The sequence below is a fragment of the Uloborus diversus genome, chromosome 2 (genome assembly GCF_026930045.1).
Source record: "Uloborus diversus isolate 005 chromosome 2, Udiv.v.3.1, whole genome shotgun sequence".
In the NCBI taxonomy this organism is placed as follows: Eukaryota; Metazoa; Arthropoda; class Arachnida; order Araneae; family Uloboridae; genus Uloborus; species Uloborus diversus.
Window position 1 is genome coordinate 166889325 of NC_072732.1, and position 72089 is coordinate 166961413.

Consider the following 72089-nt stretch of genomic DNA (forward strand, 5'->3'; position numbering starts at 1 on the left):
TTTGATTTGGGGAATGTATGCGACGAATGATGGAATTATAAAGGTCATGCATAACATTTAATTTGATATAAAGTCATTTTTCATGAAGAGCAATTTCTAAATACAAAAGGTCAGATAGAAGGCAAAGTTGATCACCGAATTTTGACTCCAAATAATTCCACAAATTTTTGTTAGTGTTCAAGTCAGGAAACTAAGAGAACCAAGCAAGACGTCCTAATCCGTCTTTATGCTTTTCAAGACTTTTAGAAGTCTGTATAGAACTCCTTACCGTCTTTATAAAGTGGGAATTTTTCTGAAGAACGAGTTTGAATAAAAGGGTGCAATGGATTCCTCTCAGAATATCTACATAGTAAAAGGCTTTTACCGTTTTATGTAGAGTAACAAGCAGCCTTAGATATAGCACCCCACATCATAAGAAAACCACCATCATACTTCATAGTCAGTCACAGGCAGTTCACATATGTCCCCTAAACGGACACACATAAACAATTGATGAAGTTTTTTTTAATACCATAAAGTAAAGAAATATTATCTTAAAAATCTGTAAAAACTCCAAGGCACAAAGAAAAGTCTATGCAATCATGGGGACATTATTCCTTTCAGAAATTGATAATAATTTTGAAAAATATAGGAATAAAAAAAATTGTTTACACGTCCCCCCTTTTCCAATAAATACCTCCTTATATGCAACTAGCTGTACCCGAAGCGCGTTGCTACGCCAACAAAAAAATACATCATTATACTGATTTTCATGACAATCGGTAGAACGGGGCAGAAGTTGCTACTCTGCAGTGCCTGGTGGCGAGTGGCTTCAATGAGCATATTATGCACCTTCTCCGTGAAAAAATACATATATATAGCAATTTTCATATTAATCGGTCCAGGTATCAAGTGAAGCCGTGACTATACTCAAATTTTGTACTCACGCAGTTTGCAAGATCAATCAATCGCTAAAAATATCAAATAGAAAAAGTTTTAAATCCCCCCGTTGCATGAAAAGCCATAAAACAATAAAGAAATAATTTATTTGTTCAAACTCAAGAAAAATGGCAACAGCTAACTTCGTATCAATGAGATCTTTCACGCGAATTAATTCCTGCAGCCGATGATTTGATTCGTATTTATCCAATGGATTGTGACTTAAATTGGAATAAAAAAAGGAACTATCGATCGGATTTTTCTCGAACTGATCTATAAACATTCGCAGTACCAAAAATAACAAACGGTGAAAGTTTCAGCCAAATCTGCCGGGTAGTTTTTGAGTTCATGGATGACATACAGACAAACATTCTATATATATATATATATATATATATATATATATATATATATATATATATATATATATATATATATATATATATATATATATATATATATATATATATAGATGTAAGAAGACGATTTTCTCTTTGACTCTGTATGAATGTATACTCACATTTTATTTAAATAAACTCAAATGGATATAAACGTGATTTAACTTGTGTATTATACCACGTAGCTTGAAAAAAAACGTAAGAAAACCACGCTAATAACACTAATGAGTATTTAAATATGTATAAAGGGAAGAGTACCTGAAGTTCATTTTAAATATTTAACTGATGTCACGATGTTTCTTTAAACCATACTTCGTTGTCGAAATATTTTTACAAACTTAAAAGATAAACGAATGATTTTTATCCAAATGAATAATTCACTTTCGTCTTCCCAATTTCCTGTTCTTAGCTAATTTTAAACGTCAGTGTAAGTATTTCCTAATGCATAATAAATCATGATAGCAGTTCGATAACAGCTTAAATAACTGATGTTTTTTTCTGAGCATTTCTCTAGAAATTTTCCTTAAAATAATTTATGAGCATGCCTTTTGCTTCTTCTTTTTCAATCACTTTTAAACTCAAATTCAGCATAATTAATGTCAGTTTTTGTTAGAAAATACACATCAAAGAAAGCAAATTTACATTATGAATATGCAGCACACTTTATATTTAGGTATATATGGTAACATTAATGTGAACATAACACGTTTAAAACTTAAAGAAAAAAGAAAACGTGAAGAGAAACAGTGAAAAAGTGTATATATAGAATTGCTGCTATAATGATGAAGAAGATAATACGTTCATAATCAAAAACGAACTGATGTGTGCATCACGACTTTCTTTTACAACAATTTAGTGATAATAGTGCCTTAGACTTGGAATGAGCAAACAAACACTTCAAATATTTTCACCCCAAGTTTGTTGCGAACTGAAACAAAAAAAAAAGTTTTACACAGATTAATTTTCCCAATATTGGCAATTTTAATATGATTCAACGGTTAAACCTCTAAATATCGCCAATAATGGCCAAGTTAAAACCAGATTTAAATTTAAAAAAAAAAAAACGCCAAATTTTGTGGAAAAGTTTGCGACAAAACTTGGCGACCAAATGCTTGGCGATTTATTGCCAAGTGTTTGCCAAACACCACTTGAGTTTGCATTGAAATTAACAATGATTCCCCTCCAAAAAGATGTAGACCCCTTTTGGAGCATTCGAATGCAACCAAAAAGAAAGGTGCACAACTAGACTCCCTTAGGAGTCTACGCATCAAATTTCAACTTTCTAGGACATACCGTTCTTGAGTTTTGCGAACATACGTACATACAGACGTCACGAGAAAACTCCTTGTAATTAACTCGGGTATCGTCAAAATGGATATTTCGGGTGTCTATACGCTCTTAAGCATATATCTACTTGTGGTTGGGTTGAAAAAAAAAAAACTAAATATTCATTCGGGGGCGAGCAAAATGGACATTAAGGCCGATTTTTGAGTGGAATTTTATTCGCGAATACAATAATTCCTTTCGGTAAAAGGAAGTAAAAAGGGGGAAATACAGATGTATGTGGTTTTACACGAACAGATCGAAGTTGACCTTTTCTTTTTTTTTGTTTTTTTTTTTTTTACCTTCGTGTAATTCTATTACTGCCATATTAATGTAGAAGCTAAAAAAACAGTAAAAATAACTTCGCACTAGTTTCGTCTATTTTCAACGTGTAAGAGATAAATTTCAAATTGGAAAATATTTATCCCGGTAATCTAAGAAAACTGAATGATAAATCCTGCTAGGAAATTTCTCATTTCTTGCCTTTAACATTATTTAAATTCAAGATTAAAATAAATAAAACTGCAAGTGCTAGCAACCGACTGCAAAACTTACGTATCCCCAGATTTAATGAGTACGTACTCCGTTTGTACTTTTCTCCACTACCAACACTCAACGAGTTACACACAACAGTTTTCCTGTTCCTTTCCTATTTCAAGCCCTCGTGTGGAACTGATGCTCTTAGAAATCCTCCAGGACTCAAATTTCACACCCCCAATATCTCTTCGCTAAAGTGAAATATGCGTATCGAAATGTAACACGTTTAAAGGATATTTTTAAGTTCAAAAAGCACAGAATAAACCAAAAAGAACTAAAATTGTTGTTCAATCTTAAAAAAGTGAGTGTGTGATACGCCAAGATCGTTTCCTTTTCTTTTCAGGAAAACGCTCAGTTATTATCATAACTCATCTTAGTTTCCTAAACAAAAAATTATAAATTTTTCATAGTATGTTAGTAGTTGACTGCGCAATTTAGTAGAGATTTTAATCTTATTGATAAGACTCCTTAAAAAGAAAGCGGATGCGGATTTGTTATTCCCTTACTTTTTGAAGCAAATGCGATTTTCGTGTTAGTCATATTTTTAGACATAAAAGCCGAAATACTGTCGAAAAAACGGGAATTTCTTTCGGTATAATGCAATACTTACCGAGAACCACTTAAATTTATTCTTTAGGATTATATAGCATGTCATGAAATATAGGGAAGAAAACTAAAAGTTTAAAAAATTTTCTTTTTGCTTTCATTTCCTATAAAGATTATTTGACTAAAAGTAATAGAGCAGCTAGCTTAAAAGTTTAAGATTATATCTATCTGGAAGGGACGTTAGTTCTACAAAAACGAAAGACTGCGTTTTTTTTTTTTTTTTTTTTTTTTATGGTTTGAAATTTTACCATACATTTCGTTAACTTAGTTAAGCATAACTTAGAAACAATTTATATCATATTGAACAAATAACAAATATAAAATCATAAAGATTCCACTTTTGTTTCCGTTAAAAAATTAAAATTTAAAATAAGCCTCCAAATGACCAGGGCCCGATCAAGCCTAACTGGTGCCCAGGTCCTGAGTAGATGTTGGTGCCCCCCCCCCCATGAGAAAATGCACACCATAATAAAGTCAATATTTCATACTAGAAACCTAATATACTAGAAACTACATTTTAAAGGAACATTACTACATTTGAAAGGAAACCTGGGATTTGAATACCAAACACTTGATGGTCACCACACTAATCACAGTTAAAATTGCCTTACCTTAAGACGAAAAAAAGTTAAAAAACAATTTAAAACTGCAAAAAAAAAAAAAAAAAAAAAAAATCTTACTAATTTTGACATCAAGCTTTAAAAAGTCTTCTTTCTGGCTTTAACAGAGGCAAATGTGTTGATCAAATAATCGAAATCTATGTTTGATGTCACAGAATTTTTAATGATCAATAAGGAAAACGCCTGTAAAGTACCCTGAGAAACGCAGCTTTTCAAATGATTTTTGATTCTTTTCAAAAAGGAAAAGGAACATTCACTGGAAGAACTGCTGATAGGCAAGGTAAGAAGAAGCTGCAGGGCTGAATCCACATTCGGAAATGTATGTGTAATGTTTAATGATCTTATCCTTCTAAAACATTCTCCAGGAACATTCAACATTCCCAGAAGGGTTACTTTTTGCAAAAATTTGAAAGTGTGTTATTCTTCTGGAAAACGTTCATACTTGTCATCTGAGTAATTATTTTGAAATTCCGGAGCTAGGGGACAACGACTTCTTTACGCGAAATGTTTTTAACTTTATGAGGTTTTGAGCTGATTTTTAAAAAAAATTGAGCCTCCTTTCCCTTAAAGCTGAGAAAAAGTAAAATAAGCTTTTTAAAAAAAAGTAAGTAAGTGAATTTAGGCTAGGCTATTTTGGTGCCCCTAAATTTGTGGTGCCCAGGTCCGCGGACCCGCCGGACCGTGCGTTAATCAGGCCCTGCAAATGACGAAAAAGCCATTAAAATAACGTTGAACCGTAAAATGACCATTGAAAAAATCAATTAAACAGTCGTCAGTAACAATCCAAAGGACGTTGCAGTGACGGCATCATAATGTCACAAAGTGACCAATCACAAATTAATTGTTGCAGCGACAAAGCCGCACTGAGGTCAAAAAGTGTTATAAATGTTTTTCAGAGGGACTCCTTTGAGAAGTCTCAAATTTGTGACTAGAACCATTATGCTGTAGTTCTTTATGACGTCCACGTAACTTTGCTTTAGCATGTTTAGGGCAGCTAATTTACGATCTGCATGTATTTAATTTTATTAAACGTGCTTGATTCAATAAATTAAAATTTTAAACATAAATTCAAGCTTAAATTTTCCTATCATTGGGAACATAAAGCACAAAAACATGGTCATGTATGGAAAAAGTTGTTATTTTTGCCATTTAGCTTAGCAACCAACTTGGTAATAATACGATAGTGTGGTAATGAAAAAATTCTGAATAATTGGTTATCGAAAAGACATAATAAAACACGTTTCTGAATGCATAAATTATTTGCCCTCGTCTCCCTGTTATCGAGGCCTTAAAGTCTTCAAAATTTTAAGAAAAGTAACCAGCTTCAGGGAGTTTTCTTGAGAAATAAATCATATTTTTCGCACGCTTTACTGATAGATATCCTGCTGCATATATGCTGCGAAGTCGCACGGTACCTTCCACTTTTCGCCAATTTTTTTTTTATTTGGCGGCTCTTCATAAAATTTCGGCAAACTCTTTGGCCTCTTATTTCGATAACGGGAACGAGGGCAAATAGCTTATGTGTCCAAAAAATATTTCTCTGTGCTCTTTCGGTTACTACCTATCAGATTTTTTTCCCGTTTTGTTACACAATGTGTGAGCTTCTCTTTTGAGCTCCGAAGAAGAGGTTCACTGTAACTAAACCTGTGTCAATCTTATTTGTTATTTTTGTTTCACGATTATATAGTCAGCTTAAAGATAATCATTTACAGAACAGTCATTTGCGGTAATATTTGAACCATGTGGGTCAACTTTACACAATTTCATTGTTTTTTTACCATATTTGACTTTTAATAGAACTTAAAACTGAAACGTTCGGTGCTGCACTCTGCTGGGAATACAGTGGACGCCGGTTAATTGAATCAGTGGTTAATTGAATCAACCGCTTTAATGAATCAAATCGTCAAAAACAGAACAAAATCCTGCTTTATTAAATCAGTCGCTTTATTGAATCATCCGCTTCATAGAATCAAAACTGTTTAGAACAAACGTGATTCATATAAGCGGAGTCCACTGTATTTTAAATTTAAATTTCGACTCATTCTTTAGGAATATGAGTTGTCAAGTTTGCACACTACTGGTTTCAACATCAAATAGTTCTAAAGTTACTGTTTTGAAACTACTTTTGAAATAATTGAGGTTTTACTATCTACGTTGTAATTCTATAGGCAAGATCACAAATAATAAAATCTTGTGATAGTGTGAAATATGACTTACGTCTCTTAAGCTCATTCCTTTAAGGTCGCGGTAGCCTGATCGGCAGGGCGTTGGACTCATAGCCGAAGGGTGCCAAGTTCGATCCCAGACGGTCACAGATTTTCCATGTCCGTTAATGGTGACTGGAGCATGTCAAACATGTGTGGTCACAAAGTCATTCAAGTGAATCAATACCTCTGGAGGTACTAGACCAGGAATTGCTCGGCTTTTGGTTTGGATCAAAAAATCAGAACTCTGTTCAGAGCCCCATAAATCATTAACAGGGTCACACTATAAATAGCTGTAGATACGGGGCACCCTGGAGTTCAAAGGTCATGCTTTTTCATTTATGAGAAGTTTCTTGTGACACTTAAACACGCGAATCCAATTTATCTTACACGTTTGTGTGTCATAAAGTTGTTTCTGTTCGATCCATTTTCCATATGAAGATTAAAATTTTACTCATTTTCAATTTTTCTTCCACAGGCGCAACGGGATGACTTTTTCTCGCATTAATTTTTAATGTAAAGCCGTTAGATTTTAAATTTTGGTGGTTCATGCTGTCATTTATTTTCCAATTTAAGGAGAAAATGTCACTTGAAACCATTAAGAAGAAACATAAGGCATTTTTCAATGAATATTGCATGTGATAGCTCATTATCTTAAATTTAAAGCAGCTAAGTATTTCCGCGAAAAATATGCATTAGTTTAAAATCTCCATTTAATTCGCTTTAGGCATTTTCGATCTTTAAATCACATTACGGAAGTTTATCTAGGGAACTACGTTTTATTTACTTGTAAGATGCTTCAACACGTTATTTTTCTAATTATAAAGGAACTTGCGTATTAGAGAAAACTTCTTAAAATAATTAGGAAATAAAAATCTTATTAATAAGAATCAGTATTTTATCAACTCTGAGGTTTTCGTTTGTACGATGAAGTGTGGAGACTTCAGTGTTTTTGAGTAATGAAAAAATGTTTTTCTGTTGCTTAAATGCCATTTTGGGTATTTTTGAGCCGGTTTTGATAAATTTGCACCACTTATGTTTTATTTTCTAAATCAGTTGAACTAAAAAAATATGAAGAGAGACTCAGTGATGCATTTTTTCCCCTGAAATCATAGAATAAGATTTCTACTTTTTATAATTTTAAAATAAACTAAAAAAAAATACGAAGTGGCACAAAGTTATTCAGACTGTCTTAAACATGCCAGCTTTTACTGTAGCTATTGCATAGTAGGGGAGAGTGTTGTACTTTGGGACGTTTGTACCTTAGGACACTGCTAATTTCTAAGAATATAATTTTAGCAGCCATGTTTTTGCTATCTCTTGCAATACACTTCACCACTAAATTGTGCCACAGTAAAAATCAGTTTCAAATAAGTAAAATTGTCGATTTTGTGAGAGAAAGAAAATTTCATGATTCCAAAGTAAATATTTTCTTCATTTTTATTTCATTTTCTGTCTTTGTATTTCTAAATTTAATCAACTGAACTTAATTTTGTTAAAAAAGAGAAGTAATTTAAATATTTTGCTTATGAGAAAATAATTATAGTTCATCTAGATTGACCATCATTTTGGTTTTTCTTAAACCACGTGGTGATTGAACCTTGGAACAATCAATTATTTTGTACCCCTGGGCACGTCCCAAGGTAGAACACATACATGGTTCTTAATAATTAAGATATGTTTAGGAATATGAAAGAATGTGCTAATCGTATGTGGTCTTTTAAACACATTCATTGTCAGATAACGATTTAAAAAGAAAAAATTATTCATGATTTAATTCATCTCAATGAAAGATTTTTTTTTCTGGTGCAAAATTGGTTCAAGTATATGGCTGTTTCCTAAATCATGAAGACTTTTCCATAGTATAATAGGATATGTCCCAAGGTACAGTAAGCTGTTGTACCTTGGGAGAGCTTGGAACTTCTACTTTAAATGGCTGGTAATATTTCATTTTCAAACTGTCTGAATTTTAAAAATCATATCGTATAGTATGTTGGAGCATTTTAATGTGACTTTTAGATTTTAAATTTAACTAAAACAATTGACGTTAAAAATTAAAATACGAAAAGCTTTCCAAGGTACACCACTCTTCCCTACACTGTGCTTCTACAGATATATGTCATTATAATGATTTTTGCGCCATTTTTTTGCACAGCCACTCACGGCATCTTTGAACCAGTCTAAAAAACTTGCGCCTCTTATATTTTTTTTTCTAATGCAGTTAAACTTTAAAAAAAGGAAGTAAGAGTGATGCATTCTTCTCGTAAAGTCGTATAATAAGATTAACGCATTTTATGGCTTTAAAATGCGTTACTATAAAAAATGCGTACTATATAAAAAAAATATGAAGTGACGCAAAGGTATCCCGACTTACTGAAAACTGAGTGGCAGTACCGAAAATGGCGTATACATCATCATACAGATAAAAATCAGGAAAAGAAATGTACTCTGCAAAAGCTTCAGTATTGTGTACTGCCACTGACAGGTAAAGCAAAGTATCTGCAGAAAAGAGTATTTGAGATATTTGAAGAAACACGCTTCGGATTCCTTACTAGCAATAGAAAATGTTAAAATTTTGACGCATTTTCTGTGTTTTATTTCCACCAGACACCAAATAAGGTATCCTCTTTACTAATAACTAGCGGCCCGTCCCGACATTTTTCGGGTTAAAAAAACTATATATCTTAAATATATATGATGCAGGTACTTTTTAGTTAAAAATTTAATAATAAGCAACATTTTCTATTTAATTTTTCTGAAATTTGAAACAAATTCATTTACCTCATTTCCTGATCAAGAGAGACCCCCCAGTGATCCCAAGTGAACGATAGAATCTTCCCGTGTGTAATGATTGAGATTCTACTTTACTTAATTCTATTCCACACTATTATACATTTTTGTACTTTTATTTATTTTGTTTGTTTGATTGTTTATGATATTATCATTATCATTATTTTAATTGAATTACAAATTCTGCATTAATAAAATTTTCCAAGATACGCTTAGAATAACGATGCTGAACGAAGGTTATTTTCAAATAATTGTACGAGGAAAGAATAGAAGATTTCCGTACTGCGAATTTAAAATAGTATAGCAACATCAACTTAGCCAAATCATTCTTCAGCCATTACTAGAAACTTTGCAATATTTTTATTTAATTAGAAAAGTTACAAAAATATGTAAAAGGAGAAACGTGAAAGAATAAAAAAAATACTGATCATATATATATATTTGTAAAGTACACATTTAATGTCTCATTATGTTGACGATTAACTCCAAGAAAAATTATGAAGATAAAGTATGATTTGCGAATAAAATCATCTGATTAATTATGCTACGAAGGTCAAAATTACAGAAAACTATTTAAGTAATAAACTTTTTTCAAACGTGAATGCTTATAAAAGCTTATTTCGTTGTGTAGAAAAAGTGAATTTTTATAGGCTTACAGAAATTAAAAAGAAGTTAAACTTTACTAATGAAGTATCGTTCAAAGTTTTTGGCCAGAATTTGGCAAAATAAGGAAAAAAAAGGACAAAATATGAATAAATCATTTTCCATCTAATGAATGTTTCTTTAAAAAATTGTTTTTTAAGCTATATAGTAATCAAATAACAAATATTTACATACTTGATTGATTTGTACTTTATCTCTTTCACTTTTTCATCAGCACTTTTTATAACAAAATTCATAAGTTAATGCTGCGAAGTTTCGACATTAATGCTCTAAAGTATTCTATGCAATCACAAGGACATTAACTTAAATTACGGAGACACAAACTGCAAGCAGCAGTAAGGCTCCTACGAGTCTTTAGGGGGGGGGGTAGTTAAGGCGATTAATTAGTGCATTGAAATGACCTTCGAAAATCTACTTTTACTTTTTATAAAAACATCTATTGAAATAAAAGATATATTTTTTTTAATTTTAGTGCTTTCAGTAAATATTTTGCTGCTAATTAGGTATAGTTGCAAGGATATTATTCGTTTAGTCATGCGCTCTGTATTTTGTTTAATGTTTACTTGCAATTTAAATAAGTTATAAAACGCAGTAATGTAACAAGACTTATTAATATTAGGGGCATAAAAAAGTGCTTGGGAAGAAATGGGGGGAAACAATTCTTCCGTTAAAATAAAAGTATGTACATTTTTACAAAAATTAGAGTTGAAAAAACTAAGAGATTTTAAACTGGATATTTTAAACACAAACCCTTTATGTTAAATGAATTCCATCTAAACACTGGTAAAAATTGTAACGATTATAATTTTTACCAGTGTAGTTCTCAAAAAAAAAAAAAAAAAAAATCCGTTACAATTTTTACCAGTGTTAAAAAAAGCGGGTTCCATCCTTTGCATGCGCCCGACAAACGGTTTCCCTCTCTCCTGTAAAATACCGATTATATGACTTAACGTTGTTCTGGCTCTGAGGAACAGGTGTTTCTAAAGTTGGTTTTATAAATGATTGAATACAAATAATTTATAAGTTGTATTTTTTGAGACAATATAGAATCTTAATATTAGCAAAAAAAAAAACCCTACTTTTTAAGAAATAGGTATTATGTTTTATTTATTTCTTTTTGAAAGCACAGAAACTGTCATATTCTACTTATGAGCTTATGGTCATCAGAAGGTTTAAAAAATAGGGCTTGTTGGTTTGCTGTTAGGTTAATTGTTAATATGTTGTTGGCTTGATTAACTTCATTAATAAAGTACAACTAGATGCACAGCTCCTTAGTGAATGCCAATGGTCGCCATTGAAAGCGCGAAGTTTGAAATAAACGGGAAAAGTGGTAGCCTATGATTTACTTATCCTTATTAATATAGTTTCCAAAACCTTATTCAAACTACTGCACTATGACAAAACATTGATTATATTTAATGCAAAATTTAATCATTTATGCTAACCAACTAACCATTATTTTCTATTTCGTGGTTAACTTCCATGTAAGACATGAATAACTAAGTTCTTGTTAAAATCAAAAGAATTCATTAAACTGTTCAAAGGGCACACATTTAATCAGTGTACAATCATCATTACAGCCGTCTTAGAAATCATTATTTTCTAAGAAAGACCTTTAAATAATAGTTTTTCCTTCAAGTCATATTTTCCAGGGGGAAAAAATCAATGTTGACAACTGATGCATTTTCGTCCGCAATCCGATTAAATTTATTATCTTCGTGCGCATTCATTTAATACCCACGAGTACATTTTTATTCATTGCCTGCAGCAAAAATCTCTCTTAATTAATTTTCTTCATGAGAGATTATTCATTCAATAACAATCACTAAGCCATTGCTCTCTTGTAATTAATTACATTTTAATTAATCTGTTGCTAGTCAAATCATATGTTGATAAAAAATGTACTCTCAAGCTGTGATTGTCATTGTGTCTGGGAGGAGGTGTAGCTCTTGTACGTCAATCGAGTGTATGAAATTTTAATAACTTTCTTATAAGGGTATTTTCGAAAATAATAGCAAATCGATTGCCGACTTTGCCCGCATGGGTTTTTTTCAAAACCAATTATAAATATCTGTTCAATTTTATCGCGTGTCAACACAAAAAACGGTTATATATAGAGATGTAGGAAAACTAATACTGAATATTTTGGGTAAACATTCTTTAAAAATCTTCTGCACACCTGAACAAAAAAGGACTTATTTCAATACGATTTTAAAACCTTTCATTCTCATTAAAGAAGCTTCATTACAATATAGTTCTAACAGTGTTGCAGTTGTAAGAATATATTTGGAGAAACTCGCCTTGGGGGACTAACTAAAAGAGCAGGTTTTTTGTAGTAAGTTACCGCCCTAAGCCAGGGCTAAGGCAGAAATACTTAAAATACTTTTGGCTCCCTTAAGAGGATTTTCGCCACCAGCTCATGTGATTCCTATTCCGGGCTGATGAGTGCTAAAAAGCACGAAACTGCAGTCCTCGGATGGAATAACTGAGCTGGTGGTGTATTTTAAGTATAAGAACAGGTGTTTTGAAACCGACTTACATTACATTTGCATTCTTTTTTCAGTAATTAAAAACAAACATCTCCAACAACAGCACTGAAAATTGATCAGAGTAAGAAAACATTACGGTAATATAAATTTCTAGGACTGAAGGAGTGCAATTTTAAAGAGGTCTGAAGCAAATACTTAGAAATATACACTCATATCCAATTAGACCTCCAAAGCCGCATTAGTCTTAGCATTAAAACCAGCTCATTCGACAAATTTAAAAAAGTGCTTTGATTTTGCAACTAGCGGTACCCGCACAGCTTTGCCCGTAGTAAATAAATAAAAGGTCATTTGTTCGCCTGTATATTTACAAATAATGGATGATGAATTTCTCGCCAATTTGCTACGTTCATTTGCTCGCCCATGTTCGCATATATGGTAGTTTGCTCGTCCACGTTATGGTAATATGCTATTTCACGTTATGGTAATTTGTTTGTCAACGGTATGGTAATTTCCGCGGTAAGATGTTCTTAAAATTGGAATAGAAAAATAACAAAGTTTAATTTTTGAAAAATCGCTTTGAGGTTCTCACTCCTATGCTACGAAATAATTGAGTGCCAAATTTTCATGAAAATCAGCCGAACGGTCTAGGCGCTATGCGCGTAACAAACATACAGACATTCAGACACCCACAGAGACATACATCCAGAGACAAAGACTTTGCTTTATCATCAATATGAAAGATCACGAATTGCTTATTACTGTCACTTGATGTTCTTTTGGTTTTTGGACCGGTGTTTCTGCGAGCACCACTGTTCATTGGCCCTCCACGAGCGAGATCATTCCTCTGGTCCAAGGCCTCCGCGAGAGGGGACATCTTCCTGGGTGTCCCCTCCCAGGGACACCCAGGACCGCATGTCTGCGTACGGCATGTCTGCGTACATGCCGTACATGCCGTACGCAGACATGCCACACACACTCGCGCCTACACACACACGCCACCACCAGGAGAAGTTACATGCTCGTTGAGTTTTTCTGTGAGCAGGAACAGGGGTGGACTTTCCCGCCGGCCCATCAGCCGCTGCGCCCTCCTGCCTATGCGCCCTTAAGTCTGAACACTTTTTGTACAATAAATAAATAAATAAATAATTTATTTTAGTTTTTATTTATTTTTTTGTGCAACTTTCTTTTTTTTTTTCTTTAACACACCTGTGCGACTTCAATTCTCCTTTTTTTCTTTAAACCCGTAAACCTCCGTAACTTTTTTTTTCTTTTTCATTTTCTCTTTCTTTTATTTATTTTTTATTTATTTATTTATTTACTGCGCCTTTTCTTTTTTGCACTTTTTTTTTTTTTTTTTTTTTTTGCTCTCGTTGGAGACCAAGGTTAGGGGCCTCTTGCGGGACCCAATCCGCCCATGGGCTGGATGCTGTTATTGCCGAAAGAAGATTGTGTAAAGTCGTAAAGTTGATACTGGGGGACAAGAGTCATTTATAGAAACAATAAACTTAACCATTCGGGTCATATTACAACTCGTGATTGTGAAAAACATACTTTGAATTCAAGGCGTCAAAATTCAAATTAGCTTTCTCTTTATTTTCCTTCATAATTTGACACTTCTTCGAAGATACTTTTATTGTATTAAAAAGCGACTTAAAACACATCCAGCTAAACCATTTAAAAATTTGCAATCAAAATATCGGTTTTTTATGGAAAAATATCTCAATCCGTGAATGCTTAAAGTTTAATTTTAAAATAATTTAAATTAAATTTGATTTTGGATACTAAATGTACCAAACTTCTTGAGACAAACGGTTTTTGTTAGAACGTTAGAATAATACATCTGAATAAAGGTCAATAAGAAACATTGATATAAAACGCAAATCAACTGTTTTCAAGTCTTTATATTGCATTTCTTTTTCATTGCCATTCAAAGTAGAGCCTTCAACTATTGTGTAAAGTTCCTTGCACACTGAACTATACACAAAATACTATGTATCAGATAATAGCTATTCTATATCAATTACTTGTTAATAGACATACGTCTTCAATTTCACGTAACCATGAATCAGGAACCTCAGGCGTATCATTAATTGATTACGAGAGTATGATATGTGAATTGAAACATATCAGTATCCCCTCGTTATACCGCCCTAGTCGGGGGACAAAATGCGCTATATATCTGAAAACTTGATATAAAGTCATAAAAAGAAGCAAGTAAACTAAACAGTTACTATTTATATGTACAATGATGTACAGGTACACCAACAAAAACTGTATTTTACTATCTTACTTAAGAGCGAGTTTCTGAATACAAACAGTAATATAAATTTAATTAACCTATTGTCCCTTTAAAATACTAGGTGGCTTTGCCCCCTGCTCGCTGACGCTCACCAACCCTTTAAGATTGCTTCGCAATCTTATTTGATTCGCAAAGATTTAAATTTTCAATTAGAAAGATACAGATTAAAAACGCATTATGAGCTCCCTTTGGAACAGAAATCACCCCTTCTCCGGGTTTCAAAATAATTTGTACCAACTTGCAGAGCGATAAGGGCTAAGAGGCTCCTGAGAATTGCAAAACTGCAGTTGTGTAAGTTTGAAAAGACTCTTTCATATTCGTGGTCTCTAGTAATATATTTTGCTCTTTAGCACGGGTCTTGAATTGAGTTGAGCTTAAGATTTTCCATTAAAATCAAAACCTTTAAATTTTGTGAATAAGAAAGAAACATGCGAATCGATAAGACGTAACTATGGCAACGCGAAAAAAAACATCAATAATTTTAATGGAGATGAGATTATACGAACTTGATTTCTTACGGCTTGTAACTTTTTTTCCTTAGTTTTTCGAAGATATGTCGAGTTAGATCTGGAATAAAAAAACCGCTTTTTCCAGTAGTGTAAAAAAAGAATACTGCGGGACAATTCCTTCGCTTTTTACTGATAGATTTAATGAAGAAAGTAGTACCTAAATTTTAGCTAAGCCTAAAACAGGATTAAAAACGCAAATAACTCCCGCCGTATTTAAGTTAGAGCATTCAAACAAACTGCGTAGAAAGCGGAAAATTCTACCCTTTCCAACGATATATAATATTAATATATGCAAGTAATTTTTCACCACTTTAATAGGCAATATCAGGCAATTTACGCGAAATTTGAGCTTAAAAAATTAATTAGAAAAAAACTAATTGTGATTTAAAAAACAAAACCCCAGGTGCACACCCCCGGGACTCAAAGTAATCTTGTACAAAATTTCATAACTGTAGGTACTATGCGGTCTCCTGAACGTAGGTTCGCCACTGACTTCCTTCCAGAATTTCTTTGAAACCTTACTTTTATCTTTACTAATAATAAAGCTGAAAGTCTCTCTGTCTGTCAGGATCTCTGTGACGCGCATAACGCCTAGACAGTTCGGCCGATTTTCATGAAATTTGGCACTAAGTTCGTTTGTAGCATGCAGGTGAGCACCTCGAAGCGACTTTTCGAAATTTCGAAGTGGTTCTTTTTCTGTTCCAATTTTAAGAACAGTTTTCTGAGAAAAATTATCATAAGACGGACAAGTAAACTGCGAAATTATCATAATGTGGAACCGTAACATGGGCACAAGCCAATTGGCGAAACAATTCACCATATATTATTTTTAAATATACAGGCGAAACAAAGGACCTTTTAATTTTCTATTACGGGCAAAGCCGTGCGGGTACCACTAGTTTACTACAACGAGAAAAAAAAACAGTATAAACCAACTTATCTGTTTAGAGAAATAAGATGTCCAAGTTGCAAATTAAATTGCCACGATATTTGGAAGGAAAATTCGAGTTTAATACCTCCTTCACACGTGACAAATTAGTGGAATCAATTTTTCAAAGGACGGTTATTGGGAATGTAAGCAGTAAAAAAAGCTTGTCCATCACTATACGATAGTCAACTGTACCTGGCATGCCCGGCACACCAGGTAGGGGACATTAGGGATACTTAATCCCTGGGGATACATGACCCTTCACCCATAAATGTACCAAAATCAATAGGTAGAGCTTTGAAACCTGACAACGATGATAAAGTTATACTTGCTCATAAAAACTGGCAACATCTTGTCTTTTTCAGCCATTTTGTTTTTGCTCAATAAATGATTGTCTGAATGTGTCAAAGAAAACTTTTTTTAAGGAAAACATTCTGAAGTTTACATTATGTACAACGTAAAAAAATAGCGAAGTGTAATTTTAAAGTACATAAATAATAATTACGACACATAATATATATATAATACATATTAATAATAATCACGTCATAAAATAGTCGCTAATAATCACGACATATTTTTTGTAAGCTTCCATTGATTGTTAATAATAGAACAAGCATGTTTATTAAAATCTTCTTTTGTTTCATGGATACATGATCATAGGGATCAAGTATCCCTATAACAATAATAATACAATGAAAACAACATAAGTGTAGTTTACTTAGTTGACTTTAAGTTTAAACATAAAATTGCTTTGTTTACATAATAAAATATAGCATAGTATAGGTGATAGGTATAAACAATCCCTGCAGCAAATTCGCTAAATAATTAAAATATTCAGTTCGCCCTTGTAACCCACATAAAACCTTAAACATATAAACATAAACTAATTCAACTGATGAATTATGTTCTGATTAGCCAAATGAGCTTGAAAAAGTTGAAATTAGAATTTAAAAAAAACGATTTTGCTATTGTTAGATTTACAACGAAAAAAAGAGTTGCCCATTATATAAATTAGGAATGCAAAGTTTTATTTCCCGAGTTTGAAATAGGTTTATAAAACGAAAATGTAATATACTAAATAAAAATATTCTTCCCCTAAAAAATTTACAAACGTGTAGTAGATGAGAATGAATGTGTTAAAATGCCACATCAGTTATGTTTAGAAAAACTTTAAGAACTACAGCAACTGCAATGTTTGTATTTGAATTTTCAGGTTTTGAAAACATATGCTAGGCTTTCTTTTCTTTTTCACAAGTATACAGATTCAATTGAAAAACTCCTATTTTTATTATGGCAAGACAAGAAGCAAATAAGTTGATATTTGCAATTATCTTTTTTTTTTTGTTTTGTTGTAATTTTGGCTTTATTACGCTCTCTTTGAAAGAATTATTAGTTTTATTTATAACTAGTGGTGACCTTACGGCTTTGCCCGAAGTAGAAAGTTAAAAGGTCATTTAGCTCGCCTGCATATTTACAAATAATGGATGATGAATTTCTCGCCAATTTGCTATGTTAATTTGCTCACCCCATGGTCGCATATGGTAGTTTGCTCGTCCACGTTATGGTAACTTGTTTGTCCACGTTTCGATAATTTGCTATGTAAAATGTTCTTAAAATTGGTATAGAAAAAGAACAAAGTTGAATTTTTCAAAAAATGCTTCGAGGTGCACACCCCTGTGCTACAAACTAATATTGTGCCAAATTTCATGAAAATCGGCTGAATGGTCTAGGCGCTATGCGCGTCACAGAGATCCCGACATTCAGGCAGAGAGATTTTCAGCTTTATTATTAGTAGAAAAATTGCTTTGAGGTGCACACCTCCATGCTACAAACTAATTTTGTGTCAAATTTCATGAAAAACGACCAAATGTCCTAGGCGCTATGCACGTCACAGAGATCAAGACAGAGATTCGGACAGAGAAAGAACCCGATATCCGGACATGGAGACTTTCAACTTTATTATTAGTAGGGAAATATATTGTTCACAACTGTATTGAAGAATAAGAAACTGATCAAAAGCATCTAAATTCATTAAAGTTGAGTACATTTTCCTAGAATTTTCCTAGTTGAGTTTAAAACAATGTAATTTTTGTGTTCACATTATTATCATCTAAGCAAGAAATTTAGAAGTATTGTTATTTTTTAGAAACATTATGTGGAGAAAATTTAAATCTATGGGTAAATTGCTGATCTAATGAAAAGTCTACGTATTTTCTCAGTGAATCAAGTAGCCCTCATGAAAAGATCAAGTATCCCTTTATGTGTGGATACATGATCCATTTGTAAAAATATCGAAAAAAAACCAAAACTATCTCTTTAATTTCAACTGAAAAAATACTGTCAGATAGAGGAAACAATTACGATTGTTCACACATTTTTTTTTAATGATAATTTGCACCAGAGAAAAAAATTGAAAACTAAAGTCTGAGTCAAGTATCCCCAATCTCAACTACGTGTGCCTCAACTATTCTCATCCCGATGAACGAAATCAATTTTTTAGTTAATTACTCATTGGAACATTACCAAGCATTCACTATACACACGAGCGAACTAGTTGAGAGTCAACTCGGTTCAGTTTTAACAGCATTGTGGGAGTATGTGCTTGAACAAATTCGGCTTGTCTTTTTACTAATAATAAAGCTCACAGTCTCTCTGTCTGGAAGATGTTTGTAAGATATCTGGATCTCTGTGACGCGCATAGCGCTTAGACCGTTCTGCTGATTTTCATGAAATTTGGCACAACGTTAGTTTGTAGCATGGGGGTATGCACATCGAAGTGATTTTTCGAAAATTCGATTTTGTTCTTTTTTTATTTCAATTTTAAGAACATTTTCCGGAGCAAAATTATCATAAGATGAACGAGTAAACTACGAAATTATCATGACGTGGAATGGGAGAGCGAATGAACATAGCCAATTGGCGAGAAATTCGTCATCCATTATTTGTAAATATACAGACGAACCAAAGGACCTTTTAATTTTCTATTACGGGCAAAGCCGTGCGGGTATTACTAGTTATATAATAAGAGTTGATTCAACTAAGTTGCCTCGTGTGAAGACAACATAACACGCCAGTCACTTTAGTTGACAGGCAACTTTTTCAAAGAGTAGATTCCACTGACCGTCGATATGAAATACAATATTTTGACTTCAGAAATCTGAAATTTAAAGTAGCTTTCTTTTTAACATATAGCTTTAGTTTTTGGAATTAAACAGAAAAGTACAATGTATCTGAATCAGCGATATTACGAGGCGCGGTGTAACTATTGGCTGCAACAGACCTCTGGTCGCAGTGCTTGGTTCGGTTGGGTCCCCTTTTCTTTCAACTAGTGGTTACTGCATTTCAAGAATGATTTGCTTAACATGAATTTTTGGAGTTATCAGATGAACCAATTTAACAGATTAAAAGAAGCCATAAAAACCCTCGGCTTTTAATAACTGTTTCAACTGTATAGTTTAAGTATCGTCATTCTTACTTTTACCAATAACATAAAGCAGAGTCTGACAAAAAACCGTGGCATTTTCGTTAATCTAGTCGTTATCACTCTGATCTGGTTTTGAAAAGATAAAGTATATATATATATATATTTTTTTTTAATTAAAAATCACACTTCGATTCCATAGCTGCGGAGTAAAAGGAAGTAAAACTGAAGGTGCACAAGACTTTCCTTTTTTTTAATAAATTACTTTTAAATAAAAAAAAAACCGCCTTCAAAAAATACCCAGAAACTAAAAAGCAAAAAATAACTGATTACACTTACATTCTATTTCCTACCCAAACATAGAAATGAAATTTATTTTACAATTCCAGTACAAAAATCAACTAAACTAAACACCGAATTATAAAATAAACACTGATTTAAAATACTATACGATGAATTATTTAAAATACCTAATTAATTATATACGATCTCATAATTTTTAATAACCTTTTGAAGTCGGGGCCTCCTATAAACTACTACCTAACGTAACTAAGCAGGTTTAGTTTAAAAGACCAATTTCCCGTATAGTTAAATTAGTGTTTAATTCAGGATTCGGTGGGTTGTCAGTTACGTTATGTAGTTGTTTATAGGAGGCCCCGACTTCAAAAGGTTATTAAAAATTAAGAGATCGTATGTAATTAGTTAGGTATTTAAAATAATTCATCGCATAGTAATTTAAATCATTGCTTATTTTATAATTCGGTGTTTAGTTTAGTTGATTTTTGTACTGGAATTGCAAAATAAATTTCATTTCTATGTTTGGGTAGGAAATAGAATGTTTTTTTTATTTAAAAGTAATTTATTTTTTGATTTTAGTGGTGTAAATAACACGGCGAGAGTCTCGGAGAATTCCGACGACTGTGAAGAAAGCCTTTTTCAAATGCGTAAGTATGTACAAAAAAAAAAAATTGTCTTCATCATTAGTCCAACTTTATTTCAAAGTTTGCTTTCCGAAAGCAAATGCACGAGTCACTAAAAAAAAACGAAATCGCTTTAAGTTTTAATTTGTAAAATTGTAAATTTTAGAATTGTAATATTGTAAATTGTAATTTATGTTTCACAATTAGTGTCATGTAACTCGTGATAAAAGTCGCATGTTTATTCACATAGCTCCACTATAGATGAAGATTAAAAATTCCACTACAATGAATTTTATGTTTGCTTCAGAGAATCCTTAATTCAAAATTTGCTTTATCATTACTCTTAATAATATATATTTTTAGTACTTTCTTTAACTATAGGTAAAGAAAGTATAAACCTTTGTTTTATGGCCTTTGTTTATCAATGGGTATTATATTTAATCGTTTGTGAGGGAAATTGCATGAAATTTATTGTTTTACCCTTAACTTTTCCCTAAAGAACAAATAGGGTAAATCAAAGATTTGGAACCTAAGTTAGACCACCCCTAAACAAAACCGCCACTAAACAAAAAAAGCACAAAAACCGGTTCACTAAGTGAGATGATATACAAAGTTAATAAAGTACAAATGGATTTAAATGTGAGTATGATATTTGAAAAGTTCACTCAATTTCATCAAACCTGAACTTGATTCACATTAGACCGCCGAAGAACTATGCTGTTTTAAACAAAAAAAAAATTTTTGGAAAAAAATAGAACCGATTTCAAAATTGCTCTAAAAAGGGAAAAAATAATTTTATTCTTTAAACACCATCGATAATACTTTTAAACATAATTTTTGAAGTTGGCGCAAAAACAAAAAGTAAAATCTAGTGTAACCATGCTTCATATTTTTTTCAGAAAATCATCCAAAGTTAGGAACGAAACATTTATATCGTTACTCAAATATGCTGTTATCAATGTTTAATGTGTGTGGTATTAAAGAAACTTGGCCTGGTTAAATTTATAGTTGTAGTTGAGTTATGGCTGTGAATGATTTTATCTATCGTTTTTGCGTCAACTTCAAAAATTATGTTTAAAAGTATTATCGATGGTGTTTAAAGAATAAAATTATTTTCCCCTTTTTAGAGCAATTTTGAAATCGGTTCTATTTTTTTCCAAAATTTTTTAATTTCATTCTTTTTAGTGTAAATGTAGATATTTCAGTAAAAGTAAGAAGTTACCTTCACAAAACTTTACCTTATTTTTTCATACAAATGCTCCATACTAAAAAAAAAAATGTAAGCACGCCTTAAACTTTAAGCGATTGGCACTAAAAATTTATCTTTGTTCCTCTCTGGAATTCATTTGTGTGTTAATTTAATTATAACCATTTAAATATCCCTAACTAATTTGCATTTCACAGCATTCCAGTTGCTTGTGATGTAGTCCTGTATAGTTGAGGCAAACATAACATGGTATTATTGTGAAGGCTCAGCAGATCCTGATCACTGCATCACCTCACTTCCAGGTTAGCTTTACCACCACTATGAAGCAATGACACTGAAGAAACTTGATGCTTGCTTCAGAGAAGCCTTCATTCAAAATTATCATTAGAATTACTATTAGTTTTACTGTTATATGGCACCAAACTTTTATAACAACGGGTTTCATATTTAATCATTTAATAGGGAAATTGCACGAAAAATACTGTTTTATGCCCATAACTTTTTTTCTAAAGAACAAATATGGTCAAACAAAGTAATGGAACCTAAGATGAGCCATCCCCTATCCATCAAAAAAAGAATCGTCAAAATCGGTTCACTAGGTGAGACGCTGTGAGTGGACAAACAAAAACAAAGCATACATACGGTATGAACTGATAACCGCCTCCTTTTTGAAGTCGGTTAAAAAAGACTTTTCCTTATCGGTACAGGCAGGGGCGCGCACAGAATTTTGGAGCCCATCACAAATGACTTTTCCGGGCCCCTCTCCATATTGTTTACCCCTATATTTCACCATTAGTTACAAAAATATTGGGCCCCTCCAGGCTCGGGCCAGGGCCAACAGGTGTCCCTTCCCTCTCCTTGTGCACGCCCCTGGGTATAGGTGTCTTCGAGTATTTATGGAACATAGTACAAAGGAAAAACAAATCCCGCGGGTTCAGAACCTCCTCCCCTTTTTTGAAGCCTGCTAATTAATATAACCCTAATTTCAAATTGAACTGGCGGCATCGTGAAATAGTAAATCCAGAACATTGGCCAAACTTCAGAAATCATACACAGTTATAATATATATTATTAAAGAAAATAAATTAAATCGTGGGGGAGGGGTGTTCAGTATTCAATTCCTCCTCAATTGAACACTAAATATATTTAAAAATTGGAATATTAAATAAAGAACTTTATATTTTAGTGCCTAAATAAAGTTATTTATTAGTAAATAAAATATTAAGGTAATTGATTCAACTATTAAAGTAGCAAAATATATTTAATTTACTGCTTTGCTACGCAGTAATAAATACATTATTCACACCTATAATAAAAAATTACTATGCGGCGCAGCTTTGAGAAAATTAATCATCCATGTGCCGCGAGAATTAAATATCGTTTAAGAGAAAGCTAAAAGCTTAGGTGTGAAAATACACCGATCACAGCAACACCGTGTGATCATGACGTATGGAATTTAAAGTTTCTTGGATTTCTCCGGGACTCCTTATCAGATCCAGACCAAATTACAATAGGACCATCTGGGAAGTATACCCCTCCAAACAAAAAAAAAAAATTTCAAATCGGTCCAGTAGTGTTGGAGTAATTCGAAAACACACATAAAAAGCCGCAATACGAAATCATAACCTCTTTTTTTGAAGTCGGTTAAAAATGCACCTCAGCAACGAAAGTGATGCAACTCAAAACAAAGTATTGAGTCGTTTTTCAACTAAAGTTTAGGAAAAAAGTACAAACTGTTGATTTAAATTATAAATTAAATGCTCTATCTTGCCATAAAACTTTTTCAGATTTAGCATACATTTCTGCGTAGTTGCGAAAAAATGATCTCATCATCAGTGACACATTATTGAAATTTCATAGTTTATAAGCAAAGTTTTCGAACTTTAAGAAATGCATCATTAATGCAGAGTTCAGACAACAAAAACTAACCAGTAAACATTACATCATAATTTTCTGGCGCTTATTGTAATATCTGCGACCGGACGACAGAGTGATGAAATGCTTAGAGGCTTGTCCTGGCTCAAAGGCGCAAGTTTGATATTGGCTCCAGTCAGTGAATTTTCAAGATGCAGAAAATCGACAACGTCCGTGTCGTATGATAATGCGGCATGTAAAAGACCTCAAGTACTCGTTTGGCTTAGAGTGCGCTAGGCAAAATTAAAAATATAGTGCAGATACGCATCAAATAGAAACCAGGTACCTCCATCTGGAAGGGAAACTGGGCTCCGAAATTCTCGTGGTAATGTCATCCGCCGATAGTGGTGCTGCATGAAAAAATTAAAGCAATATCGGGGGATCGTACCAGGTCTGCAAAAGGTAGTGCCTCTAACTCAGCACCGTTAGAAAAACAATATTTAGGGCTGAATCACTCAACAGTACTATTGCGTATATAACGTATAACCAGTGGCATTCATAAACTCCAGCAACACCCGCGAAACGGGGGAGCGTACGAGGTATGAGAAGCACGATCTGAAGAATAGTTCGTTAAAATTAACAAAAAAAATATATATATATATATATATATATATATTATGATAGCAAACTTTGAAATCTTGCGGGGGAGGGAGGCGTACCGAAGTCTGTGTGCGTTCTACGTATGGCCTTGATTTTTTGCAATGTTGAGTTGTGTCGCTTTCGTTGCTGGGGAGCGAAGTGATTATGAAAAGGGATTCATGAGCGCTTAGTTGTTTTTTTTTTTTACCTCAATTATCTGAACATAGTTGAATAGCCATGGTACGCCTTCTTTCCGGAAGTCCTTCCCGTGTCCCACAAAGCCAATAACAAATGTAACTAATTCCTTGCCAAACAGCTGGAAGTAACCAGACCTTGAATATAAAACACTGACGTTTTTTATTTTATTTTTTTTTTCTACGTCGTTCATCTGAACATAGTTGAACCGCTGTGGTGCGTCTTTTTCCGGAAACCATTCCCTTATCCCTCAAAGCCAATAACAAATGCCACCAATGCCTGGTCACACAGCTGGAAGTAAACAGATCTTGACTATACAACACTGACGATTTTTAGTTTTTTTTCCTACGTCGTTCATCTGAACGTATTTGAATAGCCGTGGTACGCGTTTTCCCGGAAATCATTCCTTTATCCCCCCAAAGCCAATAACGAATGTAACTAATTCCTTGCCAAAAAGTTCGAAGTAACCAGACATGGACCATAAAACACTGACGTTTTTTAGTCTTTTTTTTTTCTGCGTTGTTCATCTGAACATAGTTGAATAGCCGTGGTACGCCTTTTTGCGGAAGTCATTTCGTTATCCCCCAAAGCCAATAACAAATGTCACCAATGCCTGGCCAAACTGTTAGAAGTAACCAGACCTTGACCATGAAACACTGACGCGAAATCCGAAGTGACACAATATTTTAATTAAAAACCATAAGTTCTGGTCTTTGAAAAAGCGACTTGACCTCCGGGGTGACGTATCACTCTGGGTGCTAGAAAAATGACCTTCTAATTGAAAATGTTATCTCAAAACTTCATGGACATCATTGTCGGGAAGCTACTGCATTTCTTCACGTAAGCATACATCCTTTCTTCGAAACTTTTGGGCCAGAAATTTGCTTCAGGTGCTAATACAAAATTGTTTCCTACTAAGATAACTCAAAGAAAAAAAGGAAGCGATAAGTTTTTCCGTACTGAAGAAACGAATGTTACTTTCTCGTTTGTTGATAGTTTTCAGTCATATCTTCATTTCCCTCTTAATTCCTGATGACATCGGTTAATTGAATCAGTAGTTAATTGAATAAACCGCTTTAATGAATCAAATTACCGAAAACAGAAGAAAGACCAGCTTTATTAAATTAGCCGCTTTATGGTATAAAAACTATTCAGAACAAACGTGATTTATATTAGCGGCTGCCACTGTAGTATATCAACCCTTCGAGCACAGTGTCTTCGTTTATGGTATCCATTTTTTTTTCTTTTTTTATCCCCAAATTCTTATTTTGTCAGCAGTACGTTACCGCCCCTAATCCAGGGCTAAGGCAGAACCACATGCAATATACAAGACATCCCGATTATCACACCCTGAGACTGGAGTTTCGTTCTTATTAGAACTCCTCAGTTAGGAATAGTGAATATCCGAGCTGGAGGCAGGTTCTTGTTTAGTTACTCAAATAATTGAATGCTTTGCTGAAATTGCAAGACTAAAACTGATCCAACAGTTGTTCAAAGTATTCTTAGCAAAGAATTTCAACAATGCAGCAACAGTAATGTGGTCACGAAGATTAGAAAGAAAATACTACTGAGTAAAAGAATCATGACTACACCAAATCTGAAACAGACCCGACAGTTACATAGAACCTTCTGACACATCCAAATTTTATATAATGGCTTATGCATTTGCTTAGTGGATTTTTAAAAGCATTCTAAAGTAAATATTAATCTATTTCAATGAATTGCTTTATTTAACAAGAAGTTCCCTCTATAACTAAACGAGCGCAATTTTCCGTATACTCATATATATACTTTCTAGTATCTGATCAATATTCTCAAAAATAGCTAAAATCGCAGACTGTTTTAAACATAGTTTTTAATATTTTAAACCGATTTCTAGGAATAAAATACGCCTTATTCATTTAAATAATTAGATGCGTAAAAAAATTAATAAATAAACGAACAAGTAAAATAGCAGCACCTTTTAAACAAAGCAGCTAATACATGCTTTCCATTAAAAAAAATTCTTTATCTGCTTTCAAAAAGAAAAAAAAAATTAATAAGCTCATTGAACTGTACGAGTATTCTACATTATATCAAAAAAAAAAAAAGTTTGCTTTTCCCCTGTTGCCAAAAAATAAGTTTTTAAATGAATTAATGCACTTTTCAAAACAAATAAAAACAATAAACTGTCAACTTAAAGAAATAATTTTCAATGTCAAAAAAAGAAAAGAAAGAAATCGTCGGTGCGTATCTTAATGTAGAAACATTAAGACTTCCAGTTTATCCGCCGAACAGTGAATACATAAATTAAAACTATAGAGTGAAAATAAAAACAAGTCATATTAACAATAACTATTTCTGTTAAAACCATAGCTGCGGAATCTGAGTTGATCTCATTTTGGGATAAAAGACTCAGATTCGGGAGCCGAAGTCAATCAATTCAAAACCTCGGAGTTGGAATCGGTCATTTTCCTTAGAGTACGCAACTCTGCCAATGTTTGCGGAGTCGGAGTCAAATATCCAAGAATCGGAGTCAGTAATTTATGCTCCGTGTATAAATTTCTGCCAAAACTACGAAGTGAGAGTCAAATTCGGGTAGTCAGAGTCCGACTAGTTGTCGGGCAAAGGAGTCTAAGTCGGAGTCAGGTGCCCCAAAATTCTCGGAGTCGGGATTTTGTCGTCAAGAGCTATTTCCAACAAAATTTGTTTGAAATAAATCCGCTTTTAAGTGCAGAATCTACATTGATTTTCAGTTTCCCCGTAGGTGCAAATGTTAAGGGATTTGATCTGTTCAAAACTGAATGGAAAATTGTTCAAATCAAAAAGATATTTTATGTAACTGTTTTTCATCAGAATTTTTCCTACGAGTTTGTTTGAAGCAAATTCGCCTCTAAGTTCGGAATTGCCTTGAATTTCCCCGTAGGCTCTAATGTTAAATTTTTTTGAACAGTTCAAAATTGAACGAAAGACGGTTCAAATCAAAAAGTGAAATATAGGAATGAGGTGTCCTCGCCGAGCTCTTTCGAACAAAAAAATTTGTTCGAATCGGAATTTTCACTCAAAAGTTATTGGGGGGGGGGGGACAGACCGACCGACAGACATTTTTCCTCATCTCAATACCCTGTATTCCAATTTTTAATTTTTTGATATTTCTTTATTTATTTTTTTTTTCTGACTATTTTTTCTGTTTCGTTTTGTTTTGTTTTTCGCGATATGTTCAAGATACATGAAGCCTTCTTTCGTGCTTTTTTCTTCTTTCTCTGACTTTTACTGGAAAAGTAGGCTAAAAACCAAGCATCAAATTTTAAATTTTAGCAATACTGATTTTGGCATCTTTTGACGAGAAAACACTTTGCTGTTTTGACCAACCTCACGAAAAAATTCAGGGCTTAGGGTAAGTATTGTGGTTTTTATAAAAATAGTTCTTTTTGTGCTGAAATTTATATTTTATTCCTTAATAGAATAAAATTAATAAAATTTTATTTTCTTAATGATTTAAATATGGTAAGATACATAAAAAATATTGGGTTTTAAAAGGCTGTTTAAATAGCTTGTATATTTTGAGCGAACTGACACAGTGATTTCAGTTGGGTCAAAAAAAATCGGTGGCCTAAAGCCAAACCACGTGCCTGAAATCGCAATTTAGATTGAGAAGCATTTGCTCATAAAACGCCTGAGCACCAGAGCGTCAACAAACACTGATGCAGCTTTTTTACTAATAATAAAGCTGAAAGTTTGTATGTCTGTATGTCTGTTACAAGCATAGCGCCTTGACCGTTCGGCCGATTTCCCTGAAATTTGGCACAAATTTAGTTCTTAGCATAGGGGTGAGCACTTTTTTAAAAATCGATTTTATTGATTTTAATTATTCCAATTTTAAGAACATTTTAGCGAGCAAATTATCATAACGTGGATGAGTAATTACCAAATCATCATAACGTGGAACCGTAATGATGGGCGAGGAAATGAACATAGCAAATTGACGAGGAATTTATAATCCATTGTTTGTAAATATACAGGTAAACCACATGACTTTTTAATTTTCTACTACGAGCAAAGCCTTGCGGGTACCGCTAGTGTACAAACCAGACGTAAACGGTGCGTTATTGTTTGAAATCATGATTCACTAGAATTTTTATACTTTGTAATGATTCTTTTAATGATTGCTATTCTGATGCTACGAGTTCTGAAAGCGAAAAAATAAAAATCAGCAAAGTGTGTTTTTCAAATTCATATTTTATGTAGTCATATATTATGCAATATATGACACATTCATATTATGCAATAAAAGCTGTACAAAGAAATAGCATTGCGAAGAAGTTGAAAATCAAGTACTGACCCTGTTGAAACAAACTTACAGTAAAGTTATAAAATAACTTTGCCATTTGTTTTTTTATCAGAATAGTTTGACCAGATAACACTTTTTAAAAACTTTCCAGACGTATAATATCTCAGTGCATTCGATATATCTTTTCAGTAACATATGTTCCATGCTTTTGAGGTTTTGTAGCAGCAACTATCTTCCTTCAAACCTAAGAGGGAGTTTTCCTACTTCTCAAAAGGTTCTACGAAAACCATCCTACGAGTATGTAGGCTCTTTGTTTATTCATCTGAGATCACTTACATCTAAGTGTTTCAACTTTCTGGGAAATCACTTATTGGGTGTTAGAGAATTTCATTGCAACGCTTCAGAATACAATGCAATCTATGTTTTCTTCTCCTCAGGAAGCTTCATTACAATAAATCAAATTTCGGCATGAAAGTTATACATTCATTATACTTTTAACATACACTCAAGAACATTGAAAATAGCGCCCCAAGAAAGAAACATTGGATTAAAGTGAAATTTAATATGCAGAATAATATAGGTGAGAGACACATTTGATTTCCAAAATCTAGACAATTAAACAAATACAGGCTAAGAAATTAGATAAATACAGTGCTAATTCAATAGCGCGTTGGACCCCTTTTTGCTGCAATACAACCCGCAACACGGTGCGGCATTGAGCTAATTAAACATCTGATGTTGTCCTGAGACAGATGGACCCACAAATTTTAAACAGCCACTTTTGAATTTTGCACAGAGTTGCACAGCGGCTTCTGCCGTTTCAGCTGATCCCACACGTGTTCTATAGGGGACAAGTCTGGGAAGCGGGCTGGCCATGTAAGAATCTCAAGGACCTTAGAAGTCTTGAGCAACTTTAGCTGTGTATGCGGCAGAGCATTATCTTGCTGGAAAATTGCCCCTGGGAGACCATTTAGGAACGGTCCTACCTGTGGTTGCATAATTTCATTAATATAAATCTGACCCGTTAAGATTCCACGTATCACAACTAGAGTGGACCGGCTATCATAGGTTTGAATCGCTCATTGGAAGACATAGATGTGCAAAAAAAAATGAATAAATGAACAAATAAAGTAGTAACACCATTTAAACAAAGCTGCCAATATATTTTTTCCCGTTAAAAAAATCTTTGATTGCTATTAAAAAGAAAAAAAAAAGGAATGAAAAATAATGAACTCATTAAAACAAATACCATTATTTCCAAAAAAAAAAGTGGTTGTTTTTACCCTGTTGCACAAAAAATAGTTTTAAAAATATCCTAATGTACTTTTAAAATAAATAAAAAACAATAAAATATCAACTTAAAGAAATAATTTTTATTATGAAGAAAGAAAATTGTCTGCGCATATCTTTATGCAGAAACGTAAAGGGTATTCGCAACTCCAATAAACTATAGGGGGCGCTGCAGCCAATGTCTAATAGCGGACGAAAAAGGTAAAACAAACAAATGCCGTAACTTATAACTTGCTTTGAAGCTACAGTAATTTTTCGTCATGTTTGTGGGAAGTTTTCTTTTCTATTCCTTTGAAATTACATTACATCATAAACTGTCTGAAGCCTGGAATTTACCCCCAAGGAAAATACGTGGAATGGAATGTTTTACCTTTTTCAGTTGTATCATTTACCACCGCAAGGTTGCGTATTCAAGCTCTGGAGCTGCGAATGAAAAGTAAAATTATTTTTATTGCGAAAAAATTAATTTGAATGCTAGATGTCAAAAAATCAAATTATTATTTTTTTTTCTTTGTGAATTTTCTGATTTTGAAAATGTTTGAAAAAGTTCAAAGTTAAAAACAACACAGTATAATGAAATTTTAACTTCTTTAATGTTTACAGAAACAAAAGTTGATGCTACACTGTCAAAACTACGGGTGCCTTTGACTAACTATTTGGCTCCCTGGGGTGAAAACACCGGGCCTCAGGGTGCAGTAGAGGCTAGGAAGTGTGATGAAGGTGAATGACGTTAATAAATGTGAAAACGGACCTCCTAAATGCATGGGTGAAACGCTGGCGCATGCGCTCTCCGCTCTGACATCATTCAACCACAATCAATGGCGGACGCAAGAATAACTACGCACATGCACTTTCCCATTGAATGAAGTACGAAATTGGATTAAAACTTATAAGTTTCTGCGATTTACTCTTCAAAGTTTCGCGTAAGTACATGCATTTGATCATAGTGTAGCTTTTAAGGCTTTCGAACATATTTAAAATTGTTTCAAAGGTACGTTGATTCTTCAGTTAGCCGTTATATACATTTGCTATTCCTATCATGCATAAATTTTACCTAAAAATAGCTATCAGCACCGGATAAGTAACATTTAATAATCAAAACGCTTAAATTAGATGATATTTGAAAAGTTATTTCAACTATTAATTTTGACTATGTAGTTTTACTTGCTTGTATTATCAACAATCTTGTGGAGTTTTAACTAAGAGATTCATTGTTAGCAATGTGATGCACTCAGCAAGAGAACGGAAACTCTAATTACGATGATGCAAATAGCAAAAACATAAAAGCACGAAAAAAAAAGGAAAGCGGATTGAGAAAAAGAAATTTCTTCTCCGTCTCGATTTTTTTTTATTTATTATCTCGTGTCTAAGTTAACTAGCTTTCCTCGGCGTTATTGCTTAAAGCGAATGACTGAACTTTTTTCGTCACTCTAGTAATAGTAAGAATGAATAACTCGTTAGAATTTGTTTTGGCTTTTAATTTATCGAAAGACTTTTGTTCTTTTATATTCTTTACGGATATTCAAATGTCGAATCATATATACGTACGTACTAATATGGTGCTCTTTGACTAAAATTTTGAACGTGATGAAAGATTTTATTTTTCCATGATTGCAACATAATTGAATATTTATTGTTCGTGTAAATGATTTACAAATAGTACCTACGTTCTTCATTTTCGGTACGATCGTGCTGCAGTAAATGTCAATAACATATTAAAATTACTGAGCAATCCAAGTGGATGTACGAAAATTAGTGCACGGCAGACAAATTTAAGTCATGAACACTTCTAAACTATGTTCGAAAGTTGAAATGTGATCAAATGCCTTAAAGTACAAGTTTTAATCATTTTCAGAACTATTCAATGTGGAAAATGTACCAAGACTTAGCTTTTTATAACTCAAAACAATAAATAATAATGTATACAATTGTTTACGGAAATGCACACAAAACCGAGGGGGGGGGGAGTGCTCAGCAACAGAAAACAGAGGGTGCCAATGTTCTGCCATAGGGTTCCGTTTTTCACCGCGGTGCACGCTGAGTGAAGGGTGCCGGTTTTTCGCCCGTGTTAAGGGTGCAATTTCGGCACCGTAAAGAGTGCCGCTGGTGAACAAGCTTTTCACCCTCGAAAAGTGCCAAATGCAACCTGTAGTTTTAACAGTGTAGTGCGAATAGAAAATACACTTTAACAAAACGGAACATTTATAATCAAACTGCGCATTAGAGTTATATTGGACACACTTCGGCTCAATGATGCAATTTAAGTCCTGGGCAAAAGCCAAATTTTTTCCTGACTCTTTAAGTATCTACTGACAAATGCCACGTTTCTGGGGTGTATTCTTTAAGTAATAGAAGGGGAAAACTCATTTATTTCAAGAACAACGGCTCTTTAGACGATATCCCGTACGATATTTAGCAAAGGATCTTTTAAAAAAACCGTATTTGTTTCTCATTGAAGCATTAATCATGTTGAAACGATGCGTATTATAGGAAGTGATGAATATTGTTAACTTATTATTATTCTAGAATCTAAAGATGAAATTAGTTTTTGCGAAGCGCCATTAAATAATTACTCTTCATTCCTGTACGCATAATTTTAAAAAGAATTTTGAAGCGTTTTTTTAGTACTAAATGGTTATACGTTAGGTTGGCATAAAGAAGTATTTCATTAAAATATTAGTACAAAGTATCCTTAATAATTTCACTTCTAAACCAATAAAACGTAAAATAATAGGAACGCACAATAGTACAAATTGTAGATTACTGCAAACTGCATACACGTGTTTCTGGATTACAAGGAATCCAGTTTTCAATGCAAAATAAGTCAGCACATGGAAGAAAAGACATCCTATCAAAGCTTTTCACCCATAAGCTCACTTATTTTGCATTGAAAAAACGGAATTCTGGTAAACCCAAAACACGTGTCTGCAGTAACCTGCAATTTGTGCTATTATTCGTCGTTATTTCTAATAATTCCAAAGGTATTTATTTAACTTCAATAAAAAGTATTTAAACTTATGCTATGGTAGTTTACTTACGAAAAAAAGTGAAAAATTTCTCCGTTCAGCTGATACTTGATATTTTGTATTAATTTACGTGCATGTTGCCTTTTAGGTTACAAGCTCATAGCAACTTAAATTTTTTGACGTGGTTTAAAAGAGGAAAAAAGGAAACCAGTCTAAATCCGCTCTGTTAACAGTGTGGGATAAAAAGAAGTTCTCACATACGTTATGAATTTAAAAGCGCATAAGCACCAAAGAAAAGCTAACTCCATCCACAAAAAGCATTATTTTAGATTTGGGGTGAGGGGGGGGGGCGGAGCAAGGAGTCCAACAAAAACGAAATTTCAAGTGAACAAAACAAGGATGATGAAAAGGAATGGTCTCCGCAGCATATGAAATTAGCATGAATATATGCAAAACTAATCTTAATTTCAGGATCAATGAATGCGCAAACTGCAAATCAAGAAATCAATCTGCGGATTGCAGACAATTACTAGAGAATTTTAAATAGAACAGAGAAGCTTAGACCTGAGGAGGAGAACTTTTATTCAGTACTGTTCCTTATATCGTCCTCTCATATTCTAAAACATTAATTTAAATATTCTGACCTCAAATACTTGGAAGTTTTTGCTATAAAAGTTTCTTCATAAGCGATTTTTATAGAAACAATGTGACAAAGATTGAAACAGAATCACATTTTACATTAAAATATATTAACTAAAGTAAAAACAGCCGAGTCCACAATCCAAGAAATGTAGTAAAATATTGATTGTAATAAAATGTGATAAATAAGATTTTGATAAATTAGTTAATTACAATAAAAATTTATCATACTTTACACAATGAGGTGTATCTAGTTCTCACCTTTTAAAACATGCTCATGCGAAAACCTAAAATACGTATTTGAAACTTCTCTTATTTTATACCACCATTTTAAAATTTTTATAAAGATTGTATTACTGTTTTTAGTCTCCGTTAATCAAAGGCTATAAAAATTTTTAAAAAGAAAAGAAATCGTCTCGTGAATGCATATAATGACGTTTATCTTTTTTATACAAGCTTCATAACAGACAGTAGCATTTTCAAAATGTTTCAAAACTTACTTCGCAAGCCAGGAAGAAATGGTAAGAGTAGTTAACGGGAGAAGATATTTTTATTCAAAAACGTAATCCCTCTCAAAGTTGGAATCCAAAGAATAAGAGTTCCAAAATCAATTTCATCTAAGACACAGCTTTAAATGTGCTACTTACAGCTTGCGGAAAGCTTTCTCGGTATTATTTATTCGAAAACATTTGCCATATATTTCTGTTTTCCCCCTCCATCATTTTTTTTCCTGTATTTTTTATCGTTATGAAAGCTGTTTTATTCTAATTTCTTTCTGTGATCACTTGGTTCACAATGGGGTTTCTTCCTTCAGTCAAAAGTATTACTTTTAGTCACTGAAATTGATAGAATAAGCAAAAATAACAACATGGAGCGAGAAAAAAAATTTCATTTTTCCCAACGTTTAATTTTAATAAAATTTTTTTAAGTTCCGATTTTGAAAATAAAGCGTGGTCTTTACGACGTCACAAATGATGTACTTTGCCGCATATGTCTACCGCGTTTCCACGTTATGATAATCAAGAAGCGAATTAAAGTTAACGCTCTACGCTTGCTATCAACCATATCGTTCCCAGTACACATGGGTAAAAAAGCCAATTAAATATTGTGCTCTGTGAATGGCATTTCATTATTTGTGATGTCATCGGCAGGAGCGTAAACAATGAAAGCGCTCCGATTAAAGTTTTTTTTTTAATATTAAATTTAGTCAAATCTTTTTTTTAAATGTTCAGCTTCTATGTTTTTAATCATGCTCTTTCAGAAAAAAATACTTTCAAATTTCAGAAATTACCCCATTTTTGTTTTATATTTTCAATGACTATTTCCGTCAACCCCATCACCTTCTAAGACGTATAAACATTTAAAATTTAAAACTACAACTAGAATACAATTTAAAACGTGAAGCTAAATTCACAAATTTGCAATAAATGTCTACGAAGTGGAGGTCCTGATGAATCTACCCTTTTTTATTTTCTAGTCTTAATTCATACAAAAAAGATTATATGTTTACAAAACTCTGAAAAAGACTCAAAATAAAAAAGAAAATTAGCTGGAAGCAAACGAGCAGAAATGGTAAATCTTTTTTAATATATAAGAGTAAAAATCAAATTAAAATTAAAAATATTTTACATGACATAAATATCAAAGAACATTAACCTGATCACAAGTGTATGTCTTTTTTTAATGTATAAGAATAAAAATCAAATTATAATTAAAAACATTTTACATGACATAAATATCAAAGAACACTCACCTGAGCACAAGTGTATGTCTTAATCCTTGAGGTAGAACATGCTTCGAAATCAAGCAATTTAATTGAAACCGTTTAACAAAAGCCCCTCGCCATTTGTCGGGTGTTGTTTACACCGATCTGGACCATGCTGAAATAATCCAATGAGAAATAAGAGTAAGTCTCAGGAAATAGACACACATGGCACTGTACTGATATGTCAAGCACTTATAGAAAAGCATCACAGCATTTAGTGGACAGATTCTTTATTAGCCATATCTATCCTTCTTTTGACACATACCGCGTGTGTGACGGGTAGCTCTTAGGATGAATGAAAACGAAAAAAACAAGCCGTGGCTTTGAGGGATCATATCCATATTTAAAATGCTCAGATGGATATTTTTAGAAGAAGACTTTCCGCCGGCGAGTCAGTTTTTCAAGTATCCCGTTTCTACCCTAATGAATGGTTATTAAAGCGGCGTCTTGAAATAGAAAGCAATAATTTGTGCACGTGCGGAAAAAATATTTAACGCTGTTTTGTTTGTCTAGTAAAAGTAGACGTCACGCTTGAGCTTCGTGAGGGGCACTTATTTTATTGCTCACGGAGAAATGACACGCGCATCTTGTGAAAAATGTTTCAAAACGATTTTTGATGTTTTTGTAGTAAAAAAATATGTGTGGTATTGTTCTTAAAGATAGTTTTAAGCAGAAAATATATGAAGACTTGCATAGAAATTTTTATTACTAGCATATATGCGCTATAATTTTGTAAGACCTGCCATTAAAATATTTCACTCGTGACGAGAGTAACTTCTTACAAAAGAAATGCAGAAAATCTATAAACTTTTATTAAAATACAAAAATATTGCGAATTCCGTACGATGTGTAAAAAGTCACATAAACTGAAAAAACGTACAGAGCTGAAGTCTTGTAAGCTAAAATTTAAATAAAGCAATGCTTGCAACAGTTAGCGGATTGCAGAGCTAAGTGAAGTAGTTACCAAAACTTATCATTTTCAAAATAAACAATTTCGAAATTCGTTTTAAAAATTACAGCACATAAAGAAAAACTATTCTGTTTTTTATTTATTTCATTTATTTTTTATTTATTTATTTATTTATTTATTTGTGGAACTTACATAGAAATCCTGCTTTTCCTCTTTGGGAGTAAACTTGTTCTTTTCAAAAACAACAACAACAAAAAAAGTTTTTTTTGTAATGGGGCAAACCGAGTAATGAAATATTTTTTCTGATGAAATATTTGTTATTTGGTTATTGAAAGTATTTTTCATCAAATCATTGAATAAATAAACTGACGAATGGATAAATTAATAAATAATGAAAAGATAAATGAATACAAAAATAAAACAAGTAATAATAATGAGAGAAAAAAACGAGTGAATAAATAAGAAAATATGAGAATGACAGAATAAATGAGTGAATTTATAAATGAAGGAAATCACCTTCTTGACCTCACAATTTCCAATAAAATGTGGTATGAAGGACACATATAACAAGATAAGTAATCCTGCCAATTTTTAGATTTTTATTTTAAAAGTTGTTCAAAATATAAATCAGTTTAAAAAAATCGAAAAGTGCGGGGGAAAAAAGGGAAATTTATTCTTACTTTTTCTTTTTTTTTCGTCTGTAACTTCTCTCCTAATTATAGTAGAACGAAAATTCAAAAAAATATTGTAAAGCAAAACAAATGAGCTTTCTATTGATATTTAACATGATCTTTACATGATAAATTTAAGTTTTAGGGTCATTCACCGTGACGGGGTAGTATTGTGAATAATGGTTTACACCTATTAATAGTATTTTCAGACAAATCCTGAAACAGACCAATTTTTGTTTAGTTTTTTCCAAGTTTTCAATATTGTTTGAATTTTGTAATAAAAATTAAAATAAAAGAATGTATACCCCCTTGTTTCCAAATATCCGACATTTAGGGACAAATTTTACTCCCTTAAAGAAGTTTGTTGCCGATAAAAAAAATCACGGGTTCAACATTTTTAAGTGTTTTATCGATGTGCAAAGTTTAATTCCAATCGGTGACTTACACTTGGGTAGGGTTACTTATTAGTCTCACGTGCAGTTGACAAACTGTTTAAACCATTAAAAATCAAAGAAAAAAGGTTCTGCATTGAACGTGAGTAGATCAATTAATATTTAAAAAGTCAATTTAAAAAGCATTATCATTCTACAATAATAAAAACTATTTTTGGTGATTCACAAAATATTAAAATACAGGTATCAAATTTTGAAAATGTCTAAATGCAAAGTTTTGTACTGTTATCAAGAAAAGGGAAATTTACTTTGAGCCCCAAAATGTATTTTTAAAAAAAGCGGGAGACCAACCTTGCAGTTTTATTTCTCAATATTTCACCCCGATGAGTTCAAAACCTTTTTATCATCTATAAAGCTATTGAGCTGAAACTTAAGGAAACCTGTGCACCAAAGTCTCATATTTTTGAGCAAAAGCATTCTTTTAATATTTTTTTAAGCTATTGAAAGAAACACGTGGAGAACATTTTGAAATCCGTCATTGAGTACAACATCGTTGTTCAAGAGGTCAAGAACAAGAATTGACATGAACATTATGCACTGTCTAGTAGCTTTCAATAAATTAAAAACCTGTCAAAATATTTTCCGCAATGTAATTTAGAAGGAAAAACTTACGAAAGAGCATGAATATTGATATTTTTTCCTACTTTTTGATAATCTCTCAATATTTTGTGTTCTTATTGAGTTAAACTTTGCTGCCAACTCTAATATATTCATAGTACCTTTTTTTTGTTTTTTGTTAAATCGCTGCATAATTTTCCGAGTGAACTAAAAAGTGCGCATTTCATAATAAGTTTCCTAAACCAATCTTGACAATAAACGTAAAAAAAGCGTATGTTTTTTATCTTTCGCTTTTATAAATGCGGAAAACATTTTAAGGATGAAATTCGAAAGCCTGTACAAAGTCGTTGCTGCCGATCAGGCGTGGTTAAACAGAGGAGGATTCCCCTTTAACCCTTAAACCCTCCATGGTGCTATGGTGCTATTAAGAAGCACACCGAATTTATTCTGCTAAAATACTATACGAACAAATTGAAACTCTGTAGTTGCCAATAACCAAGAAAATACTCAAAGAAGACACTATTAAATCAATTTTTAACATGTAAATGTACCAATCTGAGGGAAAGCAAAATTAATTTTTTTTTAGGACTTCGCAAATGTAGGCCTTTTTTTAGTTAAGTGCTCTTGAAAATGCCTACTTCTTGTAATTCTATGACGAGTAAATTTTACTACTACTTAAATAGTAAACCCATTTTACAATTTTTATCAACACTTTGGGACATTAAATGGCAAAATTTTTATTGTTTTCTCTGTTAAATCCCGATGCTACCAAGTTTTTTTTTTACCATAAACCATCCCTACATTGAATTATAGTTTTTATAGTATTTTTCTCGCAATTTGAACATAAGTTTAAAACAAAAGTACATATTTTAAAGAGTTTCTTTTAATCATTCATTTTATACTTAAGTAACCAAAGATAGCCTAAAGTTGCATTTTTGGGACTTATTTTTCGAAAAACATTGGCGTAGACCCCCTGAGTTGTAAAACTCTCGAAAATGAATCCTCAATTCACACGGTTTGTTTTCTTTTAGACTAAACAGTTTCATGGAAAATGACTCAACTTCAATTTTCACCGAATGGAAAAAAATATTCGTGAGATTTGAATGTGAGTTTCTGACCTGGTTAGGAAAAAATCATTGTAAGTGACAAAATTTATCCAACGGTTTAAGAATCCTCATAAATGAGCGATGCATATCAGTGAGTGAAGTTAATATATTCTACTCCAAAAATAGTTAACGGAAAAGTTTAGGTCATAGTCATTTGAGTTAATAGAGTCAATGTTCTCATTTTTTAGAAGCAATGACACATTATTTAAAATACAGGGTGATCTAACAGAATCTTCACCTGTACGGGAAGCTCTATCGGCCTATCCGCTGAACATATCGAGCCACAAACGCACACATTGCTGATCGACGATATGAGCTGGAGATAGTGATGATTTTAAACAAAGCAGACGTAGGAAACAGATTAGGGATTGCTAGGAGTCTTTCGAGTACTACCTTAGCATCCAAAACCGGAATTAAAGCAGAGGAGAAGTCCAGACATTGAAAAATAGGTGCTATCCTCTTTTTGAAAGAGCTGATCTATGATGCTTGCTCAATAAGACGGTTGTTGATATCCGTAGAATATTGAATGCATAACTGCAGAGGCACCATGTGCAGTCTCAAAATTATATCTCAACAGTAAATCCATCAGGTTTGGCCGTGGTTCGATATCTTAGGAAATTGAGGAAGTTCAGCTACCAAACCATGGTTTGTTGACATTTTCCCACTAGTCACAGGTTCACATACTCTACACATGAAACATTGGAAAGCAAAAGGATGTGAGTGGACTTTTTTAAAAACTCATGGATAGGGGATCATTTATTTATTTTAATAATTCATGCTTTGTAGCTGAATTCACCAAAGATACTACTACCATCTCTCGTCCTAAAACAGAGGAGAGGTTCTCCTAATTGTACCGATGACCTCCAGATTTCCAATTCTGGTGCTTACGCATCCCTTTTTCTTCTCACTGTCTCATATGACGACACGACGTGATACCGATTGAATTAACAATTGGGATTCATCGGAAGGAAAAAACACATCTTTAATGCGAAGATTAAAAGGCATCTTGTTCTTTGCATTAAAATCGGCACTTAAATGAAACAATCGGAGTACATAACGTGATGAAACGTGGGTGGTACATATCTGACATATCTGTGAAGGTATTAAGTCATTTTCAACGTTCATAGCATTCCTCAAAACTGCTACCCGAAAATGTCGACAGTTTTTGTGAAAGATCTGATATCATGCTGAGCCCACGTCAGCTGAAAAAAAGTTCACCAAATACCAGTCATCTTACAGTGTTATAACTTGTTGACAATGATCCTTGGAATGTAAAAAATGTTTACTTACGCTTCTATCCACTGGATCCAAATCCGAAACGGGAAAGCTCAACCAGTTCCATCTGCGAGAGCCAACGTTTTAAATGCCCTCTAACTCGGTCACGAATTCACGTAAAAAAATAAGTTCCTGATGTATCATTTAAGTCAGAAATATTCTGTTGCGACACTATAAAGTTTATACAATTGTTATAGACTACATTATTACCACTCAACGATTCTTTCCATGCAATCAATCTACTGGATGCTCTTGCGATGCCCGATAAGTGGTATAAGGTGGCTAATTTTAACTTGAAATACAGTCTTATTATTCGTGATGACATATGGTATTGTCCTAAAGTTTTGCTCTAATGCACAAGTTTAATGTGGTTCTGATGTACTGTTAATTTATGAGCATGAGCGTAGAGTCTCATTATAATTGGGTATCATATTCATAAAACAAAGCAAAGTAACTTTCTTCATCGCACGATGCTTGAATTTTATTTTGACAATATCAGACAAGCATAGAAGTTATAAAGTTATACATCTGCAAAAATATGATCCACTTTGATGCATTAAAACTTAATATGCAAAATGATGATCATAAAAACAAAATATGTAATCATTTTTCATAAGTTCGCTGAAATTCCTTTCTCCTTGATACGAGTAGTTCACAACAAACAGAGACATAAAGCTAACAAAGCAAAAAAAAAATTAAAACCATCAATTTTGGTGCTTTATTATAGCAACACTTTTGTCGGCTAAATTTTCAACAGGAAAATATCGTTTTCGTTCTTAGTTCATAACATTTAAATTTTTGAAGATTTGCATTTTATATTCCAACTTCTCATATGTTCATGATCACAAGTAACCAAGAAATATTTCGAATCGAAATGTACGAAACATAATTCGTAGAATGTTTCACTATATTAATCTCAGTTTATTCTTTCTTAGTTACTCTATGGTACCAACTTTGGAAAAAGGATAAAAACACTTGGTATGCAAACGAAGATTCTTCATTACATATTTCTACTACTTAGTTTTGCAACAATTTACTTTAAATACACGATACTTCCAACTACTAAACATAAACTCTTCCCTTCTTTTTTATTTTACTATTTTCCCTCGATTTTTCAACTAGTGAAACCTCCAAAAAAATCTAAATTGTCTTTCTTTTCGTCAATTTGCAATCCAAAGCACAAAATTTATGGATCACGAGGGTAACTCTAGACGTTTTCTTGGGGAAATTGCTGTTCTTTTAGCTGATCCATGGGAAATACTTTCAAGTTTTCTTGTAATTTGCACAAGTAAACTAAAGTTCTCATAAAACATGGATAAAGGGAGTAACTTTTGTTAACCATTCGTAAAATATTTCTGACTCTTGAGGGTTTCTTCCTGAAGTCATGCTCATTTATTCTTTTTAATAGTTGAGCACTCCCAAAAGAAATGTTTCTTTTAATTTAACAAAAAGGATTAGAAAACGAAAGGTAATAAAAATACTGATCTTAATAAAAATTAATAACGGGTGTAAAGCGGTAACTATTCTTATATAATGTCTCAAATATTGTATAATATATTATGTTCACAATTTTAGGCGAGTTGGTACCCTAAATTCTTACTTAAAAATATTTTTACAGTTTTTATTAATTCAAAATATTTAAATCAAGAGCTTTCTGACGACACCAAATTGATGTTTAGATTAAAAATAACTCAAATCTAACTTTTAATGGGACAAAAATATGCATATACATTAAAATGTACGTACAATTTGACTTTCAAAAGCTATTTTCTCAAAACGTCAGCTTCAAAAACTCAACTTTTTTTCGTTTAAAAAGCGACTGTTGGTTGAAATTTAATAAATTATGAAATAAAGAGAATAGCCTTATATACAATTCCATTTTAGTAGAATCTCAGATGCCTCATGAAATCAGTGTGAAGATTGTTTCTACCACTAAAACTTTTGGAGAAAGGTACATAAAGTTTAGCAATTTGACATTACACGTACACAAGGTAACAACTCTCCTAAAATCTTATAGTACTTGGAGAATCGAGTATTATTCGTTATTATTTGCTGATAAGTATAAAATTTGAAGTTCTCTAAATATTGAAAACATTTTATTGGAATATTGATAGTTATAGTCCAAATGAAAAATTTAGGGAATTAATTAGATTATCTTTATTTTTAATAATAATAAAGCTGAAAGTCTCTCTGTCCGGATCTCTCTCTGTCTGTCGGGATCTCTGTGACGCGAATAGCGCCTAGACCGATCGGCCGATTTTCATAAAATTAGATACAAAGTTAGTTTGTAGCGTGGGAGTGTGCACCTCGAAGAGATTTTTCGAAAATTCGATTTTGTTCTTTTTCTATATCAATTTTAAGAATTTTTTTTCCGAGCAAGTGATCACAACGTGAAACAGTAAATTACGAAATCATCACAAGTGGAACTGTAACATGGGCGAGCCATTTAGCATAGCAAATTGGCGAGAAAGTCATTCTCCATTATTTGTTAATATACAGGCGAACCAAATGACCTTTTAATTTTCTATTACGGGCAAAGTCGTGCGGGTGCCCCTAGTGTTTACATAAAAGCTGCATTTTTAGGATAATTGTGTTACATTTATCAAAGACGAAAAACCTGTCAGAATTTTAGCTCAACTGTTGCAAAATATTTGCTTAACAGCTTAGGATATTTGTTAGAAAATGCTCCACATGTGATGTGACTGCGAACATTTTTTTAAGAAAACAAAACCATCTTATAGAATATCTACTACTGACTGCAGGTCATATAAATTTATCGATTTCCTCAAACTAGAATTGAATAATTATTCGAGGTTTTTTTTCCCGCCAGTCGACAAAATATGCATGTTTTCTCCTTTTCCTCAGAAGCAACGGCCATTACTTTGTCGGAGCTATTCTTACTCAAACTCAAATGATTCGCTTTTGACAGATACCGCGTGCCTGGTGAGTCCAATGAAAGACATAAAACAGCAAGAGGGAAAATTTCTAGGGACTGGCTACTTATTTCATCTTTAACGACCTTTATTTTGATATTTGCGCAAAGCTCTTTAAAAAATTAAATAAAGGGAGCCGATATCCAAAAACCTTATAAAGAAAATAATTTTTCAGTTTTTCTGTAGTCCAAATGTTCAAATCAAGTGTTTTCAAGCGACACTTAATTCATGTTTCTATACACGTTAAAAGTAACTTAATTTAAATATTATTTGGGCTGAAGTGCATTAAAATGTACGTAAAATTTTTCTTTTAAACGCGATTTTCTCAAAACGTCAGTTTTAAAAACTCATGCCCCTTTTTCTAGGAAACTGAAATTTTCACCAAATGTTATTTATATGTTCATAATTATACAGAAGTGAAATTTTTGCTTTAGGACTCACACTTTTTCGAAAACAGCTGTTTTTATAGTCAAAATGGACTTTTTTTCACTTAAAAGGTGAATATTTGTTAAAATTTAATAAATTAGGAAATAAACAAAAATACCTTATGACTTTGCTTCAGTAGACTCGTTGATATCTTTTGAAAACACTGTAAAACCTAAGCTTCTATCATTATAGTTTTGAGGAAAAGTTACATATACTTTATCAATTTAATATTTCGTGTATACAGAGTACCGAATCTCCTTAATTTATATGAAAATATTTTATTAACCGACTAAAAACGGAGGAGGTTTACAAGTCGACCCGTTTTTTGACTAGTTTTCATGAGAAATGTTAACAAAAAGTGGTTACACATCATTTTCCCTATCAATTTTGCACCAACTTCAAAATTTATGTTTAAAAAAAGTAGTATAGATGCTGTTCAAATAATGAAATTAATTCTTTTAGTTTTTGGAAAAATTTCCAGCTGCAGTTTTGAAAGTTAGTTCAATTTTTTTTATTAATTTTTTCTTTCAAGGTTAATGTACGACACATGTTTATTAAATATGTTGTAATAGTGGGAATTTGAGGTCCTTCCATGTCAACAAATTCCTCCCTTCTCTCCCAACTCCCTGAGTTCAGGTACAGTCTTACTTGCAAAATCTATCATTTTAGTGTTGAAGTGGACAGGGAACAACAATCCTCAAAAGCACACTCAGAAGTTTATACCAAATGTGCTAGTTTTCAATATTAAAGCACAAGTATCACGAGCATTTATTGCTTAACTACACCAGGAAATCAAAGTAAGAAAAATCTCTTCAAAATAAATTGGTATCGAAGAAAATCGTAGTAATATTTTTGAAAAATGAAAACATAAAACAAAGGCATTAACTAAATGAAAATAAATAAATATATATATATATATTAATGTAGTTTGTACCGTGTTCATAGTCGTATATAGAAAAAAAACATTGCTTTATAATTTTTACTAATATATAAACACATGCTACTATACTACTTAAACCCAATACTACAACGCATGAAACAATAAATATTGATAAACGTTTTCACGGATCCCAAAGATTATTTTAGGACTTATTTTTAAGCAATTCTAAACTTTTAACCTTAAATATTAAAATAGTTTGTGTCGCATGCATTCGTACTTTAAACTTGTAGACAACCCGAAAATTATTTTCTTACAAGAACTCAAGACCATTTTTGCATTTTCAGAGTTTAACTTGCCTCTTGAAAACTTATTTAAACATAATTAAGCTTTAAAGGTACATAGCAGACGAATATTGGATCTATGTTATTGTCAATTTTATTTCAAATAGAATTTTAAATAAAGGTGGAGACACCTCAAGCAACCTTTTTTAATATTTATCCATACAATATTGGATGTTTTTTTTTATTTTGCTTCAAAACGGAAAATATTCCTATCGGTACAAAATAAATATTTAGAATAAACTTTTTTTTTTTCTATATGTAATCATAAACTAGAGGGATAACACAAACTTTCAGTTTGTGGTGAAAGTTCTGAGCATAAATCTGCTTAGTTATGGAATGCAAATTTTTTTCTAAGATCATTCTTGCTTTTGACGCATCTGATATGTTTCGAATGCTGATAATTTGTATTTTACAGAAGTTAAACCATTCACTCTGTTGATAAATGAAATGACGCTCTTTCTTTAAGTACACTCAAACTTTTGCATCTATCCGCTTTATAGCAAGAATTGTGAGTGAAAGAATACTCCAAACGCAAGAAAAACAGTTCATTAAAATATTTAAATTTTAGTGACAATTCACTTTTTGAAAGGCATTTCCAACATTGATAGTTAACTTCAGAAAAAGCATTTCTGCAGCTCTTTTTCTTCTGCAAACGAAATAAAAATAACAAGATGATTTTAGACCATTCGCTTTCAACGGTAAAAAGCGAATCAGTTTCAAGCATTCATCATGACTAGGCTTCAGTTACGTGGTCGTTTGAGATTGATAATGAAACCTTTTTAAATATTAAGTACAGTTGGCAGATTAATTTGCATTTTAATGTTAGTTTTTAGCTTGATTTATTTTCTGGTGGGTTATTTAAATTGTAATTGTTCTTAATGGCCTAATTTATTACTTTGGAAAGATTTTTTCATTTTGATAGAATTTTTTAACGGCTGCAGTACCAATAGATTTGAAGACTTGCCACGAACCCGTTATCTTATCTTGCCTTTAACACTTTTCAAGCACACATTTATTGAAATATGAAAAAATATTAAACTGAATTGTACTTGAATGCAAAATTATCAAAATATGTTTGCGCTAAAATATGAATGAAATGAAACCGATAAATAAAGCACCAATTGTCAAGTAAGTACTGTAAACCACTATTTCAAAGCTACAATGGAGCTTCTTCATCAATGCAAAAAAGGGCTCAACGCTTATTTAACAAGAGAGCCGTGAGTGAAACTCTTCACTCATTAGTCTGAACTAAACTAAACTTAAAACTAAAGTATATACAAGTAACTATATAATTTATGCTGCTAGAAGCAAAGGGATGTAAGTGCCAAAATGAAAAATTTGGAGATCTGTACAAGCAGTAGGTGAACTTCTCCTGTGTTATGGGGCAGGAGATATAGTTGGTACTAGTAGCTCCAATAGCTGCTCCTATACAGCTTAATTTCGAAAAAAATTTCAATGAAAGCCCACCTAGGATCTGAACTTTAAACGCGTTTTACTCGAAACTAAAAAGTCCACTTACACTTATTTGCTTCTCACTGCATTAATTGTAAAACATAAATGAGGCAGCGAGAAGAAAAGGGACGTAAGTGGCAAAATTAAAAATTTGGAGATAACCAGTACAAATAGTAGGTGAACCTCTCCTCTGTCTTGGGGCAAAAGATAGTACTAGAAGCCCTGGTAGGGCCTGCTGTACAGCATGATTTAAAATAAAAATTATGCGTTGTGAGCAATTCTTCAAAACGCTGTAAAATATTTCAAAACAATAATCCCTTTAAAATTTTGATAATGTAAATTATCATTTTCATTACATTTACATACCAAATAAAACATATCATGAGTCAAACACAAAACAATCCAAATTCTACTGTCTAGCATTGTAGAATTTTTTTTTATGGTTTTAAAAAATAGTCTTTCGGAAGCAAGACTTAGTGTAGGGTTTGAAACGAAAGTTTATGTTTTTATCAATACTTAGTACAACTATGCATTCATTTATGTATTGTTGATATGATGCAGTAATAATTATTCAAAGTGCAACAGCCTGAAGGATATGCTCAAAAGCTTTGAAATTAACACCTTACATAGGACGTAGAAGGATGGAGTTGTAATTAGAACAGCAGTGCATATGCAAATTATATGTACTCCAGCAACTCTATCAATAACTCTGATCGGAGCAACGCGTCAGTTTTCGCTGCTACTGTTAGTTACTTGGAAATGAACAATCGTAGCCCATTTGTTAAGGTATAGCAACTGAACGTTCTGAAACTGAACGTGAATAACTTAATGTTCGAGCAGTTAAACTAAAAGAAAACTTAAAGAAAAACTGTGCTATGGGGTAAAAAATGCTTTTTTGTTCTTTAACAAATGAAAACACTGCATAATTATACAATACAGCTTTCAATTTTTATTATTTTTCATGGCAGTGTATTTTGCCAAAGATCTTAAAAATAAATAACGATTTTTAATTTTCGAGTAGGTGTAATATCAACAAAAGCAAGACCTCTTCGAAGATGAAAGTGATAGAATTGGCTAGACACAAAAAGTGAATCAAATGTATTGTTACATACCTAGCACAGGTAACACCTGGGGCTGTAATATGCGGTGTCACCCCCCTCTCCCCCCTTCTCCCCCGACCTAACACCCACCCGCATTTTTTATTTTTTTTTAATTTTTAAACAGGAAAGTCATTTTATTTCAGAAACAACTTGTTTTTACACGCAATATACCAACAACCCGGTTATCCCATTCAGAGACTGCAGTTTCAACTTATTGTGGACTCATTAGTCTGGAATTGGGAATCACCGAGCTAAGGCAAACGTCATCTCATTGAAACTGCAGTTTTTGAATGGAATAACCGGTCAGTCGGTTAATTGAATGTAGTTCTTCCCTAGCCCTGGCCTAGGGATGATAACTTACTGCTTAACTTGTTTTTATTTTATGGTATAACGAAATTTTAAGTTTGCTAATATACGAAAGACAAACATAAATTATGAACGCATTTTAAGTAAAACTTGAACTAGGCTCCCTTTTTGTTGAAAATATTTTTTCCGTTGTTTCTTTAAGTTGTTTCTTTTTAATAAATTTGAAGATTTCATTCGGATATGCAAGTAGTTTCCCCATCTTTTTAGATTCCTGATTCATCTACGCGGGGCTGCGTGATGTTCTCACATTTATGACGTCACTTTTGTACCATTACTTTTGTAACTTTTCTACCAATGTAAATAGAAATTTTACTTTCATCAATTTAACAGTAGTATAGCTTGAAGATTTGTGAATTTCAAAAACGTTTGTTTTGTTTATTGAATGAAAATTCGTTACAATAGTTCGGTTATGAGAAAATATAACATTGATATAATTACATTCAAATAATAATAGTAATTAAAAAAAACAACAAACCTTAAACTGTATACACTTTAAACAAAAGAAAAAATAAACATTTCTTCCGGAATTAACTTAAATTACAAATGCTTGTATGATCTGAAAAGAAATTTTAACAGTTTAAATCAGAATTAGTGTAGTAATAAACCGATATCATAACAATTAAAGAACTTTCAAATTTAGTTATTATTTAACAACTACTCAATAAAAGTATAAAAGTATGACCAAAGAAAAAAAGGATATTTTGATGCTTACAGATCCCGCAGAAGCTCTGAAATATTATAAAAGAGAAAAGAAATTTTATTTCCCTGCCTTAAAAAGAAAAAAAAATATTTTCCTAAAATTTAGTACAATTTAAAGAACGTTGCAGTAACGAGACCATTAGATATGCGATATTTTAAAAATTTACTGAACATAATTCCATAAAAACTAAGAAAATGAAAGCAGACGACATTTATTCAATAACGCAACCGTGGTAACAAAACAGAATATTAATTTTAGTTACAAAAATAAATTCTATTCATCTTTGAATTTTCATTTTATTCTCGAACTTAATCATTTCGAATCGTTTAGATTGCTTAAGGCAAGCCTTGGCTTCTGGTTTTCTAAAAACAACTCTTGAATCTCTCTCAATGATCGTACAAACTTCGTACAAGCAGCATATTATGCAGAAGATTAACTTTCGAATGACTTAAAATTTTCAAACGTGCATAAAATATTTCTCCCCAGTATTATCAAATGTACGTGTGTGTAAAATGAAGTTAAAATTGAGTAAAAGAGCAAAATAGAATTTTAGAAAAAAAAAATAAACGCTTTGAGGTTTTGAGGTGCACACCCCCATGCTACGAACTAGTTTTGAGCCAAACTTAAAGAAAATCTGTAGATCCTATGAGCGTCACAATCATCCAAAATTTGTGCTTTATTATTAATAGAGATTAGTCAGTTTTATTTAGGGCAACGATTAAGCATTTTGTCTCAAGTAATACAGAATAAGTAGAGTCAAGTGGGGGAGGGGAGGGGTGGCTATATTGAAAAACATATATTTTCCCATTTTTTTATTAAAATATTTAGTTAATTCTTTTTCGGAGACCTATATTGAGATTATAGCAAGTATTTTTGTTATAGTTTCAAACCTGGCGAAATGATCTAAAAGCGTCTTACCGAGCGTAATTTTACGGTGTTGATAAACTTCTTCCTAAAATCATTGATTACAGGCACAAGTTTTAATTTTTAATGCAGACTGAAAGTGCATTATTTATAGAATATATCACTATAGGAAAGGTAAGAAAGTACTTGAAGATTCTATAAAGCGTTTTCTGAGGCGGGGTAGATTGGATCTACGATTAGGTTTAGCTAAGTGAAGCATGACGCTGATTCTTTTCGCCTCTGAGTTTAAAGTTTGTCAAAGATGAATGCTTTATACATTGTAATAAAATGATACAACAAAAGTTTTTCTCATTTTTTATAGCCTTAAGAAGTTTTTTTATCTTTAAAAAGCTAATTTCTTTTACAATTTCACTCTCTAAATACAATTTAGAATAAAAAAATTGACAAAAAAAAAAAAAAAGGTTGATAACTGTTGACATTATTTGTTTAAATAAAAGGTAAAATATGCGTAAGTTACATTTATTTCATAATATTCTTATTTAAAAAACACTATTTACGCATTTTTGTTTAAATCTACTCTACTGTCCGACCACGCATTGTATGGAAAGGCAAACATCCGGTTTACAGGAGGAAATGAACGTATCTATCAGTTGTTAGGGATGTCAGCGTTTGCAGATGTTACCTCTAAATTAGAGTCTCATTCAAATAAGCGGAACACGTGCATCAAATTTCTACTTTTCCCCCTCACTCAGATAGGCTCGTTTTATTGGACGTTTTCCAATTCCTTACAATCTGCTGTTGGACAGTTTTTTTTATTAATTATTCTCACTTTACCCCCACTATGGGGAAAAGTGGAGCTATCAAAACATAATGTTTCAAATGTGACACTGAGAGAAAACAATCAAACAGTATTAAATGGTTCTGAAACCAAATTTATCTATATGAATCTAATATGTATAATATGCGTCAAAAATTCATTAAAATAAATTTAACAGTCTGATATTAGGGCCGTTTCTTTAAAAAAAAAAAAAACATGATTTTAGATCCGCTTTTCCCCGCCTGAACCTATGATAAAATCTTATAAAAACAAAGTCATATTTTCAAAAGAAAGTACAATTTGAAACAGTAAATTAGAAAACTTTTCAAAGTAATTTTATCCTTTTCCCAACCAAACCGACACAAAACGCTAAATTAAAAAATATGATGAGGCAAAACATATACTTTTAGCGACAAACAACGAAGCAAACTGTCAGTTATCATCAAGCATTTATTAAACTCGCCTAGACTTGTTTGTTTTACTTGTATTCACACCCCTTTAGGATTTTATTCTTCTGGCACAAAACCCAGCGTGTAGCATGGAGAAGTGTAAACTTGCAAGTTTTAACACCAGTTAGTTCCAAAGAATATGAATGCATGACAGCAAAGAAAAACTCTCTTAAAAGGTTTTCTTATTGAAAAAGAGATTTGTTTTGACAACTCCCTTTTGGAACGAGAATTTATGTGCATTCTTTTCAGATAAATAAATTCTAAAATGTGATGAGAAAGTAAAAATATGTCACGGATGTTCCATATCAATTTATCTAAAAAGGATTTTCCTACCCGTTTTATGGATGACTTCTCTCATATATATATATATATATATATATATATATATATATATATATATATATATATATATATATATATATATATATATATATATATATATATATATATATATATATATATATATTAGGGTGGTCCTTATTTTTGAAGTTGTAGATATTTTATACGACGCCCCCTCAATTTGTTCCATTATACAAATAAATGATCTATGCAAAATTTTAAGTCAATCCATGAATATTAACACGTGCCCCTAGGGCCCCCTTTTTTGAGTTTTGAAGAAAAAATTGCGGATTTTCTCATTTTTCTGTAAAAATATTCCTAGGTTTCATATTTAAAGTAATTTTGAACATCAATAGATGTTGCTACTTCCAGACCAACCATTCTCTCACTTTCATTCTGTAAAACGTTACATATTACATAGGGTAAAAGTACATCAATGGCCTTGGGACAGGCATACCGCTATTCGCGCTCGTTTCAAACCAAGCGGCAGGGGAACATTTCTTTCCACCAAGATGGACACAAGGCATTCTAAAGGCCATTAATGAATGGCCTAGTCCATTTATGAATGATTTTTGACAACAACAAATTGCCTCCTCCAGGCTTTGGGTGTGTTGATTTAGAAAATTTTCTGTGTATATAATGGGTGTAAAAGGTGTGCCAAATAGGATCACTAGGTTTCCATGCTATAAATATAAGTAATGACAATTATATTTTAATTCGCTGTTCTTTAGTTACATACTTAAATGTTTATGCATTCTTATAATTTAAATTTTGCAAAATCCTCGATTACCCTACCATAAAAATAAACTCTATTTTCCATATCTAAAATATAAATTTTAAAAAATTCCAGATCAGAATAATGTAAAAATCTATACTTTATACTGTCTTCTATTTCAGTACATAGTCCTTTATTATCATCAAATTGCTCTTGCATTTCACAAGATTTAGAAACCGAAATGGGTATGTATCCTAACTTGCTGAACCTTTTTTTCTGTATCTGGTCTACCACAACGCAAAAAAACTTGACAACTATTGAGATCTACTCGCATTTCATCAATTTTTGACAAATGCTATATTAGGGACAAAGATGCTGCTCATTTATTAACAGCCTATGTAGATGCATTAAATTTAAATCCAAATAACCTTATGATCAATCGTACATCCCTTAAGAGAGCAAGAGAAAATCTTCGAGAGGTAAAATCATATTTCATGAATTTAAATTTAGGTTTTTTATTTATTCCCTGGGATACAAAGCTACATCCAGATGTGACTGGAAAAAAACGCCCGATAGGCTTACCATGATAGCTTCAGGTTCCAATGTTGAACAGCTACTCAGAATTTCTGAGATATTTCTTCAGTTGTATATGATATCTTAGATGATTGCTCTTTATTGCTAACTGTTCAAGCTGTCGTGTTTTTTACAGCGGCTTACAATACCGGCCGTATAAAATGTGCATGTAATTTTTTAGAGCAAAAGCTGAACGGTGATATATTGCATTTGTATTGCTATCATCATGCACTTGAAACCGTACTGCAGAGTGTCTTTCAAGAAGTTCTTGCCTTTCTTAGTTCTAGACTCGATATTCCATTATTTAAGCGCTTCAAAATTCAAAAATTACACTTACCACTTAAATTCTAAAAGAAGAACTTGATGACAGATTATTGTTCATAGAAAGCGGAATTAAGAAATATTACAGAGAATTCTCATAACGTGTAATAATATTTCTTGGTGAAGTCCTCGCTCCTACAGGGATATGTTTTCTGCAACCTGGAGCTTATCTGTGAGCCAGATGGGTGGCAAAAGGAATTTATTGTTCGAATGTTTATATATTTAGGAAACAATTTAAATTGACCTTACATGAAGAGATTGCCCGTAAATGCCGTTTTACAGTTAAACGTTGTATGAAGATATAGTTTTTTGCAGCAACCTTTTCTAGGCCTTTTAAATTAATATAAAGTCTAGTGTCTAAAAAGCCTGCAGCGTACAAAATGATGACAAACATGCAGCAGAAGCAGTGATTGAAAAATTCATAAATCACTTATGGTACTTAGGGGATGAATTAGTAGCTTTGTCGTATTGAATGAAGGAATTAACTTTAAAGATAGGAAAAGACTACTTCAAAAAAAAAAAAAAAAATGCTTGCTGAATAGGAAGACGTGTCTGATGACTGTATAAAAAATTTCAAATAACAGTAGATGATTTGGAATACTTTCTAAGTAAAGATCTTCCTCTTTATAGAATCAATTACAAGTCAGTAAAACTGTTTGATAAGTTACAAACACCAAAAGATGTTTTCCTATTTGATCCTGATTCATGGCAAAATGAAGGAAGCTATTTAAAGGGAAGAGATATCGTTAAAATACTGAAAGTTGTGAATGATACAACTGAAAGAGGAGCACAATTAATCGAAGTATTTCACAATCAATTTACCAAATATGAGTCACAAAAGCAATTTACTATTTTACAGACACTCCAAGACTATCAGAAAAAAAAATGCGCACGAATGAGATACATTGAGAAAAGCGTACGATTAAAGTAAAGTTTCTAAAGCAATATTTCATTCTTATTCAATGTAAAAATTTTAGACGATATAAAGTAAATTAAAAAGATTAATTTTAGTGCTACCCTCGCTGTAAAAATATTTTGCAAACATAGGAGAAACGATGTACGGGGTCTGAAATAAAAACTCAAAGATTTGTGGGAAAATTATCAAAAGTGTTAAAGTTCAACGTCCTAGGGGCACGTGTTATTATTGACCGATCGTGTTCAAATTTTGCACCGATTACTTTTTATTATAGTGTCACAAAACTAGGGGGCGTCACTTGTTGAATTCCGAAAAAAAAAATTTCCCATATAAATAAGGAACACCCTTATATATATATATATATATATATAAGAGGAAAAAAACACATGATAAAAGAGAGAAAATAAAAACATTTAAAAAATTATGCACATTTTGAAAAAAGAAATTGTTTCATATGTTTGCTTGTGTTTTTACATTCTTAGCTAATGTTTCAAATATTTTATAAATAAATATTTCACACAGAATTTCATAATATATATATAGAGAGAGAGAGAAAAAAAAGAGGGGAATAATATGTTATTCTGCTTAAAGATGTATCTTAAAGCGCGATACAGAGCAAAAATTTGAAATATTTATAAAGTTTCTTGTGAGTTATTTATTTATAAAATATTTTTAACAATAGTTAAGACTTAAGTTTATAAAAGACACTGCAAGCATAGAGAACACTCTATCCACGTTTTTTTTATTTTTTTTTTTTTTTTTCGTTCTTAACACATACTTGGATCAAACAAGTCTTTCAGAAGAGTATTTGCATGCATTATTTTTATGACGAAAATAGAATACTCGATGATGTAAAACCACGAGGCTTAACCCTTAAATGTATTGTGTTGCTATTTGGCAACATATCCAATTTAGTCTTCTTAAATACTAAAGGAAAAAATTAAAACTAAGTAGTTACCAATAAACAAGAAAATATTCACTGAAATGCTATTAAATCAATTTTAAACTTGTAAATGCGTCATTCTGTTGGAAAACAAAAATTAATTTCTTTTTTCGGTAATCGGAAATGAAGTTTTTTTTTTTTAAGCTTAGTGCGCTTGAAAATGTCTACTTCTTTAATTCTATAACGAATAAAGTTTCACTACAACTTTCATAAAGTGAGTTTAACAATTTGTATCAATGTTTTGGGACATTGGATTGTAAATTATTATTATTAATTTCTTTTTTCAGTTTAAGCTAGATATTCCCAAGTGGTTAGTTAAAAATGAACAATATCTACACTATATTTTTAAAGTATCTTCCTGATGATTTAAACAGAAATTTAAATCATCAATCGAAAGAACATGTTTTCAAGTGTGTTTAGAAAATCGTGCATTCAAGAGTTAAGTACCTCCTTTATCCAGCGTTATTGATTAATCGAAGGTGCTCCTAACTATCTCGGTTAATTGAGGTTCCACTGCAGTATGAAATCCATCGAAATAGTAAGCGCAATGAGGGAAACAACAAACCTTACATCGTGAAATTAATGTAATGGTGGTTTGGTTTGGTCAAGCAGACAATGGAAAGGATGACATAAAGAAAAAATACCAATATAATTATACTTATTATGCCACAGACAATGTTTTATATCCCATCTGAAGGTGATTAATGATTCGACATTAAACGGGTACAACTTGATTCATTGTTGTTTAACTAATGTCTTCATGAGCTCAAATATAACAATAAAGAAAGAGAAGGTTTCCAATAATTCGATTAATATCTTGATTAAACAAAATTGTTTACATAAAAAAAACGAAGACAACATTACTTATCTTGTGTGTATCAATATTATATTATCAATTAAGTTACAAAATTGCTTTTCTTGATGAACACTTTGACGAACAGTTTTTTACTGTTGAAGAAAAATTACCAGCCGAGTAGGAGTTATTGAGTAATACTTTCCTATATTCATTTAAAAACATTTTATTGCGTTAATGAATTTCGATTTATTTGCCTTCTTTCCACTGAAAGACAAGGAAAGAATAAAAAGCATGAAAGAAGGCTTAATCTTTATCTTCTTTACTAATAATAAAGCAGAAAGTCTCTCTGTCCGGAGGATGTCTGTAGGATGTCTGTAGGATATCTGTAGGATGTCTGTGACGCGCATAGCGCCTAAACCGTTCGGCCGATTTTCATGAAATTTGGCACAAAGTTAGTATGTAGCATGGGGGTGTGCACCTCGAAGCGATTTTTCGAAAATTCGATGTCGTTCTTTTTTTATTCCAATTTTAAGAAAAAAACTATCATAAATTACGAAATCATCATAACGTGGAACCGTAACATGGGCACAAGCCAATTGGCGAGATACGAAATTATCATAGCGTGGAACCGTAACGTTGGTACAAGCCAATTGGCGAGAAAATTCACCATACATTATTTGTAAATATACAAGCGAACCAAAAGACCTTTAATTTTTCTATTACGGGCGAAGCCGTGCGGGTGCCACTAGTTACTAATAATAAAGCTGAAAGTCTCTCGGTCCGGAGAATGTCTGTAGGATGTCTGTGACGCGCATAGCGCCTAAATCGTTCGACCGATTTTCATTAAATTTGGCACAAAGTTAGTTTGTAGCATGGGGGTGTGCACCTCGAAGCGATTTTTCGAAAATTCGATTTTGTTCTTTTTATATTCTAATTTTAAGAAACTTTTTCCGAGCAAATGATCACAACGTGAAATAGTAAATTACGAAATCATCATAACGTGGAACCGTCATGAGCCATGGGCGAGCCATCTTCTTCTTTTCTAATAATAAAGCTGAAAGTCTCTCTGTCCGGAGGATGTCTGGATGTCTGTAGGATGTCTGTGACGCGCATAGCGCCTAAACCGTTCGTCCGATTTTCAAGAAATTTGGCACAAAGTTAGTTTGTAGCATGGGGGTGTGCACCTCGAAGCGATTTTTTCGAAAATTCGATGTGGTTCTTTTTTTATTCCAATTTTAAGAAAAAAACTATCATAAATTACGAAATTATCATACGTGGAACCGTAACATGGGCACAAGCCAATTGGCGAGATACGAAATTATCATAACGTGGAACTGTAACGTCGGTACAAGCCAATTGGCGAGAAAATTCACCATACATTATTTGTAAATATACAGGCGAACCAAAAGACCTTTAATTTTTCTATTACGGGCGAAGCCGTGCGGGTGCCACTAGTTTTTAAATAAACGCTAAAAGCAAGAAAAAGTCAGAAAATTAAAAATTGGAAACTGGTGCTTTGAGATGGAGTAAATGTGTCATTATTGATCGGTCTGTCTGTTCACAGAAAAAAAAAACTTAACATCAATGTCTGCGCGGAAAGTTAAAGCAGAAATATATCCCTAACTCGAAGACAGATTTGCTTTAAAGAAAATTTTTTTGGAAGAGCCTACTGGGCAATTCTCAAAATTTTTTATCTGAGAAACCACTAACACGAAGAATTGTTTTTTGGTACAAGATAATTGAAAAAATTGTGCAAATTCTGAATATATTCTCAATTTTTTTCGTCTCAAGAAATAGAAAAAACGTTATTAATAACTAGTATCACGAAACTTTCTTCTATATCTGTATTATGAATTCTTGAATCTCGCGTATTATGACAAACTTCGTAAATAGTAATTATTTTTTATGTTTATACATGCTTAATTTGTTGTAATCTATTGTAATATTTTTTTCAGTTCTTAATGTTAACGGTAATGTACTTGTACACCTTAAGGATACTTTAAGACAGTTTGAAGTAGTGTTCACAAGTTTCCAAAATTAAAGTTACGTACATATATCCTCTTTCACAAGTCAAGACCTACGCTGCCTTCTATTGAACTTTCACTAAACTCTAAACTGATATTTAATTACTTTTGCTATAAATTTTTCTCTTACTTCCATTTTTATACACATAATTTTTACGTTCTCCTTTTTATGATTGCACTTAGTTAGGCAACTATTGAGAAATAATATGATACAAAAAAGATTCAGTAGTTTCAAAGGCAAAAAATATTTTTTTAACTAGCTAACAACAGGCAAGTAATTAACACAAAAACTGTTAATTAGACTTATTATCATAACAGCTCTATTTTTATGAACAATTTCCATTAGTGAGGAAAAAGGAACAGCTTAAAAAGCAGAATCAATGATATTGCTTCATTGATCCTTTCAAAACACGTATATATTATGTATACGTATAAAAAAAAAGCATTTTATGATCTTCAGTCGCCCAAGTTACAGTGTACTCTATAATTATCTACTTAAAATCGCTTTTTTAACTAAAGCCATTTTTACTTCGGAAGTTTATTTGCACAACCTCCCCCCCCCCCCCCCAAACAGTGAAAATTAGCTATAGTAAAATTGAGTCGTCTTTTCGACCTCAGTTTTTAGACATCGATATTGATCTTTGGAAACATGTACGCTTAAGGAAAGGTCTAATTGCAAACAACTAATTAGCAGTTTCGCTAAAACATTTCGTAAAACAATCATAAACTATCATTTCAGAGGCTTAAAAATTGTGATGTATTGGAATGTGGGACAAAGTGAAATAGCGGGGCAAAATAAAAAGGTTAAATATTTACTCTGCGTTTAACGCCCCCTTATCTGGTAATATTTTAACAATGTAGTTGCACATATAGCCTATTCCAGTCAGGAAAAAAATACCGTCGAATATTAAAACTTATAATAATACAAGCAAATTTCAAAAATTGGTACTCTTATTGTAGTATTTGTTTTAATTAAAAAATAATTTTAGGCATTATAAAATAATTTATAAAGTTCTTGTAATTATCACTTTAAATAGAATGTGAGACCTTTTAATAAACGGTACAATATATACTTAGTTAATATTAAGCTTTATTGCATTCTAAATATTTTGCTCAAGTAGTCGAGTACATGCGGGGCAATGTGGATGGGGCAGAGTGAAATAGCAACGTATTTCGTTTACTCATTCAATAAAACACTTACGTATCCATTTATTAATCAATTCATTTGCATTCCCCTATTAAGTAGTTCACTTATTAATTCATTCATTCACTTATTTTCTTATTCATTCTCTCTTATACTCACTCATTTCTTTTTCTTCATATATTCATTTATTAATAAATTTTAATTATTCGTTTACTGTTCCATTTTCTTCTCATTTATTCTTTCAAAGTTTTATTTATACATTCATGCGATCAAAAATATTTTTTATAATCAAATAGAAAATATTTCACTAGAAACGTATTTTATTTTTCACCTTTTCCCCATAAGAAAAAAAAAGTGAAAATTTACCATTTTTTGAGGCTCAAAATTACTACCAAGAATGAAAATTTTTCAATACGAGTTCTCAATTTATTCAATTTGTAAAAGCTCAATCATCTTAGCTTTGCCCCAAATTCCCTTACTAGTTTAGAAAGCCACAAGAGCTCAGTAAAATTGTAGAAATTTGAAATGACAAAAAATAGATTTAAATACTATTACACCAATACTTCTTTTTTCTCCCTTTCAAATGAAAGTAAGGAAACTATTTTTAAAAATTGCATACAAAAATCAAAAATAGAATTTTTAACAATTAAATCTGATTTCAAACCCACATGAGTGTTTCCTATTGATAAACATTTCCTGTTAGAACTTATATATTTGCAATGAAATTCCTTAAAAAAAAATAAACATAAAAATGGCTGTTTGAATAGATGGCAAAAATTATCTATTTTACTTATAGTTCAACGGATTTAACACCGTGTACTTTGCTCTAAATTTAATACAAATTAGCATATTTTAGAAAGTTATTGGAAATTCATCGTGGATTAGTTTCTAGTCAAATAGTTTAAACCGAAAAAAATGAACTAAACATATTTCCCTTACTTTTAAATTCCTTAGCATCACCTCCAAAGAAAATGTTTTCAAATGATTTTATCAAAACCCAAAATAGGCATCCTTATATATTATTTCTGTAGCCTGTTTTTGGTTTCTACGCCAGATTTTCCTCAATTCTTGATCGATTTCTTTGATTTACGCCTTATTTTAAAGCTTATGGTGCTGGCTACTGACGAAAAATAGACCAACGGTCTAAAAATTGTTTTTTTCAGCCGAAAAAAACCTGTTTTAAAGAATCAGAATGAGGTTTTCGGTTAAACTTATAACTTTAATTTGCGCTATGACCGACAGAGCTGAATAGCTTGATCGGCAGGAGAATGCGTGTTCGGGCCCACGTCCGGACAATCTGCAATAAAAAAATTAGAGAAATATCGCGCATTACATGAACACTTAATTAAGTGAATAACAACTATGAAGGAATAGAATAAATGAGAAAGAAACGCTCCTTGCTGATATGAAATCTTGAAGTGACTTTGTGCTAAATTACTTCGGAATTGTACGTTTTTTTTTTTTTTTTCTTTTCTTTTTAAGCTTTGACTCTGGTAAGAAAATTAAAGCATAATGTAAGCGAAAATATAAGTAACAGGTTTAAGATTTCAGACTACAATAGAATTGTTTTTTGTCCAGAAAAGAATAATAAATCGTGTATTGAAATATATATTCTTCTAATGAGTTTTTGACTCTTTGTACAAATAAAAAAATTACTACCTCAATTTGAAAGGTAAAATATATATTTTTTCTTCTTTTTGCAAAAAAACAAATAGCTTATCACATTTTTACTACATTCGAAGAGCTGCGCTTAAAAAAGAGCGTAGTTCAATTTATTTTGTATTTTAACCGTGCTGTTAAATGATGAACACGTGCTGCCATCTAAGTCATAACGGTTCAAGCAGCCTGCGGTAACAAATTGTAAAAATTTTCAAGAATAAAAAAAAAATGTTTCTTCAATATCTTATCTTATATATTATTCCCTTCTCATTTTAAAACTTATCAGGCTGGCTAATGAAGAAAAATAGACTTACGGTCGAAAAATCAAGTTTTCGAAAACGCCTCTTGCTGTTTCAAAACCTTGATGCTGCCTGTAGTTCTTATGCATTTTTTAAAAGCAAAGCTAATGCAGTTTTCCCTTTTTTACGTCGCTTTCGGCAAAAAAAAATAGCCTGTGTGTGTGTTCATATTTTAATAAAGCTTAAAAGCACTGGACTTAGTTCGGTTAAATTGATAAATTTTTTTCGTAGAGCGTTCGGCTATAAACTATCTGAACTTCGGACAAGTTTGGGCTGTCAGAAAGAATATCAAATTTATATTAGTATTACGCATTACATGTACTCATAACATACAAACGTAATAAAATAAATGCAGTGGGAATGCTACTTGGTGTTTCGACTCCTTTATGCAGGCTACAGTTATCATTGGGATAAGTTGACTGTTAATCGAAGAGTGTTCTTCCTTTTTTTTAAAGCTTTGACTACATCCAGACCACTCAGCATAATGTAAGCATAAAAAAGTATTAGATTTACCAAAAGAAAATCCTTTTTGTGCAGAAAAACATTTTCATTGTATGCTGAAATGTAGATGTTTCTAATAGCAGTGTTCGACCTTTTGTACAAATGAAAAAATACTACGTCAAATTAAAACTACGAGTTTCACCCAGTAAACCTTTAATTTTTTATTCGCGCGAATACGATATAAAGCATTAAAATTATTATCAACTTCATTAGCAAGAAATCATTTTCTACTCCTCTGCTTTTTGCTAAAAAAAAAATACATTTTGTCTATGTTCGAAAAATTACACTTAAAAAACGGACTCAGTTCGACTGGTTTTGGTTTTGAATTTTAAGTGTTCGATTAAAAGAGAAACATGTGCGGGCATTTAAGCCGTAACTGTTAAAGCAACCTTCTATGTGAAATAGTTTAATATTCAAAGATAAAAACACTTATTTTCAATCTAATTTATTACTTCTCTAGAATGTTCGTTTTAATCGCTACGTGAGGTCTTTGTCATTCTTTAATCAAATTCCATGCTTTTCGAATAATTTCAAATCGTATCATGCTGGTTAATGACAACACATAGAAGCATTTTTTTTTTTTTTTTTTTTTTTTTTTTTTTTTTTTTGCCAAAAAGCTTTTTTGCTGTTTTTTACTACGCATTCCGTCAATAAATAGCTTTCGAAAAGGAAGGCGCAATTGCTAGGTTTGTTGGGGTGCCGGGCTGTTAATCAGAATGGCGCCAATTCGAATCTGTGCCAATAAATATCTCTTTAATATTTCTTTTTTTCCCGTCAGATGCTCCCATGGGCAGGACTGTATTTGCCACAACCTGTTTTTTTTTAGATGCACAATTATTGCTTTTTCACGAGTCACTACTCAGCCACACTTTTAATGATATTTATGTTTGAACTGAAAATATGTACGACCAAAAGGTGAGCGATGATCAAATTATTACAACGTTGTATTTGACGAGGTTTTGTTACTGATGTCTTTAAATTACATGCCTTCTCTTCTGCGCTTACTTTTTTTTCGGTTTTTCTTCATAATGTTCTTCCTTTGAAATTCTTAAAGAGCGAAATACGTTATGAAACGATTCGAAGCACAGTGCGGAGTTCCGCACGGGTCGACTAGTTACTTTTTAGTAATGTTTAGTTTGGCATAATTAAATTTTATTACCCCCCCCCCTCCCCTTCCCTTAGAACCAGCTTAGAGCTACATACTTGTGAATAAATAATATAGTGGAATGTAGAAACAAATGCCTCAAAATTTTAACACAGTGATTGAATCGATTATTGCAGAAAGGGCATAAATCACATTTTTTTTTCAAAATTGAGTTAGCTGTGGTTTTTCTATATTTTTTTGTAGAGACATCGAATGGGGCAGCAGGGAAGTCAATCCTTGTACAACAAAGAACTTTCTTTAGGAGTCATATTTTTTGTTTTAGTTCAGAAACAGCATAAGTCCCGGACTTACGCCCTTTCTGCCCTAAACGCGAAGGAGGAAATAATAAGACCCAATAGCAAGATCACAGAAGAAATAGATTTTTTGGCGTAATGAAGTAAAAACAAGTAACTCCTTTGATCTAGCATAATTTTGGTAATTGTAGGTTCGTCAATTCGGGGGGTTACGGTGTGGGATTCGAAATCACGGAATCGGAATGAAATTCGCCAATTTCTCTGGGGTTTTATTATTACTCTAAAAATTGCGGAAAAAACTGTATGCTTTCAGTGTGATATACGCCGGTCAAAATAAGAACAACACTGCAGGAGACTTTTCCAGAAGTAACTCTAAAGAAATTTAACAAGATTGCTGATGACTTTCCTCTGAGAGGACATTTGTTTGTCCTTTGCAACCGGGATTTCAGGACAGTAAAACGAATTATCAAATATGACAGATTTCCTACCATGTGAAATCTAATCTGTAATTTGTGAAATTCTGAAATTACATCAAGATTCACCGTCACATCTGTTGAAAACAATGAAATCTGTAGCTGATAAAACAGGTACCCTTCATATTTTAAGAAGACTTGAAGTTTTGGAAAAATATTCTACTGGACAACAAATGTTTTCAATTATCAACATTCAACAAAATATTCGATAGAACATCAAAGGAATGGTTTCATGCTAGCATTGAATAGATGGTTTTCAAGAAAATATTGCCAAGTACCGCTTGTCGGCAGAACTATTTTTGCCAATATTGAGTTAAAGGGAAATGTTTCATATTGTTGGAAGAAATAACAAATTTTGAGATGATTATTCAGTGCAATGTTCAACTTAGTCATACGAATATGTACAAGGTGATTATAATTAAAGTTCCACTTTCAAAACGCTGTAAAAATAAAACCACTGGTCAGAATGACCTCAAATTTCAACGGAATGTTATCGAAGAAGGGGGATAGTTGGAATTTTTAGCAATAGATGGCGTTGCAATGCTAGAATATGTAAACCAAAACACCTGTCATGCGCCCGGATCATTGAAGTTGTTATAAAAATGCCAAATACACTTTTTTTTCCTTATTTCGCATCTGAGAAGTTCACTATGACTGTCTCAATGAAAGACCTGGCCGTCCCGATCACCTGATCTTAACCTGTGTGACTTCTGGATATGGGGATATCTGAAAGCTGTTGTGTTCAGTGCTCCGATTGCAAACTTTGCTGAGCTGAAGGCGCAACACATTCTAAACGTGACCCCGGAAACACTTGAATCAGTCGTGGAACATGCTGTTTCTCAAATTCAACTTGTTACAGAAAACGTGATACATTATATTGAACATCTTTTGCGCCAGTCTCACGAAAATTAAAGACCGATTTGATTTTTACTGATGCTTTTTATACGGTGTTCGGCCTCAGGACAATTAAAATCTATTGCTAAAAATTTCAACTATTTATTTTTCTACTACCATCAAATTCCCCCCTTCTTCGATAATATTCCGTTCAAGTTTGACGTCATTCTGACCAGTGGTTTCATTTTTACAGCGTTTTGAAAGTGGAACTTTAATTATAATCACCCTGTATATCGAACTTGGTACACAAAACTGGACAAGAGAAGGATAGAAAAAAAGATTTCTATGGAGAATGAATTTGATAAATATGAATATAATTTATACAAATGCAAAACTTTTGCTTTTTATCTCAGTTTTTTAGTTTTTTTTTTTTTTTTTTTGGTTTTTTTTTTTACGCCAGAATGTATTTCTTCACTAAAAAAAAAAGACGAGAGAAAGAGGAAAATACACGATGTATTTTCTTATGATAATGAATTTATGAATACGGACTTCACTAATTATTTTTGTCACAATTGAAACAATCTGTTTGACTTGATTTACATTTTCATCACCCTAAACTAGTTTTTCAGGGTATTTATTGCAGAAAAGGCATAAGTCCAAATTAAAATAAATAATAATTAATTTCAGGGACAAATTAAACGCAATCTAAGGGAAACAATGATCCCACTTATGGCTAGATTACTCATAAAAATTTTCGTAGAATTTAGTTCATTTCAGAATAAAATAATCATTTTTATTGATTCCTGAAAAGTTTCATTTGTTGGACTTATGCCCTTTCTGAAATAATCGATTCAATTCTAAAATGAATTCTTAAATATTCTCAAAATTTAAATATTTTCATATAAGTAAATATATTAAATTAAAAAATAAACAATGAAATCCGGCTGATATCAACAGGCTTATTTAAGAAAAGGATTATTTTTTAATTAGTGTAAAAGTTTTCGTATTTTAGATCTAATGGAATAGTAACTGAACTTACTTTAAAAATCTAATGAAGCTGAATCTGTTTACACGATAGAAATATCCAATGTTATTTTAGAAGGAATGTTCCGTAATGAAATAATTTTTGGCTCGCACGGATGAAGTTTTCAATCGATTCTGAAGATTAAACTATCGATTTATTTTTACTACAGAGCTGCCATACATATTGAAAAGATATTTATCAGTTTCGGCGGAGAAAAACGATAATTCACTTCTTGTTTTCCTTACAGGAAAAAGAAGCACTTTTATCACGCAATCTCCATTAAGCTCTCATTGACGCGTCATTTAAAGCTAATTGCTTATGACAGTTAAGCAAGAAGAGCAGTATCAACGATTGTCATAAAAACGAACCAATAAAAGAACATGCATTAATTTACCAAAAATGTTTCTACAGAAGGAAACTGTTGTAAGTTTTTCTATCAAATAATAGTAAAGTATCTACTTAATAATAGCAAAGTTTTTCTTCTAATACTAAATGCCTATCGCTTTCTCGCTTTTAACCTACAGCAGCAATGAGCTCAAAACAAAAGAACGAGGACCAGTCAATTTCTGTACGAAGGCTACTGCCCTCTATCGAAGGTAAATAAAAACATATTAATCATCTTTTCACAACATCATACCCGCATCAGACCTAACTCGATTTTCAGTCTAATGGCTAATGAAGGCTTCATGTTTCAAGACGTTGACCAATACACATATTTTTTCTATTTTCAATAGTTAATACAGTTTAAATTTTTTTCCTACACTTTAACACGTTATCTTCTGTAAAGCAACAACTCTCTAGTGTCGTTTATGTTTTTTGTATCATTGTAAAGCTTTTATGCATTGGTTTTGTCTACTTTTATTACATATATTGATGTTAAATTACCAAAACTTTTGTCAAGAATAAATCAAAATTGTAACTGATGATAATGTAAATTTTTATATATTTAAATAAAGTTCCTCAGAGACCCACTTGCTCAGATTTATCTGAGCATTTAAGTTCGATAAACCGAGCAATTGGTATGTGCGGGTGGTCTCTGAGGGTGTCAAGTGCCCTCTATCGAAGGTATTAGAAATTAATAGCTGATAATTTAACAATTGTTTAATTTCTAGATTTAAAGTTAAAGAATAACCAATTAACAATTTGATTTGAAGTGTTTGAAGCCATCACCATAGCAACGCCATCGTTGAATTGCCACTAGGTTAACGCTGTCATCCGTACCGGAAGTGCACTTTTTGAGGCAAATGCGATAGCACTTATTATTACGGGGGTGTTGGTGTAGCGACCGCGGTACCTTAATTCGGCCACAGTCTGTTTTCCAAAGCATATGCTTCTTTTTTAACAAGATAAAACAAAAAAAAAGAATGAAATTAATTTGAATTCTGAAATTTTCAATTCAAATTATGTTTTTCGCAGTTAAGACAGGACCCTACTTATTGGAGTTATTGTTTCTAGAAACGGCTCCTGTCCCTCCCCCCCCCAAGCCTGCCTCTCCTCCTGGGCGGTTACGTGCGGCGTATAGTTGTGTGTGCAGTCGCACATACGCGCATGTATAGGCTTGTGTGTGTGCGTAGACTTGTGTGTATGTACTTAGGCGTGTGTGTCTATGTGTGTAACGGCGTGTGTGTGAGAGTGTGTATGTGAGTAACGATGCGTGTGTGTGAGCGTGTATGTTTGTTTGTTTGTGAGTGTGTGTGTGTAGGACATGGACGCCACTGACCAGGAGGAGCGACCACCGGGGGACAGTGCTCAGGACCGGAGGCCGGTGGGCGATGGTGCTGCAAAGGCCATGCTAAAAAAAGGAACCACAACGCCAAGGACCGTCAAATGAGAACAATAAGCAATAACGATTGCTCAAAAAATATTTTTTTAGAGGAGGAAATCCTTGAAAATCTATAATTCGCAATTTCCAATAAACTAAAAGAGGTGCTACAGTCTCTGACTAATGGTGGCTGAAAGAAGTAAAGAAAAGACCGGCCCACGTAAGTAGAACATGACTTGTCCAATAAGACATTATCCTTCTTCCGCGTAGGATTAAAATGTTACCTCTATGGCTCATTTCTTAAATCTGCGCAAGTTGACCTACTCAAGCTCTAAAATTGAGAGTTAGAAAAGTTTCACAAGCTTAAAATCCAAATTTACATGCTTGCTTTGGTTTAGCCATAAAATTGATTCATTAACTTTATTAACAATTAACTTCATGATTAGTATTATTTAGCTTTTGTTTCTGGCAACGTTTAAAATGCAGATACGTGTTGTCCCATCTGATTGGCTGATTAGTGGAGCTGATTGCGATTAGTGTTATATCAACTGCGAGTAGCTATGTGCGCGCTCTCATTTAATTTATAGAGAAATAGCGAAGAGTTGACCCTCGACTCCCCCTTTTTTAGAATTATTCATTTTCTTGAAGGGACGATATGTAGAGGAAAGTTGAAACGGAATTTACAAATTTACAATTGCGATATCGGTTCTAGAGTTTGAATATGTCACCTTGTAAATTAGCCAAAGAGGTAAAATATTTTAATTTTGTGCGGTCAAGGCATATGCCTGATTCGACAGGTCACATCTTATGTTAGTGGGTGGGTCTTGGCTTCACTTCTTTTAGCAGCCATTGGCCAGAGATAATAACGCCTCTTAAAAAATTTCAATTGAAAATTGGCGAGAGTAGGGTTGTAATAAAGAATGCAAAGCTTGTCATTTTTACTTTTTCACCAACTCAATGCAGTTACTGTTACTGAACTTAAAACTTTTCAGGTCTAATTAAGAAAATAACCGAAAATATACTAGGAGGTTTTTTTTCATATTGCCAAAATGTTGCTCAACACTCCAAAATATGTTACGCGTCCTTTCTTCCTTCTCAACCTATTTTAAGGAATGGACTCGTTTTCTCAAATGATTGACGAGAGTCATTTATTCACGGTCAGACTATATTACTTACTAGTGGTACCCGCACGGCTTTGCCCGTAATAGAAAAAATAAAAGGCCCTTTCGTTCGCCTGTATATTTGCAAATAATGTATGGTGAATTTTCTCGCCAATTGGCTTGTACCACATTACGGTTCCACGTTATAATAATTTCGTATCTCGCCAACTGGCTTGTGCCCATATTACGTTTCCACATTATGATAATTTCGTAATTTACTCGTCCATCTTATGATAATTTTGGTCTTAAAATTGGAATAGAAAAAGAACCACATCGAATTTTCGAAAAATCGCTTCGAGGTGCACACTCTCATGCTACAAACTAACTTTGTGCCAAATTTCATGAAAATCGGCCGAACGGTCTAGGCGCTATGCGCGTCACTGAGATCCTGACAGACAGATACTTTCAGCTTTATTATTAGTAAAGATAGATACTGATTGCTGTTTCTGACAGTGATAATCGAATAAAGGTGGACAGTGAAACGAAATCAGATTTCTTTGGATGAATGAAAATAGCTATTTTGATTTCACTTTCAGAATCTTAACACCTTTGAACAAGTTTCAAGTTTTATTCTAAAAGACTTCATCTCCAAAATTAGTTATAAACGAAGTATAATTTCGTAATAATGGCGAAATTTTCTTTCCATGGAATCTTTTTCTACGCGTCGTTCATTAAAAATGAAAATAGTAAACATAAAAGCTTTTCTTTCCTAATTTCCTTTTTCTCAGCCTCTTGGTAAGAAAACTACTTCCTTTATGTTCATCGATTGCTTTAATTCGCATCCAAGAAGAAGCTATTTGTAGATCACACTTCCGGAATGAAGATGATAGGAGTCCAAATTGGAATTCTTTTGTAGACTTAACCAAGCAGAATAATTGCTGTTGAAATGAAAGTTTGAATCTTTTCAACAGAATGTAAGCAGTATTTAACAAAAGTTTCTATTTCTGTTTGAAGAAAATGTAATTAGTAAATTTAGCATTGTAAGTAGTTGAAATATAGTTTTTCTCTCTCGCTGTATTAGTGTTGCACTCATGTATTTACAAAACAAATTGAATATTTAAATTTATGATTGCAGTTTTACGAGTATGAATAGCAAATCAAAAATCAAGCAAAATTAGAAATTAAACTGCTTTGTTAATAGAAAAAGTCAAAAATGTCTTAGAGTCAAAATAAGAATGCATAAAAATAGTTGCACTTTTCTCAGATACAAATTTGCTTCTACAAATTCAAAATACAAGATATATATCAGAAGTCCAATACTTTCTTCAAAATATTACATATAGCAGATAGTAAAAATAATTGTTCATAGATCTAAAAGTGGTTTTCTTAAACAAATTTTCTAAATACGAGGAAGGCTTTATAGACACCTTATATAATTATTTGAAATGTTCACTTTCTAACCAATTATTTAAAGAGAAAAGAACTAAGTTCTAAAAAATTTGCATGATCAGCTTTTATCTATAAAAGGGGTGGGGAAAGTGATTTCTGAGTTAGTGACACATTTTATAGCGGATAGATTCAATAACTTTTACCTATACATTTTTTTCCCATGAGAAATAACTCAAACGCAGAAATGATACAAAAAGAAAAGAAATTCTACTTTTGTTAAAAACATGACGGACGGCGAAAAGGAAAATTTTCAGATTTTTTTCAAAATATAAGTAATTCAATAAAGCCTTTCCAATCACATGTGTAAAACTCGTTCTTTTTTGCTTCTATTTGGAAAAGCATGTTGCTATTTCTTTTCTTTAAAAGGGAAGTCACTCGAATTGAATGCGAGCTGACAGCTGTTGTATGAGTACCCACGTGCACAGTAAGCGTTTTAAAATACAAGAAAGATAATTAGTGAAAAATGGTGGGGAACATATATAGATTTTAACATGATATTTTCAGAAATCACCCTTATTAAATGCCCCTGAAGTTCTAAAACATGGTCATATCCTTTCCAATTTTTGGGTTTATTGCTTTTTTAATTAATTTATTTATTTGTAGTGATTTAATTAAAAAAAAATACTTTCAACAGTTTACGTTTGTCAGAAATGTCTCACATAAATCTTATTTAGCAGTTAAGTTTCAAACTGAACCAAGGAACGGATCCATAAAAGTTTCAAGAAGGGTCGGCAGATTTTTTACCTTTTACTACCTATCTCATTTATACATGCTTGAGGGGGGAGACAATCACAACATTTTTTATCTAAAGCAACTAAAATATAGAGATTTAGCTAAAGAGGTCTCTGAACTCATTCCCTTCCTCTTCCGCTAAAAGAGGTATGTTAAAATTGCATTTTAGAACTTCAAAATTTCGTAATAATTTTGTTGGCAAGGTCCCTCAAGGGAGTGGCGACCGCCCCCCCCCCCCCCTTGTATCTATCCTTGAAGTGAACAGATTTAACGATCTTACAGTTTTCCCTGAATTTTCATTTATCTATAGTATGTTTATCTATTGTAATTCATTAGCATTTGTGTTGACTTCATTTACCTTCCCAAGAAAACTAAGGCTCTCGTACCATTGGAACAAATTTGAATCTCGGCTATATTACTATATAATTTTTATTAGTAATATATTAATTTTATGCATATTACTAGATAAAAGGTATTCAAATCATATTTATTAAACTTGACTTGAAAGCTTCTCTTGACAATCAATAAAATGTAACATATTGGTACTATTACAAATTATACTCTATTATGCAAACTTTAAAGTTTTCCTAAGATCAATTGGGTTGTTTCCGAAATTAAGGATTTTTTTTTTTTGAAGGAGTATAATGAAAAACATGGGTTTTAATCATTTAAATAATTCTGACAAAGTTTAGTATTTAAAAAAAAAATTAATCGGTGACCAGATTCAATTTCATTTTTTACGCTACTGCTCAGGACATCACAAGTGATGTAGTGTCATTCACTGATGCCATTAGCGCACAGCGCAAATTATCATAACTTGGCAACGCGGTTGACAGCAAAGCATAAACATTTAGCGCGACAATGGAGTAGCATGCAATAGTACATCACTTGTGACGTCATAAAGACCACGCCTTATTTCCAAAGTCGGGCATTTAAAAAAAATAAAAAATAACTGTTGTGAAAATAAAAGTTTGTTCTGGCTCCATGTTACTTTTTTTCTTATTCTAATCAATTTTTGTGACTAAAAGTAGTACTTTTGACGGAAGGAAACAATCCCATTGCTTAATTTATTTGGAAGTATTTATTGTTATAGTGCTTATGTGAAAAAAGGCTTTATAAGCCCAAAACGCATCAGTTTACTCAACAACAAGAGACAAGGATAACTGAACTACATAACACCAGTATTAATAATTTTTAATCGATTAAGCGCCTAAACTGTTTTTTTTTTTTTTTTTTTTTTGTTCTTATGAAAATCTAGTCTTAGCATAATTTATTTCACAATAAGAAAAATATTTTTAATACAAAAAAAAAAATAATAATTTCGTGAAAACATCTCTCAGATCCAACAGTAAACATATATTTCATGTAATTGGGAAGACTTATGATGGAAATAGAAAGCTATTGTGTTACTGAAACCTTCCTTTAACTGTTTTCTCTCAAACACTTTCTCTGTACATAATGAATATCATTTCTAGGTGAATTCTAACCTGGGCTACTCGCGAATGCCTATAAATAGATCCTTTATTTGTTGTAATCATACAGCGCACAGCGAAAAAAAATCTTCCATTTTTCTTATTCATAGCGTCTTAGAGAAAATCTTTAGTTTGGCTGAGCAGTGATATCAAATAACTCGTATCCCAAAGGAAGTAATCTACAGATCACGCTTCGTAACTGGAGATGTTTGCTGCATTGATTGGAATTCTCTTATTCCCGAAACCAAGTATGGAAACTCGCACAATCATACTCAAAGAAAGCTTGAGTTTTTTTGAAAAACTTTTCTATTTTCCATTCACTTATAAATCCGGGGGAAAAGGGACGTTTCAAAACTTTTAGATTCGTTTGAATTTTGAAATATCCGAACTCTGTTTCGAAATTGCATTGAAAAAAATTATTTTTCTATACCTTTTCCGATTAGTTATAAATGTGGTTTTTTTTTCTTAACACCATACCAATTTTGACAAATAAGGACCCTTTTTAAATGTTTCTTGCAACAGTAAAACGTAAAATACATTATCAGCATGTCCTTTGATACATAATTTACTTTGAAATGAGCAATAAGCAAAAAAAAAAAGTTTCACCTTTTACCATAACACTATCTATGATGAAAAGTCTGTGCAAAATGGTATAGTGTATGCCCTCTTAATGAAGTTGCTAAGATTGGATAACAAGCTATTTCACCTATAACGGTTTGATTCATTCTCAAAAAACTATTATCTTGAACAAAACATATTATAACAGTTATACATTTCTCCTTTAAATTAAAAGTATATTGCCCCTTGATAGAACGATAAATCCCTTTCCAATGAAAATTCTAGTGGTAAAGTATTTATGGGC